This window comes from Triticum urartu, chromosome 7 (assembly GCF_003073215.2).
Source record: "Triticum urartu cultivar G1812 chromosome 7, Tu2.1, whole genome shotgun sequence".
NCBI lineage: Eukaryota > Viridiplantae > Streptophyta > Magnoliopsida > Poales > Poaceae > Triticum > Triticum urartu.
Window position 1 is genome coordinate 521,963,596 of NC_053028.1, and position 72,089 is coordinate 522,035,684.

Here is a 72,089-nt window from a genome sequence, read left to right on the forward strand (position 1 = left end):
GGAGAACACTTGTACCTTGAAATTTAGTGAGAGATCATCTTATAATGCTACCATCGAACTAAGCAAAATAAGATGCATAAAGGATAAACATCACATGAAATCAATATAAGTGATATGATATGGCCATCATCATCTTGTGCCTTTGATCTCCATCTCCAAAGCACCGTCATGATCACCATCGTCACCGGCTTGACACCTTGATCTCCATCGAAGCATCATTGTCATCTCGCCAACTATTGCTTCTACGACTATAGCTACCGCTTAGTGATAAAGTAAAGCAATTACATGGCGATTGCATTTCATACAATAAAGCGACAACCATATGGCTCCTACCAGTTGCCGGTAACTCTATTACAAAACATGATCATCTCATACAATAAAATTTAGCATCATGTCTTGACCCTATCACATCACAACATGCCCTGCAAAAACAAGTTAGACGTCCTCTACTTTGTTGTTGCAAGTTTTACGTGGCTACTACGGGCTGAGCAAGAACCATTATTACCTACGCATCAAAAACCACAACGTGGTATAGTGATCGCTTTTTGATCTTCAGAAAGAACCCTGTTCATTGAATCCGATTCAACTAAAGTTGGAGAAACTGACTCCCACTAGCCACATGTGTGCGAAGCATGTCGGTAGAACCAGTCTCGGGTTGTACGCGTAATGTCGGTCTGAGCCACTTCATCCAACAATACCGCTGAATCAAGAATCAACTAGTGACCGCAAGCAATATGTATATACCCACGCCCACAACTCCTTTGTGTTCTACTCGTGCATATAACATCTACGCATAGACCTGGCTCGGATGCCACTGTTGGGGAACACAGTAATTTCAAAAAAATTCCTACGCACACGCAAGATCCATCTAGGTGATGCATAGCAACGAGAGGGGAGAGTGTTGTCCACGTACCCTCATAGACTGTAAGCGGAAGCATTATGACAACGGGGTTGATGTAGTCGTACGTCTTCATGATCCGACCGATCCTAGCACCGAAGGTACGGCACCTCCGCGATTTGCACACGTTCAGCTCGGTGACGTCCCACGAACTCTAGATCCAGCTGAGTGTTGAGGGAGAGCTTCGTCAGCACGACAGCGTGATGACGGTGATGATGAAGTTACCGACGCAGGGCTTCGCCTAAGTTCCACAATGATATGATCGAGGTGGAAATCTGTGGAGGGGGGCACTGCACACGGCTAAAACAATCAACTTGTGTGTCTATGGGGTGCCCCCCTCCCCCGTATATAAAGGAGGGGAGGAGGAGGCCGGCCGGCCCTAGAGGGCGCGCCAAGGGGGGAGGAATCCTCCTCCTAGTAGGAGTAGGGTTCCTCCTTTCCTAGTCCTACTAGGAGGAGGAGGAAGGAAGGAGAGGGAGAGGGAGAGAGAAAGAGGGGCCGTGCCCCCTCCCCTAGTCCAATTCGGACTCCCTTGGGGGGCACCACCTCCTGGCCGCTGCCATGTCTCTCCCCTAAAGCCCACTAAGGGCCCAATAACTTCCCAGGGGGTTCCGGTAACCCTCCAGCACTCTGGTTTTATCCGAAACCTCCCGGAACACTTTCGGTGTCCGAACATAGCCGTCCAATATATCAATCTTTATGTCTCGACCATTTTGAGACTCCTCGTCATGTCCGCGATCATATCCGGGACTCTGAACTACCTTCAGTACATCAAAACACATAAACTCATAATGTCGATCGTCATCGAACGTTAAGCGTGCGGACCCTACGGGTTCAAGAACTATATATACATGACCGAGACTCACTTCCGGTCAATAACCAATAGCAGAACCTGGATGCTCATATTGGTTCCTACATATTCTATGAAGATCTTTATCGGTCAAACCGCATAACAACATACGTTGTTCCCTTTGTCATCGGTATGTTACTTGCCCGAGATTCGATCGTCGGTATCTCAATACCTAGTTTAATCTCGTTACCGGAAAGTCTCTTTACTCGTTCTGTAATGCATCATCCCACAACTAACTCATTAGTCACATTGCTTGCAAGTCTTATAGTGATGTGTATTACCGAGAGGGCCCAGAGATACCTCTCCGATACACGGAGTGACAAATCCTAATCTCGATCTATGCCAACTCAACAAACACCATCGGAGACACCTGTAGAGCATCTTTATAGTCACCTAGTTACGTTGCGACGTTTGATAGCACACTAAGTGTTCCTCCGATATTCGGGAGTTGCATAATCTCATAGTCATAGGAACATGTATAATTTATGGAGAAAGCAATAGCAATAAACTAAATGATCATAGTGAAAAGCTAACATATGGGTCAAGTCAATCACATCATTCTCTAATGATGTGATCCCATTCATCAAATGACAACTCATGTCTATCGTTAGGAAACTTAACCATCTTTGATTAACGAGCTAGTCAAGTAGAGGCATACTAGTGACACTCTGTTTGTCTATGTATTCACACATGTATTAAGTTTCTGATTAATACATTTCTAGCATGAATAATAATCATTTATCATGATATAAGGAAATATAAATAACAACTTTATTATTGCCTCTAGGGCATATTTCCTTCATATATATAGCCTCGACACAAAATCTAGCCGTTACACACAATTCACCAAACTTGGTGGGACCGAATCGAGAAACTTGGTGAGACCAATTTAGTTCAAAATGTGAACATTAGAGTTTTCGGTGGGACCGATATGATCAACTCGGTGGGACCGATGTTCTAGGGTTAGGGTAAAACCTCAACTCGGTTTGACCGGTTACACAAAATTGGTGAGACTGATTTTGGTAATAAGCAAAACAGAGAGTTGGTCAAGCAAACTCGGTGGGACCGATTGAATATCTCGGTAAGACCGAAATAGTTGCAACAGGCAATAGAGAGTTTGCAAGCCCATCTCGGTGAGACCGAGATCCCATCGGTGAGACCGATTTGATTTGGGTTTCTGGCAGTGGCTATGTCAAGTGAACTCAGTGGCGCCAAATAGATCAAATCGGTGGGGCCGAGTTTGACTTTAGGTTTAGGACATTTGTGGAAATGAGAAAGTGGTTGAGGGCTTTGGAGCATATCACTAAGCACTTTGAGCAAGCAAGCCATTAAGCAACACCTCATCCCCTTTTAATAGTATTGGCTATCCTATGGACTCAATGTGACCTTGGATCACTAAAATGAAAATGAAGAGTCTTGGGCTTTCGCCAATGTTTGTCCTTAGCATCTTGAAGGGGTTCCACATCCTCTTGTCCAAGCCACTCCACTGTTGAACTCATCTGAAATGTACTAGATGAAAATATTAGTCCAACAAGAGATATGTTGACATTAATTACCAAAATCACCCAGGGAGCACTTGTGCTTTTGATACGTCCACTTTGCATCATGTTTTCTTACTGTTATTTATAATGTTTTTATCCATAATAATGCTTTTTAGAGTAATGATAATGCATTTTTCTCTCATAATATGCAAGGTATACACAAAGAGGGAGAATTCCAGCAGCGGGAAATCTGGACCTGAAAAAGCTACGTCAGGCTACCTGTCCTGCACAACTCCAAATGAGCTGAAACTTCACGAGGATTTTTTATGGAATATTTGAGAATTATTGGAGCAAATAACTACCAGAGGGAGCCCACCAGGTGGGCACAACCCACCTGGGTGCGCCAGGGAGCCCAAGCGTGCCCTGGTGGGTTGTGCTCACCCAGGCCCACCTCCGGTGCCCATCTTCTGGTATATAGGTCATTTTAACCTAGAAAAAATAAGGAGAGGACTTTCGGGACGGAGCGCCGCTGCCTCGAGGCGGAACTTGGGCAGGAGCACTTTTGCCCTCCGGCGGAGCGATTCCGCCGGGGGAACTTCCCTCCCGAAGGGGGAAATCATCGTCATCATCATCACCAACAAATCTCCCATCTTGGGGAGGGAAATCTCCATCAACATCTTCAGTAGCACCATCTCATCTCAAACCCTAGTTCATCTCTTGTGTTCAATCTTGTTATTGGAACCATAGATTGGTGCTTGTGGGTGACTAGTAGTGTTGATTATATCTTGTAGTTGATTACTATATGGTTTATTTGGTGGAAGATTATATGTTAAGATCCAATATGCTATTTAATACTCCTCTGATCATGAGCATGTTTATCATTTGTGAGTAGTTAATTTTGTTCTTGAGGTCACGGGGGAAATCATGTTGCAAGTAATCATGTGAACTTGATATGTGTTCGATATTTTGATAGTATGTATGTTGTGATTCCCTTAGTGGTGTCATGTGAACGTCGACTACATGACACTTCACCATATTTGGGCCTAAGGGAATGCATTGTGGAGTAGCAATTAGATGATGGGTTGCGAGAGTGACAGAAGCTTAAACCCCGGTTTATGCGCTATTCCATAAGGGACCGAATGGACCAAAAGTTTAATGTTGTGGTTAGAATTTGTTCTTCATACTTTCCTCATAGTTGCGGATGCTTGCGGGAGGGTTAATCATAAGTAGGAGGTTTGTTCTCTCCTCTTGAAGACATGTATCTTGTCTCCTCTTTGAATACCAAGCATCTCGGAAGACTAAGAAAACTTTCCTTCCCATAGGGTCTCTCTCTCCCTTTGATGTGATTAACCTTTGACGTGATCTCTCCCCCCCCCCCTTTGACATCAATTTCCAAGAAGGGATCTTCTGGAGTGTGAGTCAAATAGGTTTGGTCCTTGAGTCACATGAAAAAGCAACATGTAATGTAAGATGCTGGTAGAGGACAAGAATCATCGAGTGGAGCTGGAACAAATATGCAGGATGCAAATGGTAAAGTGTTTTCTCAGTATTGAAATCGGTAACACCGAGTTATTTGCTTCGGTGGCACCGAGTTGTTTCGGTGTAGCCAAGAAGAACAAATTGGTGAGGCCCAATTCAACATAGAGAAAAAACAATTGTCATCTCGGCTCATTAGGCAAAGAGGATCTCACAAAGATTTGCAAGGAATTAACTAAAGGATTTGCAATGAATTGGATGCAGGGAATGCAGAAGATAACAGAGAAAATAAAGAAATCTAGATGAAGTTTTTTTGAAAAGGGAAACAAACGTGCAAGAGCATAGAAAAACACTAGAGAACTTCATCTAGAGTTGGTCGGCGACAAAGTCACCTATGTTAGAGTATATTGACTGAGGAGTCAAGTGAGGACACTTGATCGTAGGTCATACTCATCGTTTAAGCTCAAAATGGGGTTGCCATTTTTGTTTAAGCATTTTGATGCATTCACATCTTGTTGAGCTGCTTTGACCCATGACTTGAGGTAAAGCTTCTCTAAGATGGAATGACATACCTTGAGTGGTGGTGTTGAACTTGATCATGTAGTTGAACTTGTGTAGGATGATCAAGATTGATGTAACTCATCAATGAGTTGGGAGCACCACTTGTAGTTTGAATTCATCTACCAACATGGGTTAGTCTTGCAAGGAAGAGCATTTGTGTATCCAAAGTGACAATCATGAAATTTGATATATAGGATTTGTCAAAGGATATGTTGAAAGGTTTCATGCTTCCTTGTCTTCAACCACCATATTTTTAGAGACTTGGTGATGTAGAGATTGCTTAAGATGTGAGTGAGTGGCAATCTCATAGAATTAGATTCATCCAAGTACCTACAAGGTTAGATAGCATGCAAGGGTGCAAGTATATCCAATCTCTTGAATTTAATTTTTTCAAGTTTAGTAGAAAGCTTCATGACAAATAATTTCCTAGTAAGGATGAATTAATTGGTCTTGCTTCTATTGTTGTACCACCTACTGATCCTTTAGAACAATATTTGCTAGATCATGAAAATGATTTACATATGCATGAAAGAAATGAAATGGATAAAATTTTCTTTGAACAACATCCTCTGCTTAAACACAATTTGCCTATTGAAACTCTAGGAGGTCCTCCTCCACCTAAAGGTGATCCTGTGTTTGAATTAAAACAATTGCCAGACACTTTGAAATATGCTTATCTTGATGAAAAGAAGATATATCATGTTATTATTAGTGCTAACCTTTCAGAACATGAAGAAGAAAGATTGTTAAAAGTTCTAAGGAAGCACCAAGCTGCTATTGGATATACTCTTGATGATTTAAAGGGCATTAGTCCCACTCTATGTCAGCACAAAATTAATATGGAACCTGATGCTAAACCTGTTGTTGATCACCAACGTCGGTTAAACCCGAAGATGAAAGAAGTGGTAAGAACGGAAATATTAAAACTTCTGGAAGCGGGTATAATCTATCCTATAGCTGATAGTAGATGGGTAAGTCATGTTCATTGTGTTCCTAAGAAAGGAGGTATTACTGTTGTTCCTAATGATAAGAATGAACTTATTCCACAAAGAATTGTTACAGGTTATAGAATGGTAATTGATTTTAGAAAATTAAACAAAGAAACTAGAAAAGATCATTACCCTCTGCCTTTTATTGATCAAATGCTTGAAATATTATCTAAGCACACACATTTTTTCTTCCTTGATGGATATTCTGTTTTTTCACAAATACCTGTTTCTCAACCTGATCAAGAAAAGACCACCTTTACTTGTCCCTTTGGAACTTATGCTTATAGACGTATGCATTTTGGTTTATGTAATGCACCTGCTACCTTTCAAAGATGTATGACCGCTATATTCTCTGACTTTTGTGAAAAGATTGTTGAGGTTTTCATGGATGACTTTTCTGTTTATGGGAAGTCTTTTGATGATTGTTTAAGCAATCTTGATCGAGTTTTGCACAGATGTGAACAAATAAATCTTGTCTTGAATTGGGAGAAGTGACACTTTATGGTTAATGAGGGCATTGTCTTGGGTCATAATTTTTTTGAAAGAGGTATTGAAGTGGACAAAGCTAAGGTTGATGCAATTGAGAAAATGCCATGTCCTAAAGATATAAAAGATATTCGTAGGTTCTTAGGTCATGTTGGTTTCTATAGGTGATTTATCAAAGACTTTTCAAAAAATTCTAGGCTTCTTACTAGTCTCTTGCAAAAGGATATTCCTTTTGTTTTTTATGATGATTGTCTAGAATCCTTTGAAACACTCAAGAAAGCCTTAATTTCTGCACCTATTGTTCAACCACCTGATTGGAACTTGCCTTTTGAAATTATGTGTGATGCTAGTGATTATGTTGTTGGTGATATTCTAGGACAAAGAGTTGATAAGAAACTTAATGTAATTCATTATGCTTATAAAACTCTAAACAATGCTCAAAGAAATTATGCTACTACTGAAAAAGAATTCTTAGCGGTTGTGTTTGCTTGTGATAAATTTAGACCTTATATTGTTGATTTCAAAGTAACTATTCACACAGACCATGCTGCTATTAAATATCTTATGGAAAAGAAAGATGCTAAACCTAGACTTATTCGATGGGTTCTCTTGTTACAAGAATTTTATTTACATATCATTGATAGAAAAGGAGCTGAGAACCCAGTAGCTGATAATTTATCTAGGCTTGAAAATGTGCTTGATGACCCACTACCTATTGATGATAGTTTTCTTGATGAGCAGTTAGCTGCAATAAATGTTGCTCACGGTACTCCCCAACACTCAACTCTCTCACACATATTTGGATATGGTGGAAAGATGATTTGAGTGGAAAGCAAGTTGGGGAAGGCTAGAGATCAAGATTCTTGTGATTGTATTGGAATATCTTGGTCTCAACGCATGATTAGGTGGTTCTCTCTCAGAAAATGAATGCTGGAAGTGTTGGCACGTTCTGATGGCTCTCTCCACGAATAGAGGATGGGTGGAGGGGTATATATAGCCTCCACACAAAATCTTATCGTTACACACAATTCACCGAACTCGGTGGGACTGAATCGAGAAACTCGGTCAGACCGATTTGATTCAAAATGTGAACGTTAGAGTTTTCGGCGAGACTGATATGATCAACTCGGTGGGACCGATGTGCTAGGGTTAGGGTAAAACCTCAACTCGGTCTGACCGATTACACAAACTCGGTGAGACCGATTTTGGTAATAAGCAAAACGGAGAGTTGGTCAAGCAAACTCGGTGGGACCGATTTCATATCTCGATAAGACCGAAATAGTTGCAACAGGCAACAAAGAGTTTGCAAGCCCATCTCGGTGAGACCGAGATCCCATCGGTGAGACCGAATTAATTTGGGTTTTAGGCAGTGGCTATGTCAAGTGAACTCGGTGGCGCCGGATAGATCAAATCGATGGGGCCGAGTTTGACTTTAGGTTTAGGACATATGTGGAAATGAGAAAGTGGTTGAGGGCTTTGGAGCATATCACTAAGCACTTTGAGCAAGCAAGCCATTAAGCAACACCTGATCCCCTTTTAATAGTATTGGCTTTCCTATGGACTCAATGTGATCTTGGATCACTAAAATGAAAATGAAGAGTCTTGGGCTTTTGCCAATATTTGTCCTTAGCATCTTGAAGGGGTTCCACATCCTCTTGTCCAAGCCACTCCATTGTTGAACTCATCTGAAATATACTAGATGAAAATATTAGTCCAACAAGTGATATGTTGACATTAATTATCAAAATCACCCAGGGAGCACTTGTGCTTTCAACTAGTCTAATCACCCCCTCTAGACATACTTTCGATCCTACAAACTCCAACAATTAAAAACAATTTTAAAGGAAAACCCACTCAGACATTGCTTGAGTATTAAGATAAACAGAATAAGATTATCTTGTTGTGCTCCAGCACGATTCAGTTCAATTCTTGTTGTGTCATTGGAACAATAACAAGATAATTCTTGTTCTCTCAATTCTTGTTGTACCACAAAATCTAACTGTTACTGTTACCACAACAACAACAACAACAACAACAATTTAATGGCACAATTAATTCATACTCCAGTTAATTCAGGAACTACTCCAAGCAATAGAAATTCATACTCATACTCATACTCCAACTAGTGCAAATTCAGAAACCATGGAGTACTTGCAAAAATTCAAGGAGTGGTCTACGAGCACACAAACACTTTGGTTACTACTCAAATAAGCAACTAGAAACATTGACATAAGCAACCGGACTTTGTAAACTTTCTGAAATAGACAATAATTTATTGTAAAACCAGCATGTACTCAATTTATTCAACTATAAACATTGACAGAAGTAACTGGAATTTGTACTCAATTTACTCCAAGTTGTAAACTTTCAGTTGAAAAATGTACTCCATCATCTGCACATGGAGTGCTCAATTTAGATGAATTTTTAAACCAGTGAACAAGCCATTAAATAAGGGCTACATATATACTCCTGCTTTAAATAAGGGCTACATATATGGAGTACAGCCACAATCATCTCTGTACTCCAAATATGCTGACAGACAAGCAAAGCATTCAAATCCCTCTAGACAAGCAGAGCATATACAAAGATGAATGGCTAAAAAAGAATAAGGGCCATATTATGCTAACCTGACATCTAAGATATGCTTATGGCTAAAAAAGATATGGAGACACATTTTAATCTGAACATGGAGTAAACATATTGTACACAAGCAGTATATGCTAACAGTATGAACCATGCAGATTGTGTCATGCAAATAAATTGAAGATTGTGTCATTTTAATCTGAACCATGGAATATGCAGATACTCCTAATCTAAACATGCAGATTGGGTCAACTGATTTCAGATTCGGCAATCAACAAATCCACATATTGAGCCAAATCCACATACGGAACCATGGAGTATGCTTGACGACTACAGCAACCAAGATAAAGGGGGGAGATAGGGGAAGCTCACCATGCGCTCGATATGCTGGCAAGGTCGAGGGCGACGAGGAACGCCGGTGTTCGTTGCCACCGTCGTCAAGCAGGACATCCTCCTGCTTCACGTGCCCTTGCTGGCCTTGCACGCGCTAGAGATGCTGTCGTCGTCGACCAGGCCGACATGACTGCGCTCCTCCTGCTCCAGCTCACGATGACGGCCTCCTACTTCATACTCAGCTCCTCCCGCTGAGTATACAATAGCTTTAGATCCAGCCAGCAGCACAACTCCTCCCGCTGGTCCTCGCCACCGTTGGTGCCCGCGCTCCTCTCGGCTTGACTAAAAAAGGCACCTTTAACTCCACCGAGAGGTGATGCGGGGCGAGAGGAAGAGGCGACGAGGGCTACAGCGATGCAGGCGAGAAGGATGCGGGAAAGAGGGATGCGGGCAGCTACGTCAGAGGAGCTAGGGATTTGGGCGGCGACGTCAGAGGAGCTAGGGATTTGGTCGGCGACGTCAGAGGAGATAGGGATTCCGGAAGCGACCGTTGAGACAGTGAGTCGAAGAACGACAAGTGAGCGCGGATTGTAGAGGGGCAAAATGGAAAACACCAACATTTTCCGTAGCGTTACGAAATTTCAACTACAGTTTCTAAACGCTCTTATAAAAGTTGACAGAGGGAGTATTTTTGTTTGATCTATCTATAAAAAAACTATACCATTTAATCTTGCTCATAACCGTTGAGGGATTGACAACCCCTCTACGCGTTAGTTTGCAAGTATTTGTTGTTTGTGTGCAGGTGTTGTTTACTAGTCGTTGCTTGGTTCTCCTACTGGATTGATAATCTTAGTTTCATGACTGAGGGAAATACTTATCACTATTGTACTGCATCATCCTCTCCTCTTTGAGGAAATCCCAATGCAACTCACAAGTAGCAGACATCAAAATGTCTTTATGCTCCTTGAAGTTGATGGAATTCGGGCAAGGCTCACATGGAGCTCGGCAACCAGCTTTAATTCCGCACTGAACTGGACAAACACAGCCACACAATTGTTTGCGTAGGCACGTGCAACACCTACTGCCCCGGCGACCTGCTACCCCGTGCCTGAAAAGGGGACACTCAAGAGTCATCGATCCATGATTAGAAGACGATCAAACCCAGCCTGGATTAGAGCAAAAGTGAAGCACGATGCATGAAAGCGAGAACCATCCACCGTGAGAGACCGAGCGCGGTCAGCTACAACATAACCGAGGCACAACTACCATGACAATGACAATGAAGACGATGACAACTAAAGCACACACATCAGAGGGACAAATCCACCACAAGCCATGACCCAACATTACTTTGCGAGCATAGACACGACATCACCAAGCAATGAGTCCACAAGCCAACACCTCTGGAACGAGCGATATCGAGATTGTAGGAGGATCGACGGGTGGATGGACACAATCTAGAGGGGAGCAACATGGTGTGTGCAAGCACCAAGAACAACACCAACCATGTATAGCTGAAGGGCGACGATATGCCCCAAAGCCGCCTAGACAAAGGAGAGGCCAAACTGCCACAAGCAAAGGCCTTTGGGCAACCAATGACAAATAGGCCTGCGACCAACAACCATTGCCAACCGTTGGTGCAGATGAGACGACAAGAGGCGATACTGCCAGATTTGACGGAACCACCACTACATTATGGCTGAGAAGGCTGGGGGAGGAGGGAAGGAGAGATGATGGGCTAGCCGCTACCCCGCTACCCTGGACGGTGCATGTGCTCTGCCCAACAACCACCATCGCAACTACATCAATAAATTAGAAGGAGGTTAGCATATTTATACCCAAGCTCTACTTGCAAGCTGGGTCCGCTACTGGTGACTGGAACAGAGGCACGGTAGGGAAAATTTGAAGAACAACTACAAGCCCAAACCCACATTTGTCGCCGACCCTGGAAACCACGACACTTGCATGGGACCGGATATGGTGCACTATGACCAAAAGCGAAGCCTAGAGGGGGTGCTTTGCCACCGCCATCCTTGGTGGTCACATGGTCTTCCCCGGAAGGAAGTTAGGGTTAGGGTTCGACGCGTGTTGCCCTGGAGGTGGGTGATGACCCTTTCTGCACAACTAGTAATACTGAATAACACAGAACCCTCTAAATCGAGAGCCTCTTTCAAAGAGGATTTGGCACCCTAGACCATGTTAACCTATCTGCCACTGCTACAAGATCAGCGGTTGGCATGCTTAAATGGCACACATTTTGGAAATCTATGAAATGTATAACCTGGCATCTCGAAACAAACACTACCACCCATGGTGTGCCTTTTTTTTGCAGGATCACTTACAAGCGGGTGTATCTAGAGATATATTTGCTTGCATCAACTAATTTCGGGAGGAGGGCAAACAAAGGCCAAAATCAGTGCGGTAAAAAACTCCGGCAATCCAGTGAGTGCACAGACCACCCAAACTTGCCCCGATGCGCAGGCACCCCCACATGTGCTGACCGGTCTCACCGACTCGCGCTAGAAACTAAAAGATCTGGCCCGCCAGTGAGATCAAAATATGGGGCTGTTTGGTTTCCGGCCACACTTTGCCACGCCTAACCTTAGGCAAGTTTGACCAAGTTAGGTAGGTGTTTGGTTCTAGCCACACCTAAAGCAAGGATTATTTTATGAGCAGTGAACCCCACATGTCATAGACACAAAGTGTGGCAAGATTTCCTTAGACAAGCCAAAGTATGGCTAACAATTTGAGTAACTCAACTAAAACAAGTGTGGCAAAAATCATGTGACAATATATGGCAAAGATAGTCACAATCCAAACAGCCCCTGTGTCTTCACGCTGCTGGAAGTACATGGAATTCGGGCGCGGCTGACAAAGAGCTCGGCACCCAGCTGTAATTCCGCCCCGAACTGGATAAACACGCCGATGCAGCTGTTCGCGTAGGCACGTGCGACGCCTCCTGCCCCGGCGGGTCACGGCAGGGCCGGGCCCGGCGGCCCGCTACCCCGTGCTTGCTGGTGCCTGAAAAGCAGACACCCTCTCCGCCTCTCGCACACAAACAGTGGCTTTCCGGACCGATGGACGGGCACGTGCCAACCGAGCACGCAGACGAACAATCATAGTATATCCAGTACACCCGTCTGAGCTCAGCTAGAGGAAGATCTTTGCTGGTGTACTGCAAATATTATTTTTCTTCTAGGAGTACCATGTTGCTGTTCTAGGATCAACTTTTGGCTTTTGGCAAGTGGGAGTCGAATTGCCAAGATCAGAAGATCAGGTGGAGCCGCTCCGGAGGAGAATGAATCTCCGTACGGGTTAGGTGCCCAGCAGTAACATTTTTCTCTCTCTCTGGAGTCTAGAAGCTACTAGCAGAGGGTTAATTTGTGCACAGAGAAGCTCCGTCGTCATCTTAGTCGGCCCACATTATAAAAGTGCAGATATCCAGATGGATGCTATAGATGTCTTAATGGAGAAATTATTATTAGAAACTAAAAGGTTCATGACTAGTTCCCGCATTAGGAAAGAGGCTCAAAAGCAATGGCGGGGTATCTTTTTTACTTCGCCAGCATACGCGAACACTGTGCTTAGATGTTGATTGAGATCAACGAAACTTCCATTTTTTCCACGGAAAAGGACGACGTGCGGAGAAAGTGGACGGGAAGCGTGACTACGCGAGATGGATGTCCCTTCTCCTTTCCGGCAGCACCGCGCCCGTTTTCCCTTGGACGCGTACACATCCATCTGGGCGTCGCTGTCCAGACAAGAACTCGCTAGAATCTCCTCCCTCAATGGAAAATAAAAATTCAGGTGTGGTGTCTTTCCCTTCATGTAACAGTTTCATAAAAAGAAACTGGTTAAAATCAAGACTAATTTGAACTGAAACCGCAGGAAGTATTTTGAAACGGAGAGGGCAATATGTTAACATCATCAATGTGATGTACGAATTAAATCCAATCTCTACAACAACACACTATTGAGAAATAGTTGAGACCTTGGGAGTAAAAAAAGGGGAAAAAACAAAGAAAGCCGACGCCGCACAACAAACAAACAGGAACGTCATCTAAGTACTCGCTAGAATCGCCGGTGTGTGGCTGGACTTGGAAATCCTCCTCTCCCTGTAATCTCCTCGCCCAATGGGGTGAAACCTTCTCGAAAATAAAAATTTAGGTGGGTGTCTTTCCCTTCCTGTGCCAGTTTCAAAAAAGGAACTAGTCAGAATCAACACTAATTCTTTTGGGGGGGGGGGGGGGGGGGGGTGTTAGGAATCAACACTAATTCATGATTATAGTAACATAAATTGTTATATGTTTTTTCAAAAATGATAATATGTTAACATCATCAATATGATACCAATTAATCCGATATCTGCAACAAGGCAAACTCGTGTTAGTTTGTTCAAAAGTCAAATTTGTACATGTTTTACGAAACTTTTGCAAAGAATATCAGTATCTATAATCCAAATTTATACCATTAGATTGCTCATGAAATGCATTCACATATTTTATTTATTCTATGTTACGGATGTCTGATACTTTTTTCAATAATTTTGGCCAAACATGTGTATGTTTGATTTGCACGAACTCTTATATTCCAAAACGAAGGTAGTATTAAGATCTAGTTGAAGTGTTGGAAGAGCGCACACACAAAAGAGAAAAAAGAAAGAAAGCCGCCTCGTCTAATGGCACACAACACACAAACCAACAGGAACATCGTCCACCATCCTTGACACAACACGAATTACGTGAAACGTTCTCTCAAAACAACGCTCCGGGAAGAAAACGACGTGTCGACATCGTTGCCGTCGTCGTCGTCGAATCCAACCGGAGGTGGGATTTCGAGTTTTGATCCCGGAAAAGCACGTCTGAGCAATGCCTTCGGCAAGAAGGAAAAAAACTGCTCTAAGCATCGATGTTGAAAATGAAGAAAACTTGACAAGTCCCGCGTCTACATGAAAGAAAGGGCCGATTTACATACAAAAGTTAAAACGAATAGCGAGTTGATGTACCAGGTCGACGTCAACTACGCAAAGCCTCCGTCTTTTTCCCCTGCGGCGGCGTACGCAAATAGTGCAGGACCCACGACGTGCCGAGAGAGAGCCGATCTGATACATGACTACGTGAGATGGATGCCCGTTCTCCTTTCCGGCAGCACCCAGAGTACCCTGTCGGCATGGCACGATACGGCAGGCTAGCGGCCCCGTTTCCCCTCGCGCGTCGCCGTTGCATGCGCCGGAGGCGGGCGACGCCGATAGCGACGGCACGGGGGCTCGATCGGTGGCCCAACATCCGTCGCCGGCAAGCACCGATGGGGACGGACGGACGGAGAGACTGAGGTCTCGCGAGGACGAGGCCGAGGCCGTGGCTTAGCTTAGCTAGCGCAGCGGGCGAGCTGTTGGCTTCCATGTCCACACGCTGCTTTGTCTGTGGTACTGTACGTGGGTTGGGCACTTGGGTTTGACTGCGTCGCGCTTCTGGAGATCTCGCCGTGGCCCTGCGGGCGAGCGGCGCAGGCGCCGTCCCGACCCGTCGGCCGCTCTGTCGGGTAACGATGCGTAGGTGGTGCGTGCACTTTGCTTTTTCCTTGTAGGGAAAAGGGTAGCTATGCATGAACTCGTAAATGATAGTACTCCTACATAGTACTATTGATCACCATATGATGATTTCGGTCCAAAAAATACAAGATTGACCAGGTTAGACCTAACCACATTGTTAGCTTTCCCTGGCCCCTTTGCCTATACCTGGCTTATATTTAATCTCTCATTTTGAGGTATATTATTACCCCCGCGTTCTCCTTTTACTTCGCATATTAGTTTGGTCTTGAAGTGAGTTTGATCAAGTTTATAGAAAAAAGGTAACGATCAATATCATTAGATCCAACCTATCATTTTTTCGCTGTGGATGTTACATCCTTCCTCCGTTCCTTTATACAACGTGTATTTTTTAAGTCAAACATGTACATGTTTAACCGAGTTTTTAGGAAAATATATCAATATCCACAATACGAAATTTATAGCATTTGATCCATCATGAAAAGTAGTTTCATGTTTTATCTATTAGGTATTGCAGATGTTATTTATTCTATAATCCTGGTCAAACAGTTAAATGGTTGACTTGCACGGAGTATTTATAATATGTTTTTTTTGTGTGGGGCTTTTTTTTAATATGGTTGATGCTGACACATTTAACACAACATTGTTAAACTTTGCAAAGTGCAGTTTAAGAAAAAAATGACATTCGAAGTAGAAAAAAACTAATGGACGGCTACCGTTTCTCTGACATAATTTCCCACGTGGTGTTGATGAATTGGGTCCACATTTAATTTGTGTGTGCAATATTAAGTAAAGTTCGTTTTGTGCACACACATAGTTCAAAGTGTGTGACCCGCGAAAAAATAAATCAAAGTGTGTTCTGTGGTCTTTATTTTAAAAGAGAAAGCGATTTATGTATAAACTTTAAAACAATCTTGTGGATGTGCTCTTGGCCCAGTGGTGGTAGCGTGGGGACCTATTTCGACTAGGGTTGGTTTGATCTCTTTGGGCGACATTGGGAGCTCCTAGTAAGCGCCTGTTGCGCTGGTTAGCAGACGCAACACTCGCATGCCGCCTTACATGGGTTGGCCCAACTACATGAGCGATCAGCTGTCTCTCGTCAAGCGCATACGCCCGATCGCTTCTTCGTGGTTCGACTAAAAAAACTTCTTCATAGTTGACCTGGGCGACAAGTTGATAATTGACATGTTTGACCTTTGACCGCTAGAAAAAATGGTTCAACTTTTTGGAAAAGTTCGTGGATCTGAAAAATGTTCGCAGATTTGCAAAATGTTCACAAATTGAAAACAAATTATGAATTGATAAAATATTCATGAATTCAAAAAAAGTTCAGGGATTTTGGGTAAAAAAGTTCAAGGATTTATTTTTTATCAACTTTGGAAAAGGCCATGGATTTTTAAAAAAGTTCATCAATTTTGACAAAAAATCATCGATTGTCAAAAAAGATCATCGATTTTGGAAAAGGCCATCGATTTTGAAAATAAATTTCATCAATGTTGAAAAAAAAGTTCACAAATTTGAAAAAAAGTCCATTGATTTTTTTAAAAAAATGCGAAATTGGAAAAATTCTCGCATTTAGCAAAGGTAAAACAAAAAATGAAAATGAAAACCAATCAAAACCGTTCGAAGAAACGAGAAAATGAAACAAGAAAAAAGAAAAAGGCAGAAAAGAATGAATTCATCACATAAAGTGAGGGTGAGGAAGTCGCTGGTTCAAATCCCATCGTTTTTTTGTGTGGATAAAAATCAAAAATAAAAGGTAGACGGGCCAGCCCAGCTCGCAGGAGGGGGTGTGCGCCCGTTTGCAAAATAACCTATAACGGGCGCCTGAAGCGTTAAATAGGAAATGCCGACGACATTTAACCATATCAATTAATTTCATTGGACCACATGTCTGTCTCACACCTTCTTTATTCTTAGTTAAGTAAGCCGCACGGGCTGCTCCATCTATTGGTCTAATTCCTCCATTTTGAAAAATTCATCGTAACAAAGTCGTGGGCAAGGCTCTGACTCGACAATTTGCCTATTCTATCATTCCAGTAATCAAAAAATTCCATTATCGTTATTTGTTTTCACTAGCATACATAAAAAAAGTTCACCGCTACAAAATTAAGCATATCCCACTTCTCACTCAATTTTTAATTATGCTTTTCACTTTTTTATGGATCTTACTTCTCAATTGGGGGTTTTAGGGAATTTTAACTTGGTTTTTTGAATGAAAGAAAATCTTCACCTTGTTACTTTAAAAAAAATAGTTGTAATTTTAGTTATGCTCACATTCATTACAAGTGCCTTGTTCTAGATCTAATATCCACGAAAATACAAAATAAATCCTACAACTAAGAATTACATTAATATATCTTAGATGCATCTTCTTCATGGTACCAATCTTTGCAAGATGAGGTACTCTCAATAATTTAATATAGATAATTCAATTAGACTGTTGTGGTAACACTGCGAGTCCTTAACCCGCACGAACTTGATTACGAAGAAAGTTTTTTTTAAAGTCCATTGAGTTGTCCATCCAAATAGATGGGACAATGTGAGTGATGAGCATACTTGAGCCTAGAATGAGCCCCCTAGAAATTTAGGTCGTCAAACTACAAGATTGTCACCATAGTGTCGAATAAAAATTCCAACTCCACAAAGAATCAAACCAACAAAATCATTATACCACGCTAACATGAGGACACGAACTTCTTTGGTTCCATGACACCACCAAGATTTAGGTAATTTATTTGCAAAAGTACCACAACCACCACTAAATACCGACGAGGAACTCAAAGCTCTTGAGGATCTGAGCCCTCCCTCTTAGCATTAAGATGACAGCCGAAGATAAGGGCACCAAAGTATCTTTGGCACTGGCTGCTCCTCAAACCCTAACTCTCATATACTTCTATTTTTTCCATGCAGGCTTGTGTTTTTTGAGTGAAATTTTTCCATGTCGATAATAACTGAGCTGTGGCAAATAAGGTAGTGGCTGCTCCTCAAACCCTAACTATCGTACACTTCTTTTATTTTTTGGCACAAGTTTATTTTGATAACAAAATTACACAGGTAAGCACTGAGCCTCGAGTCCTCCTGTTTGATGCCTTGCACCAGTTAGCGTGTTGGCACTCGCACGCTCTAACACATGGGCTAGCCCAAAACAAGCGAGTGCTCCCTCCTTCCTTCGGTTGGTTGACTGGTCGACTTGGTCGACCGTTGACCATTGACAGTTGAGAAAATATGAATATGAAGAAGTATACATGTAAAAAAAATCCTGAGTTTGATTTTCTTAAATGAACAAAGTTCTTGAAATTAACAAAGGTTCACATTTTTTTAAATCACGAATTCAAAAAAAATCTTGAATTCAAGAAAAGTTTGTGAATTTGAAAAACATATGCAAATATAGGAAAGAAACTGAAAAATAAAATAGAAAAATAAAGAAAAAACAAACAAAAAACGTCCAAAGAAACCCAATGAAAACCGTTCCTAGAAAAACCAGGGGAACCTTCCAGGAGATCCCAAAACTGGTGAAAAAATGCCATATGGGCCGGCCCACTATGCAAGCGAATCGGGAGTGGCATGGGCGCTGTGTACCGTTAAGGCCTAAACCAGCGCTATAGGCCGCTGAATAGAAATTGGGCTAAGGCGTGGAAAAGCTGGTCTTAAAATCCCATCCACAAATTCTTGGGGTCGGGGCCCAGTGCATCTCGTAGGCCATTTTCTGCAACCGGAACTGACGGCCCAAGAAAATCCTTACGCCTCCACAATTCCAAGCCTTCTCCTACTCTCTGTCCTCTGCCCACCAGACCACAACAGTTCGTCGCGGCGGAGACGAGACGACCAGCCGGCAGGCGACGACGAGGGGCAGCGTCAGCTCAGATCCGACGAGATGGTAAGCCCATAAACCCTACCCCTTCTGGTGATCTAGGCTCCCTAGGGTTTCGCGAGGTACTTAAGCGCCGGCGGTGATGTTCTCGCAGGCGGCCAAGGCGATCTCCAGCCCCGTGCCGGTGGAATGGTACCCGACGCTGGCCGTCGTCATGGTCTCCGTCGGCCTCATGCTCACCGCATCCTTCTTCATGTAAGTCATCCGCTCGATTCCGATCTCCCCAGCTCCTCACGCGATTCGTGCAGATCGATGGCCTGATCCGATCTGATGCGCCTAGTGGCTGCATGTGTTTGGGACCTAGCGGAATTAGTCCATCCGCGGGTTGGGATAAGGGATCTGATGTGGTACTTTGTTGCGCTGTCAAATAATTAGCTCGAACAGTAGGTGGTAACATCCTCTTAGGGAGAAACCCAGGCACGATGAGTTTAGGCTGTGTCGTCTTTGGCTTATTTTCACTGCTCAGTAGCGTTTTGGGTCCTGCATGACAGAGGTGACGAATGGGCTTACCCTTGGTGGCTTCAGGTTGGATAGATGGGCCTAGGTTTGTTTGAAGTTCCGTGTGGACTAAGTTCAGTAACCCTTGCACCTATTTTTCTGCTTGTCAGGAAAAGGATTTGCTCGCACTGAACATTTGGTTTGGAGTTCCTGGATAGGTTAGATTATTATAATTGGGCTGCTAGAACAGAATAATTACGTATCACATGACCTGCTAGAACAGAACAATTACTTATCACATCACCTGCTTGAAAAGAACAATTGGGCTCACATTGAACACTTGTTTGGATTTCCTCGCATTGACCACTTTTACTTTCGATTTGTTTTTTCCCATGGAATGGAATGATTCTTGTTCTTGTTGCTGCCTATTGATACAATTCGTGTTAGTATTACTTTATTATATTATCAGTCATACACTACCTAAATTAAAAGGCGATAATAGGACACTGTTGTGAATAAGAGCAATTAAATTCAATGAGCTTGTAGTGCATACCCAAACATGTGAAAGGTAGCAAAAACTTCTGATTGCATTTTCTCTTTAAAAATAAAAATAAAACACATCGAAGTTCACTTTTTATCAGTGTGTCTAACTCCAGAACAAAGATAAAACTTGGTTAGACCTTTTTATCAGTATGTTCAATTATGCAACTTAGAGTAATATGACCTAGTTGGCTAGTCGTCGTCCCTGCCAATTTGATGGTAACAGTTCAAGTTATGGTTATTTCCAGAAACTGCGATAAAAAAATCATTGGCCCTAAGGCTCTTAACCAACCAGTATGTATTGCACATTATTGCTATGCTTACCAAAACATAAGAATCAGGGTCACCTATTACAGTTTTACAGGATTTGCATAGGATTGTGATCCTATGGAATCTTTCCCATAGGTGTTGTTTGATTTGTAGGAATGCAATCCTTAGGATCATTCTTTTGGAACTTTCCCCAGCTTTTGGAGAAATTCCTATGCTTCCATCAAACACACACCTCTGCCAATTCCTTTGTTTTGCAATTCCATGTGATTCAAATGGGCAGGGCATGTCAATCCTCCATTTTTCCTATCCTATGAATCAATGGAGCCCTTGGAATTCAGGGAAAAAAATAGAAATAGGAAAAACATAAGAATTGGATGTCATGACCTGCTAAACCCTACTGGAATTAGCACAAAGGAAAAGAGAACTTTACTATGACGAATGGAACTGGTGTTTAAGAACTCATTCCCTATGAATTTTGATGGCCTCATTCTGTTAATATAAAGAACCTCACAGGTAATACCATATTAGGAAATATACCTAGAACTGAAATCCGAAAATCCTTCAGTCCAAAACTTAACTCAGTTCATGATGGGAATAATTTTCAGCATGGTGATTAAATATCTATTTTGTTTGTGGTGCTGGTAGGCATAGTCTGGTTTTACTCGGGATATAGCTAATTAGGAAGTATACAAATGAAATCTGGAGGTAATGTCAAACTGATTACTTAACAGAGGTGTTAGCTCAAGCCTTAAATTATCGAAGTTGACCAAGTACTTCAGCACTTGCAATTCAAGCACACAAAAATCTAACCAGCAAATTTGTCCATTTCAGTTATGAAGCCACGACTTCAAGGCGGAACCGTAGTTTAGCAAAGGAGATTGTCACAGCGTCCATTGCTTCCGTCTTCCTGGTATGCCCCTTGAAAGACTGTCGGTTGTTTCACAATTTTGTATAGGGTGGTTGATGCACATCTAAGTTATCTTTTCGATTGTTTCACAGGGCTTTGGATCTCTCTTCGTGCTCCTTGCAAGCGGTGTTTATGTCTGACAACCGGCCTCTCCATGCGTAGTTCTAGCTAGGATGCGTCACATGCCTGAAATTGTGCTGCTTCCTGGAGAATATGGAGTCCCACATGGACATGATTTTTATAATAGACGAGTGACATCAAAATTTAACCAATGTTGTTGAACCTTTTCTGGAATCTCTATCTTATTATCTGTCCACAACTTCATTTCCATTATTAGTTATGGGACATAAGCCGCAGCAATCCTTCAAATTTTTGTTTCATAATACGCAGTATGACCACATTTCTTTTCAATGGTTAGGATTTAGGAAGAAGGTATGCACTGAATATAGTACTTCAATTACCGTTTCCACAACATAACCTGGAGAAACCAGGATGAATTTGGGGCAAAATATGGAGACTGTGCAAGCATCAATATCTCTACCTCTATCTCTACTTCTCTATCTCTACTACTTAAAAAGAATGTAAGGTTCCCATTTCACCTTTATTCGCACCACTCCTTCGTCCAACCTTCCTTATATGATAATAAATCAACTTAATTACTTACCTTTTGAACCAGTTTCATTTTAATTTACTTACCAAACTTCGGATCAAAATCTAAGGTAATTCATGGGCAGAACTTGATGATCATTTATTTACACAATCGCGTTATTATAGACAGGTAAATCACAAGCCGACGTACTAGAGGATTTATACCCCGTTGCAACGCGCGGACATTGTTCTAGTATATTTATAAGAAGGGAAGTACTGGTACAAAATGACAGGTATTTAGGAATAATGTAGGAAAGGAGATATAATCTTTTTTTCTTCAAGATGGCTTGTTTAATGGCAGCGACTTGTAGACGTCTAAGCACACAAGTATGTGTGGATGTGATGGATGACCGCATGCTGAGAGTCAAGATAAAGTGCCTCTTTGGATTGGAGTTTTGAAGGATTTCAATCCATATGAATTTCTCCTGTGGAAGCTCCATTCCTATGCCTCCTATGCCATACGAATCTCAACATGAGCTCAAACCTCCTTTTATTTCGAAACTACTGTGTGGACGACAGTAGCCGCACGATGGGAGTATTCATCCGTGCTGTTCACTTTTGCTCAATGCATAGATGGCTTGATGTGCTTCCTCGTGCGGAAGTCGCCCATAATCTGTCATGTGTGTAGTAGCACTGTTTTATTTTTCCTTTAAGAAGTCCAATGCACTCCACTCTTACCTCTCTCTTCTCGCTTATTCCTACAAAATTCCTGTGTTTGTTTCCTGTGCAACATCCATGGGCGTACCAACTCCTGTGTTTGTTTCCTGCCCCCTTGGTTGGAGTTCGTACCAACTCCCAAGCCTAGAGATCCTCTTCCAGGGGCGGCTTGATTTGTGCATTGGGGATCGTGAAGCTCACCTCCAAATTTCCCACCCAGATCTCACCTCTAACGGGCGGAATAAATTTTTGACTAGAGATCTCACCCACTAGGGATCGTGAAGCTGGCCACGGTCTTCTTCTCTGCATAGAATCAAAAATCCTACACTTACGGGTGAAAACTCACGGGAGGGGACGTACGGGATTAGGTGTTCGCCCACCAAATCTCCCTCCTCTCTCTGTTTTCAACCGTGGGCCTCCTGATTTCCAATCAGCAGATGCCATGTCAGTCTGTAGGTACTAATCCGTGACATTGAGTCCGTAAGTGTAGCATCTCTGGCATAGAATACGCATCAGAGCTATAAATATACATGGATGATTGATGTGCCTGGCGTACTGGTAAAAAAGTTGTGCTCGGGTTGATAGACGGTGGCTATAGCCTCTGCATGACTCGAATTCCCGACGTTTCCCTCCTGAACCTCTAGAATAGGGAGCTCTAGCTTCTGTAGCGTGTAGTTCCGGCCTTCCGGGCGTCATGTCAAAGGTGCTGTTCGTTGGCGATGATGATTCCGTCGAAAGGTCGGCATCGAAACATGGCTCGATTGCATCTCTTATGATCTAAAATCGTCGGCCAAAAAGAAGGGATTAGGGCAAGATGTCATGTACTGCCTTCTTCTGGGAATCTGGGTCTCTTGCCTTAAAAGAAACGAGCAAACCACTCCCAATGATCCCCTCTCCCTGCTTGCTTCAACGATGGCTCAATGGGGTTATGAGCAGTTAATAGCGCCACTAAAACTCAGCAAAAGTCCATCAGAGACTAGGCTTGACCACCCTAGGGAAAAAGATCTTGGCTCTGCTCTTCTCTATGTGATTGGTCCCATATGCAGGCTTGCGGCTAATCCTCACCTTCCACGATTAACATTTGCAAGTAAACGCAACAGTTCTCTAGTTCCACAATATGCTGCCCTAGTGTAGCACAGTGATAGCAAAATAATAATCTAAACGAGTATTGTTTGACCTAGGTGTAGCGCGCTTCATCATGTTTTATATAGGGGGCTATTAGTTTACGCCACGGCCCACGGGCAATCACGTGATCGTATCGAATAGGTTCCCCTACCTGTTCTCTGCTCTGATCTCCAGGGACTGGTCTGCCCTCTCCGGTCAACCAGCAACCACTGTGCATTGGGGATCGTGAAGCTCACCTCCAAATTTCCCACCCAGATCTCACCTCCAACGGGCGGAATAAATTTTTGACTAGAGATCTCACCCACTAGGGATCGTGAAGCTGGTCACGGTCTTCTTCTCTGCATAGAATCAAAAATCCTACACTTACGGGTGAAAACTCACGGGAGGGGACGTACGAGATTAGGTGTTCGCCCACCAAATCTCCCTCCTCTCTCTGTTTTCAACCGTGGGCCTCCTGATTTCCAATCAGCAGATGCCATGTCAGTCTGTAGGTACTAATCCGTGACATTGAGTCCGTAAGTGTAGCATCTCTGGCATAGAATACGCATCAGAGCTATAAATATACATGGATGATTGATGTGCCTGGCGTACTGGTAAAAAAGTTGTGCTCGGGTTGATAGACGGTGGTTATAGCCTCTGCATGACTCGAATTCCCGACGTTTCCCTCCTGAACCTCTAGAATAGGGAGCTCCAGCTTCTGTAACGTGTAGTTCCGGCCTTCCGGGCGTCATGTCAAAGGTGTTGTTCGTTGGCGATGATGATTCCGTCAAAAGGTCGGCATCGAAACATGGCTCGATTGCATCTCTTATGATCTGAAATCGTCGCCAAAAGAAGGGATTAAGGGCAAGAATGTCATGTACTTGCTTCTTCTGGGAATCTGGGTCTCTTGCCTTAAAAGAAACGAGCAAACCACTCCCAATGATCCCCTCTCCCTGCTTGCTTCAACGATGGCTCAATGGGGTTATGAGCAGTTAATAGCGCCACTAAAACTCAGCAAAAGTCCATCAGAGACTAGGCTTGACCACCCTAGGGAAAAGTCTTGGCTCTGCCTCTTCTCTATGTGATTGGTCCCATATGCAGGCTTGCGGCTAATCCTCACCTTCCACGATTAACATTGCAAGTAAACCGCAACAGTTCTCTAGGTTCCACAATATGCTGCCCTAGTGTAGCACAGTGATAGCAAAAATAATAATCTAAACGAGTATTGTTTGACCTAGTGTAGCGCGCTCATCATTGTTTATATATGGGGGCTATTAGTTTACGCCCACGCCCACGGGCATCACGTGATCGTCTATCGAATAGGTTCCCTACCTGTTCTCTGCTCTGATCTCCAGGGACTGGTCTGCCCTCTCCGGTCAACCAGCAACCACTTGCATTATCGTGAAGCTCACCTCCAAATTTCCCACCCAGATCTCACCTCCAACGGGCATCACGTGATCGTTCCATCGAATAGGATTCACCGTACTGATCTCTGCTCTGATTCCAGGGACTGGTTGCCTCTCCGTCAACAGCAACCATGTTAACCCCCCCCCCCCCCACCTCCCACACACACACACACACCCACACCCACACATTGTTGACATTTCTGGAAACATGCAGGGCTTCTCTAGGTTGGTTGTAATCTCTTCTCTACTTCACCGACATGCTCCTTAGCATAATGGGCAGTACTTATCGTTTATGCATGCTAGTTAATGTTCTCATTTGCATCCTTCAGAATTTGCCTCTTAGTTCCCTCGAAAAAAGAAGGAAAAGAGATGGCCAGATCCAAAAGTGGGTTGAGCCATATACTGTTATCAGTTCATCACCATTCACCATCTTTAGTTTTATAGATCATATCTTGAGTATGCTAACAAAAAACCATGTCTTGAAATTTCCCTCGAAAAAAGAAGGAAGAAAACATACCACGCCTTCAAATTTCCATCTGCATAGGCATGTTCATTCCAGATTCAGCTTGCATGGTCTCTTACTATCGGATTTGCAAGCTACATGTTCATTAGTCATCTGGGAAGTAGTTTCATATTCTAAGTCGACAAAGAGCACATAAAAAGTGTATTTTGTAGCTAGTGTCATTATTGTATTTTGTTTTCAAGTTATCTTGTTCAAGAGAATTCTTTGGCTAACAGGTTGCGGACCATGAATTATCAAAGGCACTGTGCACTCTAGTAAATACAAGCCTGTTTGCGGTTATATGTAACACAGTTTGGGCATTCTGAAAATAAAGATCGATGGTGACTCTGGTTCAAAGCCACACAAATTGCCATTACAATACTTAAAAGATATCACAAAGAACTTCTCGCGAGTACTTGGCAAAGGTGGTTTCGGTGTGGGGAAATAGTTGCTGTGAAGAAGCTTTTGAACCCAATGTCGCAAAAGCAATTTGAGAATGAGGTTGATCTTCTGATGAGACTTGAGCATCCAAATATAGTACAATTAGTAGGCTACTGCTATGAAATAGAAAACGAACACTTCCCTCTCAATGGGAAATACGTTTTTGCTGGGAAGGCAGAAAGTTTGCTTTGCCTGGAGTATCTGCCTAATGGAAGTCTTGACGAGTTTCTTTCAGGTACAGTAATTGTGTAATGTCCCGTATTTTTCTTCTTCTCATTCAGTATTTTAATGAATGTGAAAGGATAATATACAATAGATTATTTAAGTCCTTTCATATATTTAAGTCCTTTCATATATTATTTAAGTCCTTTCCCGCAAAAAAAAAGTCCTTTCATATATTATGTATAGCACATCCATGATAGATTCTCAGATAACAATTGACGAAGGCTCTCCTTTTGGTTAAAGATTCAGATAAATCTTCTCGACTTGATTGGCACACACGCTACAAAATTATTGAGGGGACCTGCAGTGGTTTACAGTACCTTCACAAGCAAACTGACGGGCCTATCATTCACTTGGATCTAAAACCCGCTAACTTACTGCTCAATGATGCTTTGGAGCCCAAACTTGCAGACTTTGGTCTGTCACGTCTTCTTGATCAACAAGGAACTGTGTGCACTATGGAAGTTAATGGGACATTGTAAGTGAAATGCTGCATGATAATCTATTTCGTTTAAGTTATCTTAACACTTCAAAGATTATACTATTTTGTTTGCAGAGGATACATGCCCCCAGAATACCTACAAGGTATACTCGGAACTATGTCAGACATATTCAGTCTGGGTGTAATAATCTTGGAGATAGTAACAGGAGAAAGGAAGTACCCAGATAATATTCCTCCTTTGGAGGAATTCATTGAGACTGTAAGTGAAATCCTTTTCACTTTTCAAGATAAGTTTTTTTTTTCTTGAACAGTCCGGGGAAGTACATTTATTATTGTATGAAGATGCTAACAATCATTTTCTGATTCCACAGGAGCTTGAAAAATGGAGAGATACGCTGCAGAAAGCACCAGGGTATACATCCTTAGAGATAGATTGCCTACAAATAAGGAGATGCATTCAGGTAGGTCTAAAATGCATGAATCCTTCACGGGCTAAAAGACCTACAATCACTAAAGTCATCAAGATGCTTCAAGGATTGGGAGGTATGGATTGCAATATTAGCAATGAGGTAACGCCAACGGCAGCCCAGGTACAATCACTGACCGATAACACATGCTTTTTGCCTAAAAGTTTAAATCGTTACTCTGTAGTGGTAGACAGAGAGCCCAGTATTAGGCATATATTACTTTTTGTATGTGTCGTCTTGCTAGTCTACAATAAATGATGTTGGCAATAGCCAGAGAGCCCAGAAGAGTGGTAGTGGTAGACAAAAGAGAAGATACACAATTATCTCGAAATTGTGGAATGAAATATAATTAGGAATAAAACTTGGAGCTAGAATGACATTTGTCAAAGAAACAGATGAATTATATTTCAGTATTTGCATCTAGATCGTGGACTAATGTGGAAGTGCTAACAAGAAGTGGTCTAATTAATCTCTTCAAACAAAGTTGATCATAACATCATTTACTGTATCATTAATGCCAGGAGTTCTTCTGTATATGCAGATTAGGTCCGGCCCAAGAGAGTTGCTTGATATCCACCCCTTGGAGCTCAGCTTTAGCTTGGATTCAGACAAGCAGATCCGTTGCCTCGTAAAGCTAACTAATAAAACAAATGAATGTGTTGCATTTCATTTTAAGGTTACGGGGGTAACAAACAAGTACTGCATTGAACCGGCTGGCAGATTCCTGTTGCCACGGGAGATGACTTATTTAGTTGTAACAATGGAAACGAGAGGGGAGTTGCCGGCATTAGACTTGCAGTGCAATGATCAATTCCTTGTACAAAGCATCATAGTGAGGGAGGATAGAGTGACATCTAAGCCTATCCCTGGACAGACATTCGACAAAATGCCAATCAGTGTGGTGCACAAGGTAAAGTTGGCGGTTATACATGTGCCTGCAGTCATAGTGAGGAAGGATAGAGTGACATCTAAGCCTATCCCTGGACATACTTTTGACAAAATGCCAATCAGTGTGGTGCACAAGGTAAAGTTGCCGGTTATTCATGTGCCTGCAGTCCAAGGAACATTGAATCCGCAGCAGTCTGAAGGCTCTCAGGTAAATTCCTTTGAACAGATTTTTCAAGCCCCTCTGACTCTCCCATAGATTGCGAATAAAATAAAGTATTAGGATGATGATGTCTTGCATTAATTAAGCATGTCATGATCAAATGAGGTAGAAACATGAGATGTAAAAATGAGGGTGTGGTACAGCGGTGAAGACGGAAATACACGAATCTGAAAGTTTCAGTACAACCTTTGCCATCTAAAACCTTCTGAGAGTTTGGCTTCTCCTTGGTGGGAGTGAAGACTTCATGCTTCACTTCAAAACTGAGTGTCTGCTTGGTGAAGTCATGAGTGATTTTCTAAATGGATAGAGCAATGGAAGTGACCTCACATAACCAGTTTTGGCTACAAACAAAAAATAGCAGATATAGTCCGCAATATGATTCCAACTCATTAGAACATAATTCCATCCCATTATTAGTGTGAAGCTTCTTTACCTTCTGTCTGCATGTCTCCATCACCTCTCTGAAGCAAGCATATCTGCTGCAGTACTCAAAAGTCATTGTATTTGTGCCCAATGACTCTGGCCCTCTTATTGTAGATGATTGCCTGATGACTCTGTCTCTCTCTCACCTCTTTGAATCTGTTTGTATCTCCAGGGAAAACTTCTAGGAAGACCAAACATTTCTGACAAGGTTTTCCTCCTGCCATTACTATATAACAGAATATTTGTTTTTGTTTAAATCTGTTCTGCGCCCATGTATATCTGATGGACTGATGCTAACCTTTCTGTAGGATAATGAATACACGCTCGTTGAATGTTTGGGAAAAGACCTTGGATATTGTGCGGGAAAGCCCATTGCTGCAGTTCTCATATATAAATGTTTTGTTCAATGGAGAACTTTCGAGTCGCAGACGACCTCATCCTTTGACTGTATTATTCACTTAATTGGGAGTGCACTAGAGGTAGTCTCAAACCTCATTTTTAGCCGTAATATTTGAATACACTGTAAGTGTGAGTGTAGAATACTTACTCGACACCTCTAGTAAAATGTGTACAAAATTTAGTAAAAAAGTGTACACAAAGTAGTATTATAATTCAGGAAAAAAAAACTATCCAAGTCACTAATTTACTACATTGGTAGTAAAACTGTATTCGAAAGATTAATATATTTTGTACACTTCTTACTAGGGGTGTAGAATAAGTTATTCTACTCATGCTTAGTTTAGCTTCCCGTGCACCTTGCCGCTGCTGGAGGAAGCCATGGGCAAAGCCTGCCTGGTGGATGGCGACGTCGGGCTCGCCTCCTTGTGCCGTAGGAGCCCTCACGGCTGGAGCATTGAGGTGTCCCTGGACGCATACGTGTTGGCGTATCTCGGGGTCATTGTTGGAGCACCTCTCCTATTACTTTAGGGTGCCATCATTGCTGGCTGATGCTGATATTTGCTGCAGTTGTTCCATTGATTGCTTTTTTTCTTTCTTTGTTAATACTCTGGTTGTGTGTATGTGTATCCTCGATATCTTGAGTAGCTCTTGATATCGTGTTGGTGCAGAGGCAAGGTGTAATTGTACCTTGTTGATATTAATGCATTTCCTTTAGCAGAGACATAAAAAATTACCCCATGTGGCAGGACGGAAAGTCAGACAACTTCATGTGTTTGCAGATGTCCGAGTCTTGTTTGCACCATTTCTGATTTAAGGGAACTGTAAAAACTCAGCAAGTTCGGTCCATTACCTTGCCCACGTTAAGCACTGTAGCACACCTGGCAACATGATGATATGCCTGTTCTATTATCGCCAGTTACTAGTAAATGCGTAAGTGCAATACACGTTGATATTTGGAAGAATATTAATCGCATGATGATATTAGGTAGGATATTGATTGCATGCTAATTATGTTTTTTTGCACACAACATGCTATTTATGTGATTAGCGTTGATATTGATATTTGGTATAACATTTATTGCACAATAAGCATGTTGAGCGCTCGTCATTAGAGCAATCTGTTGGATAATGAGCAACTGATATTCACTGAGGGCCAAAGGCCATTACATATACATGTGTGGTAAAGTGCAAGAAACCCCTTATACAATGGGGATGTACCGAAAAGGGAGTATACACATCTAACACCCCCCCTCAAACTCATGGTTGGTCAACTACACTAAGTTTGGAGAGAAGAAAAGCATGTTGTGCTCGAGTCTATGCCTTTGTGTAGAAATCCGCCAACTATAACTCAGAGGGCACATAGTGGAGAGCGAGAGTCTGATCCTGCACAGCAACACGCACAAAGTGGGCATCCACACCGATGTGCTTGGTGAGCTCATGCTTCACCGGGTCGCGCGCAATACTGATAGCACAAGTACCGTCTGACAGTAAGGGAGTCGAGGTAGTAGCAGACACACCAAAATCTTCAAGTAACCACCGTAACCAGATCACCTCAGCCGTCAACATAGCCATGGCTCGCAACTCAGCCTCTGTATTCAAGCAAGAAACTGCAGTCTATTTCTTTGTCTTCCAGGCAATAAGAGAGCCACCAAGAAAGACACAGTAAGCATACATCGAGCGTTGATCAGAGGGATCACTAGCCCAGGTAGCATCAGAGTAGGCCTGGAGCTCAAGAGAGCTTGAACGGGGAAAGAAAAGGCGCTGAGAGATCGTGCCACGAAGATATCGTGGAACACGGAGGAGGTGACTATAGTGGACAGAGGTGGGGACGGAAACAAACTGACTCAGGATGTGGATAGGATAGGAGATGTCAGGACGCATAACAGCAAGATAGACAAGGCTGCCAACAAGGTGACGATAGCGAGTGGGATTAGGAAGAGGGTCACCATCAGAGGCACGAAGCTGAATGTTGAGCTCCATAGGAGTCACAACTGTGCGCTCATCACCGAGAGCAGCGCAAGCAAGAAGATCCTGAATATATTTTTCTTGGGAGATGTAGAAGCCATCAGGGGTCGAGGAGATCTCAATCCCAAGAAAATAGCGAAGTGGACCAAACTGGTCGCGAAGGCGAGCCTTAACAAAGGCAATGTAGTCAGAGTCGTCACCAATGATGATCATGTCATCAACATAGAGAAGGAGAAGAGTCCGACCATGAGGAGGCATGTGAACAAACAACGCGGGATCATGATCACTGGGCGAGAAACCAGCGGCAGTCACCACAGAGGCGAAACGCTCAAACCAGGCGCGAGAGGCCTGTTTAAGACCATAGAGGGAGCGGCGAAGTCTACAGACCATACCATCAGGAGCATAGTACCCCGATGGTGGCTGCATATAAACCTCCTCACGCAACTCGCCATTGAGAAAGGCGTTCTGGACATCAAGTTGAGAGATAGACCAATGACGAACAGAAGCCACAACAAGGAGAGTGCGGACAGTGGTCATGTGGGCCATAGGAGCGAATGTCTCATCATAATCGCGTCCCTGCTCCTACTGAAAACCACGGGCCACAAGACGAGCTTTGTAGCGCTCAAGAGAACCATCAGAGCGAGTCTTAACCTTGTAGACCCACTTGCAGGTGATGGGACGAACACCAGAAGGGAGGAAAACCAGATCCCATGTGCCAGAGCGCTCAAGGGCAGCAAGCTCTTCGGCCATCGCAAGCTTCCATTCAGGCTGAGTCATGGCAGTCCGATAGGAAGTGGGCTCAACAATAATAGAGAGACCGTACCGATCAGGAGAATAGCGATCAGGCGGGGGGCGAGGCCGAGCATGGAGATTGTGAACCGGGAGAGGCGTGAACGGAGGTGCACCAGGGGTGGAAGGCGCGTCAGGCAAATCAGGGGAAGCATCCTCAATACGAGGGCGGTGAGTATAGTGGAGAGGAAACGGTGAGAGAGGGCGACGGACTGGAGATGATGGTGGAGAGGTGGAGGTGGAGGATGGAGAAGAGGGGGTCGGTGGTGAAGGAGAAGGAATGAGAGGTGCCGGTGGAGGTGAAACATGAGGCACATAACAGGGTGTATTGGGAAGAAGAAAGGAAAGATCATCCACAGAGAAGCTCGAGGAAGAAGGACGTGGGTAGTAAGAATGAGACTCGTCAAAAGTCACATCGCGCGAGATGCGTAAGTGATGACCAACAGAATCCCAGCAGCAATAGCCCTTGTGCTCATCACTGTAGCCAAGGAAAACACACTCAACTGACTGAGCAGTCAGTTTGGTTCGTTCTCGCGGGGCAAGAAGGACATAGCACACACATCCAAACATACGAAGAGCTGAGTAGTCAGGAGAACGACCAGTGAGACACTCCATAGGAACACCACCCTGTAGAGCAGTCGATGGCTGAATGTTGATGAGATGGGTGGATGTAGAAATAGCCTCAGCCCAAAAGTGGGGTGGAAGGGAAGCGGCAATCATCAGCGCACGAGCCGTCTCAAGCAGACGACGATGCTTACGTTCAGCAACGCTATTCTGAGCATGAGCACCAGGACATGAGAACTGGGCAAGAGTACCCTGTTCCGCGAGAAAACCACGCAACAGCTAGGAGATATACTCTCCAGCGGAGTCAGCACGAAAAGTACGGATGGGTGTGGAAAACTGGGTGTGAACCATGGCAGCAAATCGTTTGTATATAGAGAAAATCTCACTACGAGATTTCATGAAGTAGAGCCAAGTGTAGCGAGAGAAATCATCAATAAACAAAACATAGTAGCGATGACCACCTTTCGAATCAAAGGGAGCAGGACCCCAGACATCAGAATGAACTAAGTCAAAAGGACGTTGAGAGACCGACTCACTGGTAGGATAAGGTAACTGGGTTTGTTTGCCAAGTCTACAACCATTACAATGTAAATAAACATCTCCAGATACAGACCCTAAGAGGCCCTGACGCACTAAAGATGACAAGCGAGAGCCACATAGGTGACCAAGGCGATGATGCCACTACTGGAAGGACGCAGACGAAGAGGCAGCAAGAGCATGAGAGCTGGCAGAAGTGGTGGCATCGGAAGGAACACAAAGCCAGTCAACCTCCCAAAGGCCCTCTGACTCACGGCGCCGGGGGCCAGCACCAACCAAAGCCTTAGTGCGACGATCCTGAATGGAGCAAGAGTCGGTATCAAGAATGACATGACAACCAGAATCAGTAAGTTGGGCAGCGGAAAAAAGATTCATGGTAAGGCGAGGAACATGAGAAAAACTAGGAATATAAAAAGTTGGAGTGGAAAGAAGACCACGACTAGCAACAGGAAGGGATGTGCCATCGCCAGTAAGAACATTAATAGGAGAATCAAGAGGGCGAAGAGAAGACAACACTGAAGAATCAGAGGACATATGAAAGGAAGCTCCAGAGTCCAGAACCCACGAAGATGTACCTGACGGTGTAGATGTCGGCGGGGATGAAGTGGTGAAAGCAGTCACAGCAGCAGCAGAGCCCGTCGATGAAGAACCGGAGGAGGCCAGAAGGCGCTTGAGGCGCACAATGTCCTGGTCAGTGAGTGACGGAGTCGATGACGACACAGGAGTCCCACTGGAAGAGGAGCGCCTCTGGTTTCGCTACTTCTGACGACAATCAGACTCTGGGTGACTTGGCCTGGAGCAGTAGTCACAGAAAATGTCACGGCGCGACCGGCCCTTCTCAACATAAGGAGGGCGACCCACCCCCCCTGAAGGTGTGGGCAGGAGCGGTGGAGCTGTGAGGCGAGCAGACGACACCGGAGCTCTGGCTGCCAACACTGAAGGAACTGCAAGCAACCCAGCAGAACGAAGGCGGGTCTCCTCAGCACGAAGCTCGGCAAGGACCTCCGAGATAGGAACACGACCACGAGCAAGCAAGTGAGCACGTCGAGGCTCAAACTCGGAGCGGAGGCGAGATAAGAACTCATGGACACGCTGAAACTCCAAGTCAGACCGCATTCTCTGGCAGCAGTGGCAAGATCCACAAACAATTGTCTGAAGAAAGTCAAGCTGGCGCCAGATGGCAGAACTCTGCGTGTAGAACTCGTCAACAGAGGAGTCGCCCTGTTGAAGAGCGTGCTCATGACGCACCACAGATAAGTAGAGAGCATCACCAGATGGCTGATAGCGCTGACAGAGATAAGACCACATCGCGGCCACGGTGCCCAGACCCATGAACTCCGAGGCAAACTGAGGGAGGACACTCGCAGTGAGAACAGCAGCAGCACGAGCAGCATCATAGCACCACTGAGTGTAAGCAGACAGATCATCGCGGTAGACGGAAAGAGCACCGGAATAAGCTGATACCTGCTGATCATAAGCATCAACCGCAGCATCATCAAGCGCCTTGGCTGCATCCCGATCAGCCTGAGAAGCATCAGCAGCAAGAACTGGCGATACCGGCGGGGTAGGTGCAATAGGAGCAACAGGGCATGGCGGACAGGGGACCTCGCCAGATAGAACACCCCACAGCAGAAGACCGCGCATATGGATACGCATGAAACCCGCAAACTCAGCATAGTTGGTGCCATCGAAGATCACTGAGCACCTAGGAATAACGACATAGCCTGAAGAAGACATGAGGAGCCTTTTTTTTGGTCAACAGATCCAAAAATTGGATCAGGATCGAGCAGGAGACTCACGCGCCCCCGATTCTGGATCGGGCAGGGGGCAAGCTCGCTCGAGCCGAAGCAGGCAAGCGGAAGCAGAGCCCCCGAGCGGGAGCGGCCAAGCCGGGTCCCGAACGAAGATGCAGCCAAGCCGGGGATGGGCCTGGGGCAGCGGCGCCTGGACGAGACAAGGACAGCGGCGGCGGCCGAACGAGCTAGAAGCGGCAGCGGCGGCTATACGAGCTCGGGGCAGTGGACGGAGAGGAGGCGCGGGCGGCCGGACGCGGAGGAGGTGGGGGCGGGTATGACAGCGACCGGCGGAGAGGAGGCGGGCCGGGAGCGACCACGCACTCGCTCGGTGCAGCGGCGTGATGAAGAGGAGGCAGACCGGGAGCGAAGAGGAAACGGCCGGAGATGGCCAGCGGCGGCTGGAGACTAGGTACGAGGCGCACTGAGTTACATCGTGCGGGAGGAAGGGGCTAACCTAACATCTGATACCATGTTGGATAATGAGAAACTGATATTCGCTGAGGGCCAAAGGCCATTACATATACATGTGTGGTAAAGTGCAAGAAACCCCTTATACAATGTGGATGTACCGAAAAGGGACTATACACATCTAACACAATCTAGGTCGTTGGATTAACATGGACTGATGACTGAGATTAGCTGGATCTGCCCCTTTGGATCTTTTTATATTGGTATATAGATATAAATATGAATATAGATATAGATGCTGCAATCTTGTTCTGACCAATCTCTTTTAATACCAACGGAATCCATGATGCTTTCCCTTTGACAAAACATGTCCCGTCTTTTTCCTCAATTAATGAATACACCCCGAAGGACTAATTTAACCTTCGCTGTTTCTGCTTTGTTATTAAAACATGATAATCAGTTGCACGAGATATCACTAGGAGATTATGCTGTGTAGTATTGCTGTTTAATTACATCTACTTCTTTAGTTTCTACAGGACCAGGATAATAACGAAACAGCTGCATATTGGCTCTCCAATTCATTCGCATTACTCCTACTTATGAAACGGACATCCAAATCAAGTGCAGCAGCTCCTCAGAGACAACGGTTCATGGTAACACATCTTTCCTCTTTCCAGTTTCTTACTCTCGTTTATTTCGCTGAAGACATGTCTGTTCATTGTTTTTGAAAACATAAGAGAACTGGAGATTCACCACAAAGCAGTATATTTGGTAGGATCGAAAAGAGCAATCTCCAGCAAGCTATTGAAGCCCATCCGGCTCTGCTTTTCAAGCAACAGCTTACAGCTTACCTTGAGAAGACGTATCGAATGATAAGAGACAATTTGAAGAGAGAGATATCTCCATTTCTTGATCATTGCATTCAGGTATGAAGAAATTGTACTAGAAATTATTTGATGTATAAAATAAAGGTGAGCCTTAAGGTTTTGTTTTACCGACACTTTTCTTTGCAGGCACCGAGAACAGCTCGCATAAGTCAGATTCATGGAGCTTCTGTGGCAAACGTCTTGGCCCAGCAGATTGGCCATTGGCAGAGTATTGTGAAAATAATAACAAACTACCTGGGTGTTTTGAAATCCAATCATGTATGTAACCTAAGCATGAATGAGTTATTGCATAATGTTCTTAAGTAACGATGTGCACTGACATGTGCTCTATTGATATTGTACAGGTTCCTTCATTCTTAATCTGCAAGATGTTCGGTCAAATATTTTCATTCATTAATGTCCAGTTGTTCATGAGGTAAAATTTAATTGTTCCCGAGCTCTGTGCTTCATTGTACTTTCCCCCTTAAGGCTCCTATGATACTCTGTATCTTGTAGTCTGCTTCTCCGACGAGCGTGCTGTTCATTTAGCCACGGAGAATATGTCAAGGCTGGATTGGCAGAGTTAGAACAGTGGATCATTGATGCGACTGAAAAGGTATGGATGAATTTTTTCCAGACATTTTAATCTGTATGCTAATGATATGGTACACATAGTATGCAGGCTGTTCCTGGGAAGAACTGTAGCCCATTAGGCAGGCTGTTGAATTCCTTGTAAGTGCCGGTGCTGTCCGAGTGATGGGGTGTTTGATTTGCAATTTTATGGGTAAAAATTGGATAATCTAACTGGTAGGATCAAGTACTCTACCAGGTCTAGGGCGTAGGTGGTAAGGGAAGGATGGAGGGAGACGTGGCGAGGATCGGGCGCGCCGGCGGCAGGGCGCCGTCGCGGCTAGGAGAAGGGCGGCGGCTAGGGCTGTTGGCGGCTAGGGTTCCGGCTCCTCAGGGAGCCGGGCAATAGGAGATAATATTCTTCTTATTGCTTGCCTTCAAAAAGAGTCTTACAACCTATATTTATATCCTAGATAACTTGTAGAAGAATCAACCTAAGATAACTTGCCTAAGATAACTTGCCTAATCTGAAAATAAAAACTAAGATGACTTGCGGGCCTAAGCCGGCCGGCCATAACACTTCTCCCCGCCTGCACAAACAGCTCGTCCTCGAGCTGCAAGGTGGGGAAGCGCTTGCTTGAACTCTTCGAGGTAATCAACCAGCGTCAAACACCTTCTCGACATCTGGGGCGGCCAGGTCAGCGGCGACGACGTCCTCCGGAATGTAGTCTGCCACCTCCAGGTAGAAGAGTCGCGGGCAGGCGTGGCCGGGCTTGTAGGGTTCGTCGCAGTTGAAGCACAACCCTTGGCGGCGACGCTCGAGTATCTCAGCTGGGGTGAGCCGGCGGAACGGGCGCCCCGCGGTCGCAGCGAGGGCTGCCGCAGAAGCCTGCATAGGCCGACCCTGCGCGGAATCCGGTCCGGGTAGCGACCCAGTAGTCTAGGACGGTGATTCCTGCTAGATGGCCACCGCGCGGCACTCGAACGCGCGGGCGTAATACATGGCCGACTGGAGATCCTGGGGTCCCCGAAGCTCCACGTCCATGCGGATATGGTCCGGTAGACCGCCCACAAATAACTCGGCGCGCTGAGTGGCGGAGACGCCCGGCGCGTGGCACGCCAGGGCCTGGAAGCGGTCGGCGTAGTCCTGCACCGTGGATGTGAAAGGTAAGCGGCCGAGGGCCGCCAGTCGGCTCCCGCGGATAGGAGGCCCGAACCGGAGGAGACAGAGCTCCCGGAAGCGCTCCCATGGTGGCATGCCGCCCTCGTCCTGCTCGAGGGCGTAGTACCAGGTCTGCGCTGCGCCTCGAAGATGATAGGACGCGAGCCAGGTGCGATCCGAAGCGAGCGTCCGCTGCCCTCGAAAGAACTGCTCGCACTGGTTGAGCCAGCTGAGGGGGTCCTCCGTGCCCTCGTAGGTGGCGAAGTCCAGTTTGGCGAAGCGAGGGGGTGTCGGCCCGCCGTGCCCGGGGGCGGCCGTAGTTGCCGCCGGCGCGTATGCTGGGTCGGGAAGCGCCGGGGCGTAGTTCGCCGAGCTGGAGGGGTGATCAAACCGCAGGGAGGGCGTCGGGTGTTCCGGCGCCGTGGAGTAGACCGGCCCCGAAGACGAGCCGGTCGCCCAAGCGGGGATCGGCGATGGTGACGGTGGAAACTGCACCTGGTGCAGGGGCCGACCCGTAGCCCTAGGCGCGGGTGGTGGTACTGTTGATGGCGGCGGCGCCTGGTGGAGCTGCACTGGCGCCTGCGGCGTGGGGGCCGGCGGTGACGCCGGAAGAAGCTGCTGGGTCTGGCCCTGCTCCGAGGCGCCGGTGCCCAGGTTAGGGCTGGGCGGGGCCGGTGGAGGACCCTGCTCCGAGGCCGCTGGAAGGTAGGGCGCGACGGAGGACGGCGCGGCCGGCGCGGTCCAGGTGGGCCACTGCGGTGGCGAGAAGTGGCGGGGCTGCCGGCGCGATCTGCGGCGGCCACTGCGCCCAAGGCGGCGGTGCCGCCGCTGGGGCGGGGAGCACCGGGTAGCCTCCGGTGACGGCCCCCAGTGCCGAGTACCACGGAAGCGCCTGCTGACCCGCGGCCATGGCTGGATGGAGTCCGGTGATGGCCCCCGGTGCCGAGTACCACGGAAGTGCCTGCTGACCCGCGGCCATGGCTGGATGGAGTGGTGGGGGCGGCCCGTACGGACCTGCCAGGTAGAGGCGGATCCCTTGAACCGCGGTGACGAGGTCGTTGAGGACGCCCGCCATGGCCTCCGGCGTGAACTGTTGCGGCTGCGGGGGAGGTGATGGCGGCGGTGAGTGTTGGACGGGGGCCTGTGGCTGCCCTTGGCCCGGCGTGGTGCCGGGTGCCGTTAGGACCGGCGCTGAGAGCGACGCAGTGGTGCCCGCCGAGAGCGAGGCCGTGACGCCCGGCGCAGAGGCGGCGGTGGTGGAGGAGTTGGCGGGCAGCGGTGGTGGTGGCGGTGGAATTGGCGGAAAACCCGGTTACCTGATACCAAATTGGTAGGATCAAGTACTCTACCAGGTCTAGGGCGTAGGTGGTAAGGGAAGGATGGAGGGAGACGTGGCGAGGATCGGGCGCGCCGGCGGCACGGCGCCGTCGCGGCTAGGAGAAGGGCGGCGGCTAGGGCTGTTGGCGGCTAGGGTTCCGGCTCCTCAGGGAGCCGGGCAATAGGAGATAATATTCTTCTTATTGCTTGCCTTCAAAAAAAGTCTTACAACCTATATTTATATCCTAGATAACTTGTAGAAGAATCAATCTAAGATAACTTGCCTAATCTGAAAATAAAAACTAAGATAACTTGCGGGCCTAAGCCGGCCGGCCATAACACTAACGAATATTAGCATTAGGTTATTATTGAAAAGCCAAAGAAAACACTGGAAGAGATCACCAACGATTTGTGCCCTGTAAGTGGTATTTGAACTCAGTTAAGTTTAGTCACTCATCGACACCTATTGGACAACTTATCACTCGTTTTACAAACTTTCAGGTCCTTAGCATAGCACAGATATACCGTATCAGTACAATGTATTGGGATGATAAATTTGGCACCCAGACAGTTTCGTCAGAGGTAGCCTGTTCTAGTTAGTAAATTACCAGTCTGTTCAAGTTTCACATATTTCTGACAAAAGAAAACAAACTGCAGGTAATCACAAGTATGAAAACAATTATGACTGAAGAATCAGAAAATGGAGTGGTCGTTCCTTTCTTATTTGATGACGACGAAAGGTTTATTTCCCTCTTCCATGTTCAACAAGTCACTGTTTTCTTAAAGCTTGCTCACAAATGTTTATTGTTCACGGCACGTCTCATTGCAGCATTCCAATTTCGCTGCAAGACCTTCAGAAGTGTGCGCGGGTATTCGAGGTAACTGATGTTGATATGCCGCCTTTGGTCCTGGAGTATCCTTGCTTTAACTTCCTACACAAAACAAAGGACAAACTGGACGGCCCGGCCCTCCAAAGTTAAAAATGCCTCTTGTTCTCTTCCAAATGTAATGTGTCCAAGGAAATCGCCGTTCATACATCATTGTCTTGTGAACTGCAAAGATCATAGTTGGAATAAGTTGCAGCGACAATTGTGTTGTTGGCGAGTTATTTGTTTCATTCAATGCACACGCTGTTCACCCAATCGAGAATGTTTGTAACCAAGACAAAATTATATTTCATCCGCCTAGGGTAAAAATAGGTTCCTTCTGGAGTAGTAACTTTGTTGTTCTACTCAGTGTTCCGTAGCACTAGATGGTTATGCACTTTCCAACCAAGTCATACTTGGAAATCTGCTGTTCATGAACATATGAGCCCACCACCAAAGAGGAGGTGGACTGCATCTCCGACGAGGACACCGGGCATATATCTTGCTACAATACAATGCCGCGAGCTGATACTGTTCACATGAAAAATGCCACGAGCCCAGGAATCGATGCTGTTCCCAAGAGAATGACCAAACACATTTGATCTGGAAACTGAATCTTTGTTTTAGACACAGATCGTCTTAATTTATGTTTGTCGAACTTTCTTCGTGTATGTAGTTTTGTAAGCTAACCTGCTCATCCCTTCATCAGTGTTTGTTGTTCGATTTCTGGATGAAAAGAAACAAGTGCAACTGCATGGAATCAGGGCCGCGTTTAGGTATTGCTTATTATAGTGATCCGAGCGTAGGGTCGCCTGCAGCGCTCCCCTAAATGGGCCGGGCCAGCGCGGGAGGAGCGCTGGTTCGCTAGTGCATGTTTTTTTTATTACTTATACTTTTATTCCTTTATTTATCTCAAAAAAACTTATACTCCTTTATTGTCTACTAGTCCTTTAATGGAAAAAATACTTAATTTTAAAAGCGTTCATCATTCATTTGGAAAATCTTAAGAGCATCTACAACCAGACCCTTCATATCCGTCTCAAATGCCCGGACGGGCTGGCCGGTCAGTGTCTGGACGCAAAAACACCACCCAATCGGTCTCCCCATAGCCGGCCCAAACGCCTGGACTGACGAGCACTACCCATATCCAACCCAAATCTGAAGCGGACATGGGACGCTCGGGCATGCCCGCCACGTCAGATTCGACCCATGCTAGCCCACCCAACCCCACAAAAAAGGGACCCTATCTGCACCTCCAGCCGAAACCCTAGCCGCATTCCACTTTCCTCCCATGCAATCCACTCCCTCTGCCCACAAGTCCCCGCTCGGCAATCGTCTACCCTCTTCGGCATTGCGGACAGCGGATCCGAGTCCTACACCTTCAGATATGTTGATCTCGAACTCATCCCACGCGGCCCCGAGGAGGAGATGACCAACCACCTTGCGCCATGATACGTCTCCAACGTATCTATAATTTTTGATTGTTCCATACTATATTATATTCTGTTTTGGACATTATTGGGTTTTATTATACACTTTTATATTATTTTTGGGACTAACCTATTAACCGGAGGCCCAACCCAGAATTGCTGTTTTTTTGCCTATTTCAGAGTTTCGCAGAAAAAGAAAATATCAAACGGAGTCCAAACGGAATGAAACCTTCAGGAACGTGATTTTTGGAACGAACGTGATCCAGAGGACTTGGACCCTACGTCAAGAAAGCAACTAGGAAGGCACGAGATAGGGGGCGCGCCTACCCCCCCCCCCCCCCCCCCCCCCCCCCCCCCCCCCAGCGCGCCCTCCATCCTCGTGGGGCCCACGTTGCTCCACTGACGTACTTCTTCCTCCTATATATACCTACGTACCCCCAAACTACCTGATACGAAGGCAAAACCCCAATTCCACTGCCGCAACCTTCTGTACCTGTGAGATCCCATCTTGGGACCTTTTTCGGAGCTCCGTCGGAGGGGGCATCGATCACGGAGGGCTTCTACATCAACACCATAGCCTCTCCGATGATGTGTGGGTAGTTTACCTCAGACCTTCGGGTCCATAGTTATTAGCTAGATCGCTTCTTCTCTCTTTTTGGATATCAATACAATGTTCTCCCCCTCTCTTGTGGAGATCTATTCGATGTAATCTTCTTTTGCGGTGTGTTTGTTGAGACCGATGAATTGTGGGTTTATGACCAAGTTTATCTATGAACATATTTGAATCTTCTCTGAATTCTTTTATGTATGATTGGTTATATTTGCAAGTCTCTTCAAATTATCAGTTTGGTTTGGCCTACTAGATTGATCTTTCTTGCAATGGGAGAAGTGCTTAGCTTTGGTTTCAATCTTGCGGTGTCCTTTCTCAGTGACAGTAGGGGCAGGAAGGCACGTATTGTATTGTTGTCATCGAGGATAACAAGATGGGGTTTATATAATATTGCATGAGTTTATCCCTCCACATCATGTCATCTTGCTTAAAGCGTTACTCTGTTCTTTTGAACTTAATACTCTAGATGCATGATGGATAGCGGTCGATGTGTGGAGTAATAGTAGTAGATGCAGGCAGGAGTCGGTCTACTTGTCTCGGACGTGATGCCTATATACATGATCATACCTAGATATTCTCATAACTATGCTCAATTCTGTCAATTGATCAACAATAATTTGTTTACCCACCGTAATACTTATGCTCTCGAGAGAAGCCACTAGTAAAACCTATGGCCCCCGGGTCTATTTTCTATCACATTAATCTTCCATCAACAAGCTATTTCTTGCATCGTTTTTATTTTGCTTTATTTACTTTGCATCTTTATCATAAAAATACCAAAAATATTATCTTATCATATCTATCAGATCTCACTTTCGTAAGTGACCGTGAAGGGATTGATAACCCCTTTATTGCGTTGGTTGCGAGGATTTTATTTGTTTGTGTAGGTGTGAGGGACTCGTGCGTGGCCTCCTACTGGATTGATACCTTGGTTCTCAAAAACTGAGGGAAATACTTATGTTACTTTGCTGCATCACCCTTTCCTCTTCAAGGGAAAACCAACGCAATGCTCAAGAGGTAGCAAGAAGGATTTCTGGCACCGTTGCCGGGGAGTCTACGCAAAAGTCAACATACCAAGTACCCATCACAAACCCTTATCTCCCGCATTACATTATTTGCCATTTGCCTCTCGTTTTCTTCTCCCCCACTTCACCCTTGCCGTTTTATTTGCCCTCTCTCTCCGTCCTCCTTCTCTTTCCCTTTTTGCCTCCTTTTGCCCGTTTCTTGTTTGCTTGTGTGTTGGATCGCTTGCTTGTCGTTATGGCTAGTCCCCTATCTTCTCCGTTGTCTCCCGAAAATGAAGTTCTTAATTTTAAGCAAAGGGAAGGAGAAAATCTAAAAGTCGCTTGGTATAGAATTTGCAATGCTCAAAATAGATCTACTAGGAAGCAATCTACTTCCGTTCTTCTCCGCAATTTTTATGTAGGCGCTACTCCTTGGCATAGATATATCCTTGATACCATTACCGGAGGGAATTTCTTGGGTAGCCATACTTTTGATTCTTATAATGCTATGATAGATTTGTTTGGCTCACCCCCTCTTTTGGTTAATGGAACTATGTTAACTTTGGAGCATGTAACACAAAGACTTGAAATTATTAAAAATAAAGTTGCTACCGTAGTGTTAATTGAAAATTTGGATAAAAAGATCCACAACCAAATTACCCAGTATGGATCTAAAGTAGGAGTCACTTTGAAAAATATTAAGGAGAAGGAACCCATAGTTAATGAAAGAATAAATCAGGATTCCACTAGAATCGATAAACTTGAGGGTATCATTACCAACTTGGGAACCGCCTTTTCTTCCATAAAGAATACTCCAAGTCCTCAAACTAAAATTGCCAAGCTTATGTATGTTCCTAAAAATAAGGGTGAATCCTCTAGCAAGGAAATTGCGGATCTCAAATCTATAAGTATTCATCCCAATCTTTTTGCTATCATTAAGGAACCATTTGCTACAAATGATTTTTTCGATTTTGTGCCTAGAAGTTTGATAATTAATAAAAAGGAAGAAACTCCTAAGGGTGATATATGTCTCATTAAAGAATTGCCAACCAAAGATGGCAATACCTAGATCTATCTTCGCTTTTATGCCTAGCTAGGGGCGTTAAACGATAGCGCTTGTTGGGAGGCAACCCAATTTTATTTTTATTCCTTGCTTTTTGCTCATGTTTAGTAATAAATAATTTATCTAGCCTCTGTTTTTTTTTGTGTTTTTGTGTTTAATTAGTGTTTGTGCCAAGTAGAACCGTTGGGAAGACTTGGGGAAAGTCCATTTGATCTTGCTGTAAAAAACAGAAACTTTAGCGCTCACGAGAATTGCTGCCATTTTTATTTGGAAAGTGATATTTAGTTAATTCTTTTTGAAGGTAATTAATAGATAAATACCTCACGTCAAGCAGTTTATTTTAGAATTTTTGGGGTTCCAGAAGTTTGCGTTAGCTACAGATTACTACAGACTGTTCTGTTTTTGACAGATTCTGTTTTTCGTGTGTTGTTTGCTTATTTTGATGAATCTATGGCTAGTAAAATAGTTTATAAACCATAGATAAGTTGGAATACAGTAGGTTTAACACCAATATAAATAAATAATGAGTTCATTACAGTACCTTGAAGTGGTGTTTTGTTTTCTTTCGCTAACGGAGCTCACGGGATTTTCTATTTTGAGTTTTGTGTTGTGAAGTTTTCAAATTTTGGGTAAAAGATTTGATGGATTATGGAACAAGGAGTGGCAAGAGCCTAAGCTTGGGGATGCCCATGGAACCCCAGGATAATCTAAGGACACCTAAAATCCAAAGCTTGGGGATGCCCCGGAAGGCATCCCCTCTTTCGTCTACTTTCATCGGTAACTTTACTTGGAGCTATATTTTTATTCACCACATGATATGTGTTTTGCTTGGAGCGTCTTGTATTATTTGAGTCTTTATTTGTTAGGTTGCCACAATCATCTTTGCTGTACACACCTTTTGAGAGAAACACACATGATTTGAAAATTATTAGAATACTCTATGTGCTTCACTTATATCTTTTGAGTTATATAGTTTTTGCTCTAGTACTTCACTTATATCTTTTGGAGCACTGTGGTGGATTTGTTTTATAGAAACTATTATTCTCTCATGATTCACTTATATTGTTTTGAGAGTCTTAAACAGCATGGTAATTTACTTAAACTGGGAAATTAATCCTAATATGCTAGGCATTCAAGATTAGTAAAAAAAATTCTTATGAGTGTGCTGAATACTAAGAGAAGTTTGATACTTGATAATTGTTTTGAGATATGGAGCTGGTGATATTAGAGTCATGCTAGTTGAGTAGTTGTGAATTTGAGAAATACTTGTGTTGAAGTTTGTGATTCCCGTAGCATGCACGTATGGTGAACCGTTATGTGATGAAGTCGGAGCATGATTTATTTATTGATTGTCTTCCTTATGAGTGGCGGTCGGGGACGAGCGATGGTCTTTTCCTACCAATCTATCCCCCTAGGAGCATGTGTGTAATACTTTATTTCGATAACTAATAGATTTTTGCAATAAGTATGCGAGTTCTTTATGACTAATGTTGAGTCCATGGATTATACGCACTCTCACCCTTCCACCATTGCTAGCCTCTCTAATACCGCGCACCTTTCGCCGGTATCATACACCCACCATATACCTTCCTCAAAATAGCCACCATACCTACCTATCATGGCATTTCCATAGCCATTCAGAGATATATTGCCATGCAACTTTCCACCGTTCCATTTACTATGACACGCTCCATCATTGTCATATTGATTTGCATGATCATGTAGTTGACATTGTATTTGTGGCAAAGCCATCGTTCATAATTCTTTCATACATGTCACTCATGCATCATTGCACATCCCGGTACACCGCCGGAGGTATTCACATAGAGTCATATTTTGTTCTAAGTATTGAGTTGTAATTGTTGAGTTGTAAGTAAATAAAAGTGTGATGATCATCATTTTTAGAGCATTGTCCCAGGTGAGGAAAGGATGATGGAGACTATGATTCCCCCAGAAGTCGGGATGAGACTGCGGACTAAAAAAAAGAGGCCATAAAAAATAGAAAAGGCCCAAATAAAAAAATGAGAGAAAAAGAGAGAAGGGACAATGCTACTATCCTTTTACCACACTTGTGCTTCAAAGTAGCACCGTGATCTTCATGATATAGAGTCTCCTATGATATCACTTTCATATACTAGTGGGAATTTTTTATTATAGAACTTGGCTTGTATATTCCAATGATGGGCTTACTCAAAATGCCCTAGGTCTTCGTGAGCAAGCGAGTTGGATGCACACCCACCTAGTTCCTTTTGTTGAGCTTTCATATACTTATAGCTCTAGTGCATCTGTTGCATGGCAATCCCTACTCACTCACATTGATATCTATTAATGGGCATCTCCATAGCCCGTTGATATGCCTAGTTGACGTGAGACTATCTTCTCCCTTTTTGTCTTCTCCACAACCACCATTCTATTCCACATATAGTGCTATGTCCATGGCTCACGCTCATGTATTGCGTGAAGATTGAAAAAGTTTGAGAACAACAAAAGTATGAAACAATTGCTTGGCTTGTCATCGGGGTTGTGCATGATTTAAATACTTTGTGTGGTGAAGATAGAGCATAGCCAGACTATATGATTTTGTAGGGATAACTTTCTTTGGCCATGTTATTTTGAGAAGACATAATTGCTTAGTTAGTATGCTTGAAGTATTATTATTTTTATGTCAATATTAAACTTTTGTCTTGAATCTTTCGGATATGAATATTCATACAATAATTAAGAGAATTACATTGAAATTATGCCAAGTAGCATTCCACATCAAAAATTCTGTTTTTATAATTTACCTACTCGAGGACGAGCAGGAATTAAGCTTGGGGATGCTTGATACGTCTCCAACGTATTTATAATTTTTTATTGTTCCATGCTAGATTATATTCTGTTTTGGAAATTATTGGGATTTATTATACACTTTTATATTAGTTTTGGGACTAACCTATTAATCGGAGGCCCAGCCCAGAATTGCTGTTTTTTGCCAATTTCAGAGTTTCACAGAAAAAGAATATCAAACGGAGTCCAAAAGGAATGAAACCTTCGGGAACGTGATTTTTGGAACGAACGTGATCCAGAGGACTTGGACCCTATGTCAAGAAAGCAACCAGGAAGGCACGAGGTAGGGGGCGCGCCTACCCCCCAGGCACGCCCTCCACCCTCGTGGGGCCCATGTTGCTCCACCGACATACTTCTTCCTCCTATATATACCTACGCACACCCAAACTACCAGATACGGAGCCAAAACCCTAATTCCACTGCCGCAACCTTCTGTACCCGTGAGATCCCATCTTGGGGCCTTTTCCGGAGCTCCGCCGGAGGGGGCATCGATCACGGAGGGCTTCTACATCAACACCATAGCCTCTCCTATGATGTGTGAGTAGTTTACCTCAGATCTTTGGGTCCATAGTTATTAGCTAGATGGCTTCTTCTCTCTTTTTGGATCTCAATACAATGTTCTCCCCCTCTCTTGTGGAGATCTATTCGATGTAATCTTCTTATGCGGTGTGTTTGTTGAGACCGATGAATTGTGGGTTTATGATCAAGTTTATCTATGAACAATATTTGAATCTTCTCTGAATTCTTTTATGTATGATTGGTTATCTTTGCAAGTCTCTTCAAATTACCAGTTTGGTTTGGCCTACTAGATTGATCTTTCTTGCAATGGGAGAAGTGCTTAGCTTTGGTTTCAATCTTGCGGTGTCCTTTCCCAGTGACAGTAGGGGCAGGAAGGCACGTATTGTATTGTTGCCATCGAGGATAACAAGATGGGGTTTATATAATATTGCATGAGTTTATCCCTCTACATCATGTCATCTTGCTTAAAGCGTTACTCTGTTCTTTTGAACTTAATACTCTAGATGCATGATGGATAGCGGTCGATGTGTGGAGTAATAGTAGTAGATGCAGGCAGGAGTCGGTCTACTTGTCTCGGACGTGATGCCTATATATATGATCATACCTAGATATTCTCATAACTATGCTCAATTCTGTCAATTGCTCAACAGTAATTTGTTTACCCACCGTAATAATTATGCTCTCGAGAGAAGCCACTAGTGAAACCTATGGCCCCCGGGTCTATTTTCTATCATATTAATCTTCCATCAACAAGTTATTTCTTGCACCGTTTTTATTTTGCTTTATTTACTTTGCATCTTTATCATAAAAATACCAAAAATATTATCTTATCATATCTATCAGATCTCACTTTCGTAAGTGACCGTGAAGGCATTGACAACCCCTTTATTGCGTTGGTTGCGAGGATTTTATTTGTTTGTGTAGGTGCGAGGGACTCGTGCGTGGACTCCTACTGGATTGATACCTTGGTTCTAAAAAACTGAGGGAAATACTTACGTTATTTTGCTGCATCACCCTTTCCTCTTCAAGGGAAAACCAACGCAGTGCTCAAGAGGTACCACGCCACGCCACTCTCGGGAGGAGGCCGCCTGACGGCAGCGCTCGGACTCCTTTTGTTGGGAATCCATTGCGTATGCCCAGATGGCGCATGGATCCGGCACGAGGTGTGTCACCACTGCCTCACTGGAATCGGCGAGGTTTGTCTGGCGCCCTAACAAGTTGGTGGGTGCGCAACTGCTTCGTTGGCGTGCCGCGGCGGAGGTGAAAGCATGGTTGTCCGCCGACGCAAATATGGCACGCCGTGCCCGCTGTGCGAGGTAGCGGGCGCGGGGAGGTGGCAGCGGCCCTCGCAGCAGTGGACGTTGGTGAGACAGAGTCGCATTCTCCAACGCCCGTTGTGGTGCACGCCCACCCCAAGTGCCGCAACCGTGTCCTGGTGGACGCTGCCGACTCCTCCCAAGATGGATCCATCATCGATCTCATGTCCGTCGACGTCGTGAAAGTTATGGACTCCGACGATGAAGAGTAGGGCATGGGAGGCGGCGACGCTTAGAGCCCCGTGAGCCGGTTTGTGTCTCATGTCCTACTCTACCTCGCCGGCGACCGGACCAACACTTCGAGGGCAGAGCCGGCCAAGGTCCACTGAGATTATGTTTTACATTGCATGTAATAATATGGATTTGGTGATTTAGAAATGGTGTTTGTGGTTGTGGAATCAACTTTTTGTGTGTTTTCTGTTCGCAAACGCGTCTGTTCACGAACGCGCCCGGGCGTGTCCACGGACGTTAGGGGCCCAAATTTAGGCAATTGTAGTTGTGGATGCTCTAGCGTAGTGTAAATTTTTGTTAGCATAACTTCCAAAACTCTTGATAGCAATAAGGAAAAATTTATGTGTCATTTAAAAAAATGTTTATACAATGTAATTTTTTTGCGTAGTTTAAAAAATATTTTGTACCATTCAGAAGAAAAAATATGGGTCATTTTAAAAGAATGTTCACGTGTTTCAAAATATATGTTTGTAATATTTTTGAAATGTTTGTGCAATGTAAAAAATTGTTCGTGTAGTTTTAAAAAATGGTTTGTGCCACTAAAAATATGTTTAACATGTATTTGAAAAAATGTTTGAAACATAACATATGTTTACCGAAAAAGGCTTTCGCCCCGCTTTATAAATAAAGAAAACCACCAAGCTAAACGGTACACAAAGGTTCACCCACACACACACAGTCACACGAACATAGAGTACAAATAGGTTCTGCTGAGGGCACAACTCAACAAGCCCTAGAAAAATGAAGGCGGGTCAACCGTGGCAGCAAGGAAGGAGCTAATCCGACTCGGGCGGGGGAGGAGGGAGCGGCGGCGCCAAGCGAAGAGCCATCGCGTGAAGTTCGGAGATGATGGTGGTGATGACGTCTCGGTCCTGGTGACGGCTAAGCGGCCGCCAGAGCTGCAAGTAACCACACAATTTGAACATAACATCAGTAGCGCGGCGGAGAGGAACCCGCTGAATGACGAGCTTATTATGCACAGTCCAGAGCGTCCACGCGAGCACCCCAATGAGCAGACACCTAATGTGGCGGCCCGACATGGGGGAGGCCTGAATCTCGTCGAGGAGATCAGGGAAGTTGGTGTTACACCAAACCCCACCGATCGTCTCGCGGAGGCAGCCCCAAAGGAACTGGGAGGACACATACGAGAAGAAGATGTGATTCGAGGTCTCTTCCATCATCCGGGCCGTGGCGCTTAATCACCTCCACGCCCGAGGGAAGCCGGCCATGGACCCATTGCCACATGAAAATTCTGATCTTTAGTGGCAAGCGGATGGTCCAAATATGCTCGAAAACGGGCGGGCAAGGGGAGGGGGCAATGGCTCGGTATAGGGAGTTCATAGAAAAGCGGCCGGAGGGCTCAAGGCGCAGGACAGACGGTCGAGGGGCTGAGCAAGGTCAGGCTCATGAAGAGCCACGGCATCAAGGAGATCATGCCAAGCGGCAACCTCCGGGGGCCCAAAGGGCCGCCGGAACGCGAGACGCCCTAAGTCAATAAGGGACGCCTCGACGAAGATCCTAGAGTCAACGACGATGGGGAAGAGGTCTGGAAACCTCACAACGAAGGGGAGGTCCCCAGCCCAGCGATCAAGCCAAAACAGCGTGGATGTCCCAGTCCTGATCGAGATGGATGTCCCAATGCGGAGGACCGGGAGAAGCTGAATGACCGACTGCCAGAACTATGACCCTCCAGTCCTAACGCAAAAGGTTAGGGGGTGTCCGCGCAGGTATTTATGGCGCACGATATGCAACCACAGGCCACCATCGCCATTAGCAATGTGCCAGAGCCAACGGGTGAGAAGAGCCAAGTTCATGCGCTTGGAGGACATGATTCCAAGCCCACCTTGGTCGCGAGGCTTACAGATTTCGGTCCAGCGGACCATATGGTACTTCTGCTTGTCACCCTCACCAGCCCAATAGAACCGCGCTTGGATCGAACCGGTCTCATGGTGAAGAGTTTCGGGGAGGCTGTAGAAGCTCATAATGAACAGGAGGAGACTGGAGAGGGACAAGTTAATGAGGATCGTACGGCAGTCTTAGAAAGCCATCTGATATGTCTCCAACGTATCTATAATTTTTGATTGCTCCATGCTATATTATCTACTGTTTTGGATGTTTATGGGCTTTATTATACACTTTTATATCATTTTTGGGACTAACCTATTAACCCAGAGCCCATTGCCAGTTTCTGTTTTTTACCTTGTTTTAGGGTTTCGAAGAAAAGGAAAATCAAACGGAGTCCAATTGACCTGAAACTTCACGGAACTCATTTTTGGAAGGAAATAAGCCCAGAAGACTTGAAGTGCACGTATGGGAAGCTTCAAGGAGGCCACGAGGTAGGGGGGCGCGCCCACCCCCCTAGGGCGCGCCCTCCACCCTCGTGGGCCCCTCGTGGCTCCCCTAACCTATCTCTTTCACCCATATATACCCACGTACCCTAAAACTATCGAAGAACACAATAGATCGGGAGTTCCGCCGCCAGAAACCTCCGTAGCCACCGAAAGCCAATCTAGACCCGTTCCGGCACCCTGTCGGAGGGGGCAATCCCTCTCCGGTGGCCATCTTCATCATCCCGGTGCTCTCCATGACGAGGAGGGAGTAGTTCTCCCTCGGGGCTGAGGGTATGTACCAGTAGCTATGTGTTTGATCTCCCTCTCGCTCATGTTCTTGAGGTGATACGATCTTGATGTATCACGAGCTTTGCTATTATAGTTGGATTCTATGATGATTCTTTCCCCCTCTACTCTCTTGTAATGAATTGAGTTTCCCCTTTGAAGTTATCTTTTCGGATTGAGTCTTTAAAGATTTGAGAACACTTGATGTATGTCTTGTCGTGCGTATCTGTGGTGACAATGGGATTCACTTGATGTATGTTTTGGTGACCAACTTGCGGGTTCCGCCCATGAACTTATGCATAGGGGTTGGCACACGTTTTCATCGTGATTCTCCGGTAGGAACTTCGGGGCACTCTTCGAGGTTCTATGTGTTGGTTGAATAGATGAATATGAGATTGTGTGACGCATATCATATAATCATACCCACGGATACTTGAGGTGACATTGGAGTATCTAGGTGACATTAGGGTTTTGGTTGATTTGTGTCTTAACGTGTTATTCTAGTACGAACTCTAGGGCTGTTGGTGACACTTATAGGAATAGCCCAACGGATTGATTGGAAAAGAATTACTTTGAGGTGGTTTCGTACCCTACCATAATCTCTTCGTTTGTTCTCCGCTATTAGTGACTTTGGAGTGAATCTTTGTTGCATGTCGAGGGATAGTTATGTGATCCAATTATGTTAGTATTGTTGAGGGAACTTGCACTAGTGAAAGTATGAACCCTAGGCCTTGTTTCAACGCATTGCAATACCGTTTACGCTCACTTTTATCATTCGTTACCTTGCTGTTTTTATATTTTGAGATTACAAAAACCTATATCTACTATCCATATACCACTTGTATCACCATCTCTTCGCCGAACTAGTGCACCTATACAATTTACCATTGTATTGGGTGTGTTGGGGACACAAAAGACTCTTTGCTATTTGGTAGCAGGGTTGCTTGAGAGAGACCATCTTCATCCTACGCCTCCTACGGATTGATAAACCTTAGGTCATCCACTTGAGGGAAATTTGCTACTGGCCTACAAACCTCTGCACTTGGAGGCCCAACAACGTCTACAAGAAGAAGGTTGTGTAGTAGACATAACCATCGCCCCTGCCACGGCTCGATGCGGTGATGTAGCTTGAGCACCAAGGGCCGCAGATCGGCCACGGACAGACGGGCGTCACTAATGGGGACCCCTAGGTAGGTAGTAGGGAATGTCCCCAACCGACAGTTAAGTCGATTAGCGATACTCTGGCTCTCAGAGGGCGAATATCCCAGAACCATCACCTCGCTTTTATCAAAGTTTATTTTGAGGCCCGACATGTGTTGGAAACATAGAAGTAGGAATTTCAAGTTCGAAATCTCTGGCGCCGAGCCTTGCACCATGATGATGGTGTCATCGGCGTATTGGAGGAGGGATACACCGCCGCCCTCCACCAAGTGCGGGGTAATGCCTAGAATGTGGCCGGCGGCCTTGGCCTTATCCATGATTGAGGCTAAGGCATCAACCACCATGTTGAACAGGAACGGGGAAAAGGGGTCTCCCTGTCTAACCCTACAAAAGGTGGGGAAGTAGGGCCCGATTTCCCCATTAATGTTCACCGTGGTGCGACCTGACGATACCATCTGCATGACCCGGGACACCCAACGATCATCGAACCCTTTCCTTAGCAACACTTCCCGAAGGAAGGGCCAGCTAACCATGTCATACGCCTTATGGAAGTCAATCTTCAGGAAAACTGCTTTGAGGTTTTTGGAGCGGACCTCATGCAGGACTTCATGGAAGACCAGTACCCCATCCAAGATATATCGGCCCTGAATAAAGGCGATTGGTCTGGGTGGGTGATTCGGTCAGCTAAAGGGGCCACCCTATTGGCGTACCCCTTGGCAAGAATGCGGAAGATCACATTGATCACCGTGATAGGACGGAACTAGCGGATGTCGAAGACGCCCGAGACCTTGGGAATCAAAGTGATAATCCCATAGTTAAGGCACTTGAGGTCGATGGAGCCAACATAAAACTCCTCGAAGAGAGCCATGACCTCCTGCTTGATGGCGGGCCAGAACGTCTGAAAGAACTTCACCGGAAGGCCGTTAGGGCCTGGGGAGGACGAGCGATTCATCCGTTTAATTGCAAGCCACACTTCCTCCTCGGACAACGGAGCCATGAGGATCGCATTGTCTGCGGCCGAGATGCACTGTGGGCCGGCCCAGAAGTGCGGTGCAAGAGCTAAGCCCCCCCGGGCGGGCTGAAAACAAGGCGCGATAGAAACCGTCTACATGAGCGCGGATGTTAGCAGGCCGCTGCAGGAGGGTCTCTCCATCCCACGGAAGGGGAATGGTATTACCCCGCCTACGACCATTGGCAATCGCCTGGAAGTAAGCGGTGTTCGCGTCCCCCTTGAGGACCCACTTTTGGGTACCCTGAAGGCGCCAATAAGACTCCTCGTCGGTGTAGATGACCATAAGCTGGTTTTCAAGATCGTAGCACTGCATCCACTCGTTAGGAGAGAGTCCCAACGAGTCAGCCCGAAGGTCTAGAGCCTGAATGGCGTCAAGGAGGGCCTTCTTGCGGAGACAGAGGTACCGCCCAAGATTCGCGTCCCACCCCTTCATGAACTGGCGAGAGCGCTTGGCACAGAAGTGCCAATCGTCCACAACAGAGATGGACCTGTGGGATGCGAGGCGGGCCTCGAGCCAACGGCCGTGCACGACATCAGCGAAACCATTCTGGTTAAGACAGAAAGTCTCAAAGCGGAATCTAGAGGCAGTGGGGGGGCGTTCATCCTGGGAAGACAGAAGCAGAGGGACGTGGTCCAAACCAATACACATGATGGCGCGGAGAGAAGCAAGAGGGCATCTCAGATCCCACTCAGGAGAGACCAAGACCCTATCCAACACGGAGCGAGTCGGGTCGGCCTGGCGGTTGGTCCAGGTGAACCTGGCACCAATCCTATCTAATTCCCGCAGACTGAGGTCAGAGATGCAGTCATTGAACAGCTGCATGCGAGGGAAGTTAACTAGATCGTTATTCTTATCCTCCACAAATTGTAGAAGGTTGAAGTTGCCACTGATGACGACCGGGAGGTGGGCCGCAGACACCTTCCTCCTGAGCTCGTCAAGGAAGGACACCGAGTGCCGGTGGTCGGCGGGGCCATAAACTATAATGATCTCCCATTTGAAGTTCAGGGCACGTTCAAAGATTTCCATGCTCAAGAACTCGCCCCTATCCATGCTACCAACCTCAAATGTGGCATCCTTGACACCTAATAGAATGCCACCCGAGTGCCCGGCGATCCCACTAGAAGGGAGCCAATGCCAGGCAAACAGGTGAGTGCTCAGGTGCTCGAGCTCGGCCAGGGTGAAGTCAGTTCGCATGATCTCTTGGATTGCTACAATGTCAATTCGCTCCTCGCACATGTATTCGATGAGTTGGCGGCGCCGACCATCTTGGCTGAAACCACGGATGTTCCAGAAAAGAGTCCGCATCAAACCGCCATTGAGGGGCTGCTTGACCCCAGGACACAGGAGGCGCTTTGCGCGTGAAGGGCGGTGGTGCGAGACCGGGTGCGGCCACATATCTCCAGGGGCGGGAGCAGCCGGGCGGGATGGCGGGGCGGACGGAAGGGGGCCGCTAGCCTCCGAGGAGGAGGAAGCCAAGCGAGCACGAGCCTCCGCCAACCGGCCATCCAGGATTTCCCAAGCACGGATGGCCTCGATCTGGACTAAGGGGGGATCAACTTCCCCCCTGAACACTATATTGGAGTCGGCCGTGACCTTAGCTAGATGTCCAAGCGGGACCAACTCCAAAGCAGAGAATGAGCAAGTAGAAGAATTTGCGGGGATGACCGAGGTACCTGGCTCGAGGTTGCGTGCCGCGGCCCGGAGCTCAGCCCGCTTCGAGATGTGGAGAGTGGGTGAGGGAGTTCTGGATTAGGGGGTCTCCGGACAGCCGGACTATATCCTTTGGTCGGACTGTTGGACTATGAAGATACAAGATTGAAGACTTTGTCCCGTGTCTGGATAGGACTCTACTTGGCATGGAAGGCAAGCTAGGCAGTACGGATATGTATATCTCCTCCTTTGTAACCGACCTTGTGTAACCCTAGCCCCCTTCGGTGTCTATATAAATCGGAGGGTCTTAGTCCGTAGGACAACATACAATCATACCATAGGCTAGCTTCTACAGTTTAGCCTCTCCGATCTCATGGTAGATCAACTCTAGTAATACTCATATCATCAAGAATAAATCAAGCAGGACATAGGGTTTTACCTCCATCAAGAGGGCCCGAACCTAGGTAAAACACCGTGTCCCCTGCCTCCTGTTACCATCCGCCTTAGACGCACAGTTCGGGACCCCCTACCCGATATCCGCCGGTTTTGACACCGACATTGGTGCTTTCATTGAGAGTTCCTCTGTGTCGTCGCCATTAGGCTTGATGGCTCCTACGATCATCGATAGCGATGCAGTCCAGGGTGAGACTTTTCTCCCCGGACAGATCTTTGTGTTCGGCGGCTTCGCACTGCGCGCCAACTCTCTTGGCCATCTGGAGCAGATCGAAAGTTACGCCCCTGGCCACCAGGTCAGGTTTGGAAGCCTAAACTACACGGCCGATATCCGCGGAGACTTGATCTTCGACGGATTCGAGCCCCTGCCTTGTGCGCCACACGGTCACGATGAGTAGGATTTAGCTCTACCATCGGACAGTGTTCAAGAAATCGCACCGGCAGCCGCTCCGACCCTCAATTCGGAGCCATTTGCGCCATCCATGGACGGGTGGATAGACCCCGTCACGGAGGCCGTATCCTCAGCGGCGATCAAGCCGAATATCGACCTTACCCTTCACGAGAGCCATGTTGCCAAACTGTCGGATCCTTCTCCGGCCACGGACTTCGAACCGCCTGCGCCCGTTCCTGTCGAATCCGATTGGGCGCCGATCATGGAGTTTACCTCCGCGGATATTTTTCAGCACTCGCCCTTTGGCGACATACTGAACTCATTAAGGTCTCTCTCCTTGTCAGGAGAGTCCTGGCCGAACTACGCCCGGCAGGATTGGGATGCGGATGACGAAGAAATTTTCCGCCCACCCACCACCCACTTAGTGGCCACTGTCGATGACTTAATCGACATGCTCGACTTCGACTCCGAAGAGATCGACGGTATGGACGACGATGTGGGAGGCAAAGAGGAACCGCTGCCCACAGGGCACTGGACAGCCACCTCATCATACGATATATACATGGTGGACACACCCAAAGAAGGCAATGATGACGAGACAACGGAGGATGACCCCTCCAAGAAGCAACCCAAGCGCCGGCGTCAGCGACGCCGCTCTAAGTCCCGCCAAGGCAAAAGTGGTGATACCGGCACACAAGATAATAGCACTCCGGACAGTGCCGAAGACGGCAACAATCCCCTCCAGCAAGATTTAGGGCAGGAGGATGGAGAAGCCAACCCTCTAGAAAGAGCGGCAGACGGAGAGGCGGAGGATGATAATTACATGCCTCCCTCCGAAGACGAGGCAAGCCTCGACGATGACGAATTCGTCGTGCCAGAGGATCCCGTCGAACAAGAGCGCTTCAAGCGCCTGCTTATAGCCACGGCAAATAGCCTTAAGAAAAAGCAGCATCAGCTTCAAGCTGATCAAGATTTGGTAGCTGACAGATGGAGTGAAGTCCTGGCGGCCGAGGAATATAAACTCGAACGCCCCTCCAAGAGTTACCCAAAGTGCAGGTTGCTACCCCGACTGGAGGAGGATGCACCAAAACCTACATCTCCGGCGTATGACGCAGCTGACCGACCACCTCGTGGCCGCAACAGAGAGGCATTCCAGCCAAAAGCTCAGCCCGCACCCCGGCGCCATTCAAATAAAAAGGCATGGGGAAATACGCCAGACCTACGAGACGTATTGGAGGACAAAGCAAAACATGCAAGATCGATCTACGGATCACAAGGGCGCGCCACTATGCAATACGATAATCGCCACGCCGGATACAGTAAAAGTAAGTCTGGCTGGGCCGAACACAGCGGGCAAGACTCATTCGAGCTGCATCGCGACATAGCCCAATATAGAGGCGCCGCACACCCCCTATGCTTCACAGACGAAGTAATGGATCATCAAATCCCAGAGGGTTTCAAACCCGTAAATATAGAATCATACAACGGCACAACAAATCCTGCGGTATGGATCGAGGATTTCCTCCTGCATATCCACATGGCCCGCGGTGATGATCTACACGCCATTAAATACCTCCCACTCAAGCTCAAAGGACCAGCTCGGCATTGGCTCAATAGCTTGCCAGCAGAGTCCATTGGCTGTTGGAGGATCTGGAAGCCGCATTCCTCGACAACTTCCAGGGCACTTACGTGCGACCACCAGATGCCGATGACTTGAGCCACATAATTCAGCAGCCAGAGGAATCGGCCAGGCAATTCTGGACATGGTTCCTAACAAAGAAAAATCAAATCGTCGACTGTCCGGATGCAGAGGCCCTAGCAGCTTTCAAGCACAACATCCGCGACGAGTGGCTCGCCCGGCACCTTGGTCAGGAAAAGCTGAAATCTATGGCAGCCCTCACGACACTCATGACCCGCTTTTGTGCGGGAGAAGACAGCTGGCTGGCTCACAGCAATAACATATCAAAGAACCATGGTACTTCGGATACCAAGGATGGCAATGGCAGGTCACGTCGCAACAAGCATAAGCGCCGCATTAACAGCGACAATACCGAGGATACGGCAGTCAGTGCCGGATTCAAAGGCTCTAAGCCCGGTCAGCGGAAAAAGCCATTCAAAAGAAGCACTCCGGGCCCGTCCAGTTTGGACCGCATACTCGATCGCTCGTGCCAAATACATGGCACCCCCGACAAGCCAGCCAACCACACCAACAAGGATTGTTGGGTGTTCAAGCAGGCTTGCAAGATAAATGCCGAAAACAAAGATAAGGGGTCACATAGCGATGACGAGGAGGAGCCCCGGTAGCCGAACACCGGAGGACAGAAGAGGTTCCCCCCACAAGTGCGGACGGTGAACATGATATACGCAACCCACATCCCCAAGAGGGAGCGGAAGCGTGCGCTCAGGGACATATATGCGTTGGAGCCAGTCGCCCCAAAGTTTAACCCATGGTTGAAAGTGCAACTATCCCTAGGTGATTTTGGTAATTCCTAACAACATATAGCTCATTGAGCTAACATTATCCCAAGATTAATATTTCAGGAAAAGCTCAATGAATGGCATGCCATGGATGAGGAAAGCGGATCCCTCAAAATTCTAAGAACAAAAAGTTTGGCTCAAGCTTCAAGATCAAGACTCTACATTTTATATTTTAGTGATCCAAGATCACATTGAGTCTATAGGAAAAGCCAATACTATCACGGAGGGATGAGGTGTTACTTAATGGCTTGCTTGCTCAAAATGCTTAGTGATATGCTCCAAAACCCTCAACTACCTTCCCACATCCACATATGACCTAAACCAAAAGTCAAACTCGACCCCACCGATTCTTTCTATCCAGCGCCACCGAGTTTCGAATGTCATAGCCACTGCCACAAACCCTAGGCAAATCGGTCTCACTGATAGGGATCTCGGTCTCACCGAGATGGGATTGTAATCTCTCTGTTTCCCTTCGTAACGTTTCGGTCTTACCGAGATGAGCGATCGGTCCCACCGAGATTGCAATGTAAACTCTTTGTTTCCCTTTTGTAACATTTCGGTCCCACCGAGATGAGCAAATCGGTCCCACCGAGTTTACATGACCAACTCTCTGGTTAGCTTATTACCAAAATCGGTCCCACCGAGTTTGTGTAATCGGTCACACCGAGATTACGTTATGCCCTAACCCTAACCATATCGGTCCTACCGAGTTGCATCTCAGTCCCACTGAAAATCCTAACGGTCACTAGGTTTGCTGAATCGGTCCGACCGAGTTTAACCATTCGGTCCCACCAAGTTTGGCAAATTGTGTGTAACGGTTAGATTCTATGTGGAGGCTATATATACCCCTCCACCCACTCTTCATTCGTGAAGAGAGCCATCAGAACATACCTACACTTCCAATACACATTTTCTGAGAGAGAACCACCTACACTTGTGTTGAGGTCAAGATATTCCATTCCAACCATATGAATCTTGATCTCTAGCCTTCCCCAAGTTGCTTTCCACTCAAATCTTCTTTCCACCAAATCCAAATCCTGTGAGAGAGAGTTGAGTGTTGGGGAGACTATCATTTGAAGCACAAGAGCAAGGAGTTCATCATCAACACACCATTTGTTACTTCTTGGAGAGTGGTGTCTCCTAGATTGGCTAGGTGTCACTTGGGAGCCTCCGACAAGATTGTGGAGTTGAACCAAGGAGTTTGTAAGGGCAAGGAGATCGCCTACTTTGTGAAGATCTACCGCTAGTGAGGCAAGTCCTTCGTGGGCGACGGCCATGATGGAATAGACAAGGTTGCTTCTTCGTGGACCCTTCGTGGGTGGAGCCCTCCGTGGACTCGCGCAACCGTTACCCTCCGTGGATTGAAGTCTCCATCAACGTGGATGTACGATAACACCACCTATCGGAACCACGACAAAACATCCGTGTCTCCAATTGCGTTTGAATCCTCTAAACCCTTCCCTTTACATTCTTGCAAGTTGCATGCTTTACTTTCCGCTGCTCATATACTCTTTTGCATGCTTGCTTGAATTGTGTGGAGATTGCTTGACTTGTGCTAAGATAGCTAAAATCTGCCAAGAACTAAAATTGAGAAAAGGCTAGATTTTTATTTGGTCAAGTAGTCTAATCACCCCCCCTCTAGACATACTTTTGATCCTACAAGTGGTATCAGAGCTTTGGTCTCCATTTGCTTTGATTTCCATAGCTTTTGGTGGTCATAGCCTTGGTTTCACAACCTAGGAGAGTATGGCGTCTAGCGAGGGAAATTATCACCGTATAGGTCCTTACTTTGATGGTACTAATTTTGCTAGTTGGAAGCATAAGATGAAAATGCATATTCTTGGACATAACCCCGCCGTTTGGGCTATTGTGTGTGTTGGCTTGCTAGGTGAATTCTTTGATGGGAGAGAACCGAATCGTGAAGCTACCGCGGATGAGTTGAAGATGCTACAATACAATGCTCAAGCTTGTGATATCCTCTTCAACGGATTGTGCCCCGAAGAATTCAACAAAATCAGCCGTCTTGAGAATGCAAAGGAAATTTGGGATACTTTGATTGACATGCATGAAGGTACCGACTCCGTCAAGGAATCCAAGTTGGATGTGCTTCAAAGTCAACTTGACAAGTTCAAAATGAAGGATGGTGAAGGTGTCGCTAAAATGTACTCTAGGCTTTCTCTTATCAAAAATGAGATTGCCGGCTTAGGGAGTGAAGAGATGACCGATAGATTCATCATCAAGAAGATCCTAAGAGCCTTGGATGGAAAATATGATACCGTGTGCACATTGATCCAAATGATGCCCAATTACAAAGATCTCAAGCCAACGAAAGTCATCGTATGAATTGTTACTCATGAGATGTCACTCAAGGATAAAGAGGAACTTCACAACAAATCAAGTGGTGCTTACAAAGCCTCATGTGAAGCCCCCACATCATCGAGTGAGAAACAAACCTTCAATGAAGAATTGAGCTTAATGGTGAAAAACTTTAACAAGTTCTACAAGAGTAGAAGCAAAGAGAGAAGATCCAAGTCAAGGTCCTACAATGACAAAAGATCTTCTAGTCGAGAGCGAAACTGCTACAACTGTGGAAGGCCCGGACACTATTCCAATGAGTGTACGCCCCCCTACAAGAGAAGAGAAGATTCTCCCAAAAGAAGAAGTAGAAGAGAAGAATCACCATCTAGAGAAAGAAGGAGTAGAGATGATAGTTATGAACGAAGACCCTCACGGAGAAGCAAGGATTCGAAAAGAAAGGACAAGTCATCAAGGAGCTACACAAAACGAAGACATCAAGCTCACGTTGGTGAATGGGTATCCGACTCCGACTCCAACAATCACTCCGAGAGAAGCTATCACTCCGACTCCGAATATACTCAAGATGAAGGTGTTGCCGGTCTAGCACTTGTGACAACCAACTCCTACGACATATTTGACTCACCAAATGAAGGAGTTGGAACATGCTTCATGGCTAAAGGCCCAAAGGTATCACACCCCGGGTATGTTGATTTCAATAGTGATGAAGATGACTTGTTAGGTGATGATGATTTACTTGTTGACAACTCTAGTGATGAATACTATGATGAAACGTCAATTAATCATGCTAATCAAGATAAAACGAATGATAATAATAAGGAGGAGATTGAGTCTCTAACTAAAGAACTAAACACTCTTAAGTTAGCTCATGAAACTATCTTAGGAGATCATCGAGAACTTTTAAGGACTCATGAGAAATTACGCTTTGAAAAGCTCAACCTTGAGCAAGAGCATGAGTTCTTAAAAGCAATCAATGATGATATTCGCAAGAAAAGTTCTTCTTACATTGCCAAGTGTTTACTCTTATCCACTTACATGCCTCAAGTCAAGTCTAGTAACAAGAACAAGAAAGATTCTTCCTCTCGTAGTAACAATAATCATGCTAAATCCAATATTGTTGCTTCTAGTAGTTCTCTTGATTCCACTAATGATTCTCTTAGCCAAGTTACACTTGAGCAAGAAAATAGCTTATTGAAGGAAATTATAGAGAAAGGTGTTTACAAGAGCCTTGCCGAAAGTAAGCAATTCGAGGAAATTGTGCGCAAGCAAGGAAGGCACCGGAAGAATCAAGGTGTTGGTTTTGAACGAAAGTTCAATGCCAATGGAGTTGAGTGGGAAGAAGATCAATACCCCAAGACGAAGTTTGTTCCTCAACAAGAGAAGTATGATCCTACTTCTTTCAAAGGGACACAAGCTCAAGATGATCTTCCACCACAAGACCACAAGCAAAAAGTCAAGGACAAGCTTCAAGAGGAAATTGATGCATTTGAAGAAGATCCTAAGGCCTTGGTCAAGTGGGTTCCCAAGACTACTTCAAGTTCCACTTCATCAAGTACAACTACAACACCGAGGATTCCCATCAAGATGGTGTGGATCCCGAAGAAGAAGAACTAGAGAGTTCTTGAGGGTGACTCCACCAACATACTTCACTCTTATCATCTTGGCAAGAACAAGTGCAATCAACTTCCACATCTTGCACTAGTTCAAGGAGTCACAAACCATCTTGTTGGTAAGACAAGGGACAAGGTAACCTAAAAGCTTTCATAGACATCATCTTGTGTGTGCATCACTCTATGTCTATGGATATCCTTGTTTTTTCCTTGTGGGACTAACCCATGTAGGTATTGAAAGTGCAACTCACTCCAATGGATAGCTCCAAATGATCTACATCAACATTGATCATCCACATCTTCAACATCTACATGAAGTCATCATCGACAAAACCCAGGTTAGTTCATCCCTCTTAGGGGGGATCTCACATCTAGGGGGAGCTTTACTCTAAGAATTGAGCTAAAGCAACTCTAATGGTGTGAACACAACAATGCTTTATGTAAAAGTGGTAACCCCACTTGTCCTTAAACGATGAGTATGACCTATGATCAAATGTTCTCATTTGACTCCTAAGTCAATATACTCATATATAGATGACCTAGTCATCGCAAATTGTTTGATAGATGCTAGAATTGGTTGTGCATGCTTTGCCACATATTTCAATTGCCATTTTATTGTGTGAGCATGTTGATTGCATATTTTACTCATTCGAGGACATCTACTTGTTGTTTTGATTGATTGGTTTTCTTTTGCCAAGTGGATGGACAATAATGCCTAAGAACCCTCTCTAGCTATCTATGCTTTTCTCGTCTCAAACTCTATCCATGCTGCATCACAAAATTTGATCAAGTCAGATTCGAACCACTCTGTGTGAGGAGCACTCGGAGTCCCCGATTCGTCATAGACTTAAACTTCCAAAACTTCTTTGTGCATTTCGGTCTGACCGATTCATCCATTTCGGTCATACCGAGATCACTAAGTCGATCTAGGTTTTCAATCTCGGTGCAACCGATTTGAACTTTTTGGTCACACCGAGTTGCTGTAACTGTCAACAGTTATGCATCTCGGTGCCACCGAGTTGTTCCACTCGGTCACACCGACAGGGTCGGGCTATATATACTCACGGGCAAAATTTTGGAAATTTCTCTAAAACCCCTTCGCCCGCGCATAGCTCGCTCTGCCTCCAGGGTCTCCAGATTGTCCTCCTCGTCGCCAGCCGCCTCCTGTCGCTGGTCTCCGCCGTCGTCAACGAAATTCTTCCCCGCCGTTGCCGCCATAGCGAGTTCATCACCGAACTAGGGTATGGACTCGATCACAGTGCTATCCCCGTCCGATTCCTAGCACATTGTGTTCATTATGATTCTTACCACGATTGAAACGCTTCTATCCAGTCAAAACACTCTGTAGATTAGAGTTGAATCGAAAATTTAGGGTTAGGTTTCCGACGAAACCATCTCGGACCATCCGAGTTGTGGAACTCGGTACCACCGATTCGGCTCAGGCCATTGCACATGTAATTTTCGGTCTGACCGAGAATTGCAAATCGGTGTGACCGAGTTCAGTACTTTGTGAAACCCTAGCAGTCTCGGTGCCACCGAACTGTGACTCGGTCTGACCGAGTTCACTAGTTTAGGCTCCAACAGCTGCTTCGGTATCACCGAGTTTACAAATCAGTTGATCTGAAATGCTTTCTGTGGAAAACTAAAACTAAGTTTTTGACTCATTCTTTTGCAAAAACCTCTGCATTTTGTGATGCTCATCCACTCTATCTCATCTATATCTATTCACAGGGTCTGCAGTTAGTGTTTGCAACATGTCTGACCAGAGTGACAGCCAGAACAGGTCAGAGAAGCAGGTTCACTTGAGTGAGGGCACTAGTCCCTCTAGCAGTTCAGATGATGGTAGCAGGAGCACCCCAAGCAATTTGCCAAAGGCTGCCACTAGAGCAAGCAAGAAGAAAACTTCAGAGTCTGAGGATGAAGACTATGTGGCCACTGAGGATGAGGCCACATCAAAGAAGAAAGTGGTTAAGAAGGAGTACAGCTCAGCTGCAGTTAAGCCAGGGATGAAGATCAAAAGGCCAGCAGGAAGACAACCAATGTCTAAGGCCAGAGCATCCTCTCAAGCATCTTTGGAATCTCAACCCAAAGAGCCTGCTACAGAAGGAAAGAAAAGGAAGGAAAGGGTCAAGAAGACCATGGCCAGAGTGATTGGAAAGGCTTCCATGATGGAAGAAGAAGAGGAAGAAGAGGTTGCTGCACCAGCACCCAAGGCACAAAAGCTTATGGGTGATGCTATCAGGACATGGGCTGCATCATCAAAGCCCAAAGAAGCACCCAAAGCTGCCTTCAAGCCCAAGACTGCACCAAAGAGAAATACCAGAAACATACCAGCTGCTGAGAAGAACAAGGCCCCAGTGCCTGAGACTGTCGCTGAAGAAGAAGATGAAGAGCATGTTTTGAGAAAATTGAAGCCAAAAATTCCAGACCACAATGATGCTCATCCTGTGGCTGAAAACATGAAGATCAGGAGAGACTCAGGACTAAGGAAATGGAGAGAGACAGATCCATATGCTACCAGGAGAAGGACTGCTGTTGATTACAGGTTCCACACAAAGGAACAACAGGATTTCTATGAGACAATTTTGTTGGATAAGAAGCCTATAGTGTGTGATATGAGGTGGGTCAACTGGACCTACATGAAGGAAAATGAGGAACACTATCCTGGTGTGTTTGACAGCTTCCGTGCTTGTGGAGTTGCAGACTTTGTTGGGGAGAAGCTCACAAAGTGGAATGAGGAGCTCATAATGCAATTCCACTCCACAACACACTTCTATCTAGATGTCAGGATAGTATGGATGTCTGAAGGTACAAGGTACCAATCAACTATTGAGGAATGGGCCAATCTGATCAATGCCCCAAAGGAAAGTGAAGATGACTTGGATGTTTATGCCAAGAAAAAGATGGATCACAATTCTATGTCACAGATGTACAAGGAGATTCCTGAAGATGCTCTTGAGACTTTCAAGTTTGGGTTAGTCCATTTTCTTCTGTCAGGACTGCCAACGATCAACTGGATCCTAAGGCACACTCTTTTGCCCAAGTCAGGTGACCACAACATGATCAGAGGGCATGCCATTAACTTGCTACATATATTTGATGTGCCACAGAAGTTCAAGGTCATGAGCCTTATAGTTGAGACTATCAAGAGGACTGCAGCAGACCAGAAAAGAAGTTGTGGATATGCCCCACAGATCCAGGAGTTGATAAACTTAAAGATGGGCACATGCACATACCTGTTGGATAAGGAACACTTGCCCATCTACCCAGACTTCGAGGACAATCAAGTTGTGATGAATGAAGATAAACCCTCCTCAGTGCAAGCACAAGCAAAGAAGGAGAAGGCTGCCAAGATGCCAACTCAAGAGGAGGCATCTGAGTACTTTTTGAAAAGCAAGCAGGACCAGCTTGGTTATTTAATAGCATCAACGCTGAGGATTGAGAAGGGGTTGGCCAGCCTAACTCAAAACCAGCAGAGCCTGAAAAGAATCATGGAACAAAAATTCTATGATTTAGATGTCAAAGTAACTGAGATTCAGTCTGTTGTGGAGCAGCTACAGGATGACATGCAGGAGAGGAAGGGCAAGACAACCACTGATGCATTTGCCAGAGTGCCTCGAGCTCAGAGATCTGCTGCAGTGCCTGTACCAGACACTAGAGCCACTTCATCTGCACCAGATACAGCTTCAGTGCCGCCAGCTCCAGCACCTACCCCAGCAGCTCCATCTACTTCCACTGAAGCCTTCATCCTTGGAGTTCTCCGGACACCACCACCTGAAGACCAAGCCTGAGAGACGTTCTAGTGCTATGCATTTTCTATGAACTTTTTGGTAACTTGTTGCCAAAGGGGGAGAAAAATGTAGAGATCATAGGCTTCGAGAGAGAGAGAGAGTTTGCTTTTGTTTTCTCTTGTCTTCTTGGTTGAACTTTGTTTGTCTTTTGATTGCTTGAGATACTATGCCATTTTCTGTGAGACAATGATGATCATGTGGTTGATCATAAGCTACACTTATGCTTGTTAGATGATATTATCTCACTTATCCTTATATGATCATTCACTTTGCTTGGTGAGGAGTGCATGTATTTAATTCTTATCATTTTGAGCGCTCCACCAAGATGTATGTGACATGGAAGAGTAACCCATGATCCTAACTCATTGTGCATTTGCAGTCCAAAGCAAATCTTAAGATATGCACAAATTTAGGGGGAGCTCTTGCTTTTCACATACTTCTCAAAGCGACGATATCTTTCACTCTTATTATCATTTGTCGAAGCTTTGACCTATATGTTGTCATCAATTACCAAAAAGGGGGAGATTGAAAGTGCAACTATCCCTGGGTGGTTTTGGTAATTCCTAACAATATATAGATCATTGAGATAACATTATCCCAAGATTAATATTTCAGGAAAAGCTCAATGAATGGCATGCATGGATGAGGAAAGTGGATCCCTCAAAATTCTAAGGACAAAAAGTTTGGCTCAAGCTTCAAGATCAAGACTCTACATTTTATATTTTAGTGATCCAAGATCACATTGAGTCTATAGGAAAAGCCAATACTATCAAGGAGGGATGAGGTGTTGCTTAATGGCTTGCTTGCTCAAAATGCTTAGTGATATGCTCCAAAACCCTCAACTACCTTCCCACATCCACATATGACCTAAACCAAAATTCAAACTCGGCCCCACCGATTCTTTCTATCCAGCGCCACCGAGTTTCGAATGTCATAGCGACTGCCACAAATCCTAGGCAAATCGGTCTCACTGATAGGGATCTCGGTCTCACCGAGATGAGATTGTAATTGTTGGGTAACGTAGTAATTTCAAAATTTTCCTACGCACACGCAAGATCATGGTGATGCATAGCAACAAGAGGGGAGAGTGTGATCTACGTACCCTTGTAGATCGACAACGGAAGCGTTAGCACAACGTGGTTGATGTAGTCGTACGTCTTCACGACCCGACCGATCAAGCACCGAAACTATGGCACCTCCGAGTTCTAGCACACGTTCATCTCGATGACAATCCCCGGACTCCGATCCAGCAAAGTGTCGGGGAAGAGTTCCGTCAGCACGACGGCGTGGTGACGATCTTGATGTACTACCGTCGCAGGGCTTCGCCTAAGCACCGCTACAATATTATCGAGGACTATGGTGGAAGGGGGCACCGCACACGGCTAAGAATATGATCACATGGATCAACTTGTGTCTCTAGGGGTGCCCTCTGCCTCCGTATATAAAGGATCAAAGGGGGGGTGCGGCCGGCCAGGAGAGGGCGCGCCAGGAGGAGTCCTACTCCCTCCGGGTGTAGGATTCCCCCCTTTCCTAGTTGGAATAGGATTCGGGAGGGGGGAAAGAGGAGAGAGAGAAGGAAGGGGGGCGCCGCCCCCCTCTCCTTGTCCTATTCGGACTAGGGGGGAGGGGCGCACGGCCCAGCCCTGGCCACCTCTCCTCTCTTCCACTAAGGCCCACTAAGGCCCATATACCTCCCGGGGGGTTCCGGTAACCTCCCGGTACTCTGGTAAAATCCCGATTTCACCCGGAACACTTCCGATATCCAAATATAGGCTTCTAATATATCAATCTTTATGTCTCGACCATTTCGAGACTCCTCGTCATGTCCCCGATCCCATCCGGGACTCCGAACTCCTTCGGTACATCAAAACTCATAAACTCATAATATAACTGTCATCGAAACCTTAAGCGTGCGGACCCTACGGGTTCGAGAACAATGTAGACATGACCGAGACACGTCTCCGGTCAATAACCAATAGCGGAACCTGGATGCTCATATTGGCTCCTACATATTCTACGAAGATCTTTATCGGTCAGACCGCATAACAACATACGTTGTTCCCTTTGTCATCGGTATGTTACTTGCCCGAGATTCGATCGTCGGTATCTTAATACCTAGTTCAATCTCGTTACCGGCAAGTCTCTTTACTCGTTCCGTAATACATCATCTCACAACTAACTCATTAGTTGCAATGCTTGCAAGGCTTATGTGATGTGTATTACCGAGAGGGCCCAGAGATACCTCTCCGACAATCGGAGTGACAAATCCTAATCTCGAAATACGCCAACCCAACATGTAACTTTGGAGACACCTGTAGAGCACCTTTTGTAACGCCCTCGATGCGGCTATATCTCCCACGTGTCGAAGCACGACTTCGAGGCATAACCGCATTGAAAGCAATGTCGCAAGTGAGGTAATCTTCACACAAGCCATGTAATACATAAGGGAAAGAGATACATAGTTGGCTTACAATCGCCACTTCACACAATTACATGAATAAAGCATTACATAATCCAAATACAATCAAGGTCCGACTACAGAACCAAAATAAAAGAAGAACCCCAAGTGCGACAAAGGTCCCCGATCGACCCCAACTGGGCTCCACTACTGATCAACTAGAACGAAACAACATAAAGGACAAGATCTTCATAGAGCTCCTCCTTGAGCTTGGTTGCGTCGACTGCACGGACTCATCGGCACCTGCAAGCTGGTTTTGGAAGTATCTGTGAGCCACGGGGACTCAGCAATCTCGCACCCTCACGATCAAGACTATTTAAGCTTATGGGTAAGGTAAAGGTATGAGGTGGAGCTGCAGCAAGCGACTAGCATATATGGTGGCTAAACATACGCAAAAGAGAGCGAGAAGAGAAGGCAAAGCACGATCGAGAAACTATGATCAAGAAGTGATCCTAGAACAACCTACGTCAAGCATAACTCCAACAACCATGTTCACTTCCCGGACTCCGCCGGAAAGAGACCATCACGGTTACACACGCGGTTGATTCATTTTAATTAAGGTCAACTTCAGGTTTTCTACAACCGGACGTTAAAAAATTCCCATCTGCCCATAACCGCGGGCACGGCTTTCAAAAGTTCAAATCCCTGCAGGGGTGTCCCAACTTAGCCCATCACAAGCTCTCACGGTCAATGAAGGAATAGACCTCCTCCCGAGACATTCCGATCAGACCCGGTATCCCGGTTCTACAAGACATTTCGACAGGGTAAAACTAAACCAGCAACACCACCCAGATGTGCCGACAAATCCCGATAGGAGCTGCACATATCTCGTTCTCAGGGCACACCGGATGAGCAAGACGTCGGGTAAGCCAGCCCAGAGTTGCCCCTGGTAGCCTCGGATATCGCTCAGTTGGACCAACACTCAGAGGAGCACTGGCCCGGGGGGGGGGGTAAAATAATGATGACCCTCAGGAGCGCGACTCCCAAGGGAAAAGAAAAGGCTAGGTGGTGAATGGTAAAACCAATGTTGGGCATTGCTGGAAGAGCTTTACTTAAGGCGAACTGTCAAGGGGTTCCCATTATTACCCAACCGCGTAAGGAACGCAAAATCCGGGAACATAACACCGATATGACGGAAACTAGGGTGGCAAGAGTGGAACAAAACACCAGGCATAAGGCCGAGCCTTCCACCCTTTACCAAGTATATAGATGCATTAATTAAATAAGATATATTGTGATATCCCAACAAGTAAACATGTTCCAACAAGGAACAACATCTCCATGTTCCAACAAGGAACAAACTTCAATCTTCACCTGCAACTAACAACGCTATAAGAGGGGCTGAGCAAAGCGGTAACATAGCCAATCAACGGTTTGTTAGGACAAGGTGGGTTAGAGGCTTGGTTCAACAATATGGGTGGCATGATAAGCAAGTGGTAGGTATCGCAGCATAGGCATAGCAAAAGAGCGAGCAACTAAGCAAGCAAAGATAGAAGTGATTTCGAGGGTATGGTCATCTTGCCTGAAATCCCGCAAGGAAGAAGAACGAGTCCATGAAGAAGACAAACGGACGTAGACGAACGGATCCTCACAACACGACGTTACCGGATTCAACCCGAAGAAGCAAACACCGGAAAGAAGCACACAACATAGTAAACAACCAACACATGAACATGGCATGATGCACAATCGAGTATGATGCACGTCCGGTTTAAAGAGGCATGGCATGGCAAAATGCACAAGCAACCCTACAAATTAAGTGGACATCAATATGCAACGAGTTGCATATTGACGAAACACCACGACAAGTTATTTAGTTCGATCTCGTTTATGTACCCAACAATATTAAATGTTGTTAAACAAGGCAAGAGGGTGAAGCAAAAGAAAACTACCTATCTAGGCAAGTTTAAATGAGGCCGGAAGCAACGAACAACATTTCCGGTAAATCCCCATATGCCTTAGTAATTTATCAACAACAATTTAAACATTTTAATTGTTGTTATCACGATGAAGATGACATGAACAAGTTTATGCAATTTTTATTAAAAGTTGACAAGAGCATTATGAAGCATTTGTCACCGTGGTGGAAAGGAAAGGGGTGCCACGACAACGATAATGAAAACGGTGCCACGGCAACGTTCCAGTTCCGGTAACTCGATTGAGATACCGATGCAAAGGGGAAGTGTGCGGATGCGTGCAAAAGATGGTGGGACGCTCCCGGATTCCGGGTGTCCCATGCGACAATGGTAACAAGGCAAAAGAGGGGCAACGTGCATCGACAATTCGAACACGGTTCGAACATGAGCATCTCAAACATCGCAAGCATTCGATCACGGATGTCGTCTCGATGGTTATACCTTCGAAGCGTGTGTTCTCGGAGCGGTTCGGGTCAAGCGGTGTAGTCGTTCACGATCGTCGTGGGAAGTAGTGGTATTCGGCGATGGTAGAGGAAGTAGTTGTTCACATGACGGTAGTCGAACTTGACGGTTCCGTTACACGGGTCGTCGACAATGGTAGTGGTACCCATTTTGTAGTCGTGCACATTCCGTAGATGTTCGAAGTCACGACGAGGATCTTGACGTCCACGCTTCTTCGAGGGTCGACGGTACATGTTCTGTAGACGTTCGGGCGGTGGTAGTGGTACACGTTTAACGTCGATGGTAGTTGCTCACGGTTCATAGACGAACTTGGCATATCCGTGCAGTGGTCGAACTTGAGGTGGTCCCGGACCGACTAGACTTGGCGCATCCGACAGCAAAAGTATGCAAACGGGTTCGGTGGTGACTATGAGGAATCCAACTATGTGGCACTCGGCATCGAGGTCCTGCGGCTCAACAGCGACAGTAGGCAGGCCCTAACAGAGACGAAACAAGGCGGACATAGGCGGAGGAGAACGCGACGAGGCGGGCGGTCGCAGCAGCGGCTCGCTCGCCTGCAACTGCTGGAGACGGAGGTCGGGCGGATGGAGCTTCTGCTCCGGCGATGCAGCGGCGCAGGGAATGGAGGGACGTGCTGCTCCGGGCGCTCGACGGCGTCTCCGTTGAGAACTGAGTCGAGGCAACGGTCCGGCGGCCATGAGTTGGGCTCCTGTTACAGAGAACAAGAGAGATGAGAGGTGGAGGTGGGAAGGAGAAGGAGGAAGAGGCGCGAGGGAAGGGGCCTTGGAGGTCGAGGTCGGCGGGAACGGCGCGCAGGCTGATCCGGGCGGAGGTATGCGGGACCCCACCGACGGCATGGCCTGAGACGACGGTGCCATGG

General features: G+C 45.7%; 1 protein-coding gene and 2 pseudogenes across 1 annotated transcript; all 3 read left to right on the top strand.

Annotated features, from left to right (window-relative positions):
* The first annotated feature begins 18,924 nt into the window (after positions 1 to 18,924).
* Positions 18,925 to 21,603, top strand: LOC125524622 (transmembrane protein 258-like). Its single transcript, XM_048689662.1, has 4 exons — positions 18,925 to 19,085; positions 19,174 to 19,274; positions 21,159 to 21,237; positions 21,327 to 21,603. Exons 1-4 carry the CDS (start codon positions 19,083 to 19,085, stop codon positions 21,372 to 21,374), a joined length of 231 nt encoding a protein of 76 aa, XP_048545619.1. The 5' UTR covers positions 18,925 to 19,082; the 3' UTR covers positions 21,375 to 21,603.
* Positions 21,604 to 25,858: 4,255 nt separating this feature from the next.
* Positions 25,859 to 27,669, top strand: LOC125519008 (annotated as a pseudogene).
* Positions 27,670 to 28,009: 340 nt separating this feature from the next.
* Positions 28,010 to 40,136, top strand: LOC125519009 (annotated as a pseudogene).
* The last annotated feature ends 31,953 nt before the right edge of the window (positions 40,137 to 72,089 follow it).

Coding starts and splice junctions, on each gene's coding strand:
- LOC125524622 (XM_048689662.1), top strand. Junction 19,275..21,158: donor CTCACCGCATCCTTCTTCAT/GTAAGTCATCCG, acceptor TGTCCATTTCAG/TTATGAAGCCACGACTTCAA. Junction 21,238..21,326: donor CCATTGCTTCCGTCTTCCTG/GTATGCCCCTTG, acceptor ATTGTTTCACAG/GGCTTTGGATCTCTCTTCGT.